General features: G+C 39.8%; 4 protein-coding genes across 18 annotated transcripts; 2 read left to right on the plus strand and 2 right to left on the minus strand.

The window, feature by feature from the left end:
• The first annotated feature begins 3,108 nt into the window (after window positions 1–3,108).
• Window positions 3,109–4,391, plus strand: snrpc (small nuclear ribonucleoprotein polypeptide C). The gene has a single exon (XM_033045161.1). The coding sequence runs from the start codon at window positions 3,218–3,220 to the stop codon at window positions 3,701–3,703; it is 486 nt and encodes a 161-aa protein (XP_032901052.1). The 5' UTR covers window positions 3,109–3,217; the 3' UTR covers window positions 3,704–4,391.
• A 2,690-nt stretch (window positions 4,392–7,081) lies between these two features.
• On the minus strand, window positions 7,082–18,636 carry LOC116988454 (microsomal glutathione S-transferase 3-like). Its single transcript, XM_033045162.1, has 4 exons — window positions 18,293–18,636; window positions 13,517–13,639; window positions 12,285–12,357; window positions 7,082–8,075 (listed from the first exon to the last, which is right to left on the minus strand). Exons 1-4 carry the CDS (start codon window positions 18,446–18,448, stop codon window positions 7,975–7,977), a joined length of 453 nt encoding a protein of 150 aa, XP_032901053.1. The 5' UTR covers window positions 18,449–18,636; the 3' UTR covers window positions 7,082–7,974.
• Window positions 18,637–21,642: 3,006 nt separating this feature from the next.
• On the plus strand, window positions 21,643–32,207 carry rsrp1 (arginine and serine rich protein 1). Of its 15 annotated transcripts, none has more exons than XR_004415942.1 (9): window positions 21,643–21,794; window positions 23,757–23,809; window positions 24,382–25,152; window positions 26,111–26,274; window positions 26,863–26,896; window positions 27,282–27,319; window positions 27,554–27,656; window positions 29,828–30,478; window positions 31,684–32,207. XR_004415942.1 is itself a non-coding variant. In XM_033045157.1 (6 exons), exons 1-6 carry the CDS (start codon window positions 21,721–21,723, stop codon window positions 31,828–31,830), a joined length of 1,311 nt encoding a protein of 436 aa, XP_032901048.1. In that variant the 5' UTR covers window positions 21,644–21,720; the 3' UTR covers window positions 31,831–32,207. The 15 variants fall into 15 exon arrangements, 1 of the variants encoding a protein (XP_032901048.1); XR_004415946.1 differs by having other exon boundaries at window positions 30,377–30,478; window positions 31,684–31,701; XR_004415943.1 differs by lacking the exon at window positions 27,554–27,656.
• A 5,041-nt stretch (window positions 32,208–37,248) lies between these two features.
• syf2 (SYF2 pre-mRNA splicing factor) lies at window positions 37,249–46,734 on the minus strand. Its single transcript, XM_033045163.1, has 7 exons — window positions 46,620–46,734; window positions 45,044–45,142; window positions 44,805–44,930; window positions 43,292–43,409; window positions 42,658–42,748; window positions 39,564–39,662; window positions 37,249–38,054 (listed from the first exon to the last, which is right to left on the minus strand). Exons 1-7 carry the CDS (start codon window positions 46,692–46,694, stop codon window positions 37,889–37,891), a joined length of 774 nt encoding a protein of 257 aa, XP_032901054.1. The 5' UTR covers window positions 46,695–46,734; the 3' UTR covers window positions 37,249–37,888.
• Between the last annotated feature and the right edge of the window lie 25,355 nt (window positions 46,735–72,089).

A 72,089-nucleotide genomic window follows, 5' to 3' on the forward strand; every position in this document is an offset into this window, starting at 1 on the left:
ACACTTGCACTATCCTACACACTAGGGACAATTCTTACAACTTTCCAAAGCCAATTAACCTGCAAACCAGTATGTCTGTGGAGAGTGGGAGGAAACCGGAGCACCTGTTGAAAACCCACGTGGTCACAGGGAGAACGTGCAAACTCCGTACAGTCAGCACCCGTAGTCAGGATCGAACCCGTGGCAACTTGTGTAACTCTTAGGTGAGGTCTGCTGTATGAATTTACCAGATTGTATGCAAAAACAAAGAATTTCACTGTACTTAGATACATGTCACTATAAAGCATAATTGAGAATATACATAAAATGCTGGAGTAACTCAGTTGGGACAGGCAGCATCTCTGTAGAGAAGGAATGGTTCTCGTTATTACTCGTCAGGATCTATCATCTTTTCCACAGCCAACAATGGACCATTGTGGGCTCCACCATTCCTTGATCATCGTTGCTGGCTTGGATCTGCCTTATTTTCATTCACTTGTTCTATGTGCCTTTTCATACCTTTAGTCCGAAGGTGGTTAATCTGGAATTTATTGCCACAGAAGGCTGTGGAGGCCAAGTCAGTGGATATTTTTCAGGCAGTGATAGATTGATTCTTGATCAGTATGGGTGTCAGAGGCTATGGGGTTAAGAGAGAGAGGGAGAGAGATGATTGATTGAATGGCAGAGTAGACTTAATGTGCCGAATGGCCTCATTCTCCTCCTATCACTTACGATTTGTGTAGGAAAGAACTGCGGACGCTGGTTTATACCGTAGACACAAAAAGCTGGAGTAACTCAGCGGAAAAATGCGGTATCTCTGGAGGGAAGGATTAGATGACGTTCCGTGTCGAGCCCTTCTTCAGATTAAGAGTCCGGGGAAAGGGAAATAGGTCTGAAGAAGGGTCTCGACCCGAAACGTCACCTATTCCTTTTCTCCAGAGACGCTGCCTGATCGGCTGAGTTACTCCAGCTTTTTGTGTCCATCTTGGGGAGATATCTCATTTGTCAGAGGGGTAAGTCCAGCTGTTGGCGGTTGTGCGGTAGCAAGCAGAAACAGAAACAGAAATGTCCACAGCAAAGATCATAGAGCGAATCTTTGGTCCACAGCAAGAGGGCCCTGAAAATTATCGGACTGGCTGCAAGACCACAAATGGGCCCCGACCTCGGGTGTTTCACAGAGGAAGAGGACTTAACTTTCTGGTGCCTTTCCCCACAGTGGAAAATTTTGATTCTGCTGTGGGGGGGATGTTTGTGTTGAACTCTTTAATGTGCTGTGTCCATTTTCTTTATTTTTTTTAACCTTTTTCTATGGTTTGTATGGAAACGTATTATCTATTTTATGTAAAGCACTTTGGTGTCAATGCCAGTTGACTTAAAACGTGCTATATAAATAAAACGTACTTACTTACTTACTTGTCGCTCAATACCACCAAACTGATCAAAAAGGCGCAGCAGCGCCTTTACTTTCTGAGGAGGCTTAAGAAAGCTCACCTGTCCCCCCAGATCCTGTCCAACTTCTACCGCTGTACCATCGAAAGCATCCTGACCACCTGCTTCAAGGTATGGTACAGCAGCTGCACCACAGCTGACAGGAAGGCACTGCAACGGGTGGTGAAAACCGCTCAGCACATCATCGGTGCCCCGCTCCCTGCCATGGATGCCCTCCACCGAAAACGGTGTCTGAGACGGGCCGGGAAAATTATCAAGGACCCCTCTCACCCTAACCATGGACTATTTGCCCTCCTCCCATCAGGGAGGCGGTACAGGAGCCTCAGGTATCGCACAAGCAGGCTGAGGAACAGCTTTTTCAATAACACCATTACATTGCTGAACTCAGAGTAGGTATGTTGCAAAGCGTACCTGAAGCGTCGTTGAAAATCTGTCGCTGCAAGTGTGCGCGATTTTGGCGCCGTTTAGAGGGGGCGGGTTTAAAACGCGATTTTCTCTAGGCTGTTCCAATCGAAAATGTTCAGCCTAGTTAATTATTAACGAAAATTCGCTGGAAGACCCCGTCGCAAAAGCTATTATTAGGTTTAAAGGCCTTGAATAATAGTTATAGTAGTTTAAAAATCAATCTCTAAACCCGCGACCGCCAGCAACCGCAGGGTCTCATAAAGCAAATAGCAGAAGTTAGGTTGTATATTTTTACATTAAAAAGGGCTTCTAAAGATCCCTTTATACAAAGTTTAATATTGCGAGTAGCTCAATTTGGGCCCATTATATCCCGCAGTATTTTTCTCGGCATTTGGGGTACAAATCTACCGCAATGTGAACGTTCTAAACCAGCGCGTTCCACAGGGACCCACTGGAAAGCTGATTTAAATGGGCATTTATTTACAACAATTAAACACTAAATTCCTTCCATTTGGCCTATAAATTAATGTAAATGAGATTTAAAAATCATGTTTTATTGTGAATTATTTGTGAATATTATTTGGACATTTAGGCTATTTAAAAATGTTAATCATTTATTAAGAAAGGGATAGATGTTTAGATCTAGTAATTGAAGTCTGAAATTAGCTACAATTAGGTAACTAACTAATTATATGCTTTAATTTCAGGTCATCCAAGTAAGATTATTTTATATTTGTTTCAGAATGCTTCAATCTATGATAACTGAAAATTTCATTCAGTTCTCTTAATTTTTAAGAAAGTTATGGGCTTTTGACTGTTCACGATCACAGCTTTTTTGTTATGTCCATAGAAAATCAATAGGGAACAAGATGCTCATTTCCCAGTATGAAAATGGCCATAACTTTTTAAATACTTGAGATATGAAAGTGAATTAGGTGTCAAATTAAACTTATTTTTATGCTTTATCTGATGGGATAAATTACAGACTTGATTTTTAAAATCTCAAAATTTTGTAACATTGCTACTCAGAGTCCCGTCGCTAGCTATCTTTAGACTCTCCCATTTGTATACATTTATTGCCTATGTACCAGTTTAATTCATCCACAGTCCACACATTATTAACCATATTTTTATTTCTACTATCTTGCACTATGACCAGACGCTAAACTGCATTTCGTTGTACCTGTACTCGTATTTGTGCAATGACAATAAAGTTGAATTGAATTACAGCATCTGCAGCCCATTGTGTGCCTGAGGGGGCGGGTTGTGCGCATGCTCGTGTGCGGGGATCACGTGATTGGTGTCTGAGGGACGCCAGCAGCGACAGCAACAAAGATTAGCAGCGGGACCCGGCGGCAGCGGCGGAGGAGCAGCAGCTGACAAGATGCCCAAGTATTACTGCGACTACTGCGACACCTACCTCACCCACGACTCGCCGTCCGTCCGCAAGACGCACTGCGAGGGCCGCAAGCACAAGGAGAACGTCAAGGACTACTACCAGAAATGGATGGAAGAGCAGGCCCAGAGCCTGATCGATAAGACGACGGCCGCCTTCCGCCAGGGCAAGATCCCGCCTACCGCGCCATTCTCGACGCCGACCGGGCCGCCCCCGGGTGGAGCTGCCATCCCGCCGCCTCCCGGCAACGTGGGGGTGCCGCCGCCTCGCCCCTCCATCCTACCCGGGCCGCCGATGGGAGGGCCGCCCATGATGCCGATGATGGGCCACGCTCCGCCCGGTATGATGTTGGTGGGCCCGGGGATGAGACCGCCCATGGGTGGCCCGGTGCCCATGATGCCGGGCCCGATGATGGGGCCTCACCGGCCCATGATGGTGCCTTCCAGACCTGGATTACTACGCGCGGCCAGATAAAGCGAGGGCGGGCTGCAAGAGGGACATTACCCGGAGCAACGTTTCCTACCCCCTACCCCCCCCCCCCCCCCGATACCGCCGCCGTTTCAAGACCAGTTTTTCTACCAGTTGCAGCAGCCCGATGCCTGTCTCCTTCATTGTTAAACCACGCTAATGTGAGCGGATTTCGCAGCTGCCAATCTGAATTGTAATGGCCAATTCAGATTTACTTACCACACCGGACTTGGTTTTGCAAGAAACGGCTTACGTCATATTTTTCTGGTTGTACGATTATTATTTTTTTCTTCCCCAAATATATTTGACGGACAAAAGACAGGCTCTAATTGCCCATTATTTTTCGGTCTTACGATGCCACACTTTTTGGCCGGAAAATAAAGATGGATGGTTGAAAATCCTTGTTCTTTTGAAGGTCTAACTTTTATCAACAAAATGGAAGACCTCTAAAGTCCACAGAAAGTGGTTGACCCATTTGATTAAAGGTGTTTGTCCAAATACTGATTTAACATGTATATCCAGTTCTTGTGTTCTTCTATATTTGTCTTTTAAGCAGATAAATCAACTGGTGGAAACCTTTACTTGAAAGTGCACTGTTATTAAAACACAATAATTAGCTATACTTTGTTTTGCCATCTTTAACTAGCGGAAATATTGAATTTTTTAGTTTTTAATAAACATACTTTGGTTGACCTGGTCTTCTTTTGGCAGCTATTTTGCACTCTGGTTAACGTCTCACGGCAACATTCTGCCCCTACTACAGCAGCTCTGAATACAGTCCCTAATGACAACTGATGAGATTGTGGGAATGATAATCAGTGCTTTTACGATGGATCATAATCCTCCAGCACTTCTTGGTCAACTATCAATGGTTGTACATGGAGTTGTGGAATACTTTATTGTCACATGTAACAAGGCACAGTGTAATTCTTTGCTTGTCGGTCATAGCCAGCAATTTAAAAGCAGAAACCAGGAACTGCAGTAGCTGGTATACACATAAGGGCACAAAGTGCTGGAGTAACTCATTGGGTCAAGCAGCATCTTCTGAGAATATGGGCAGGTCGCGTTTTAGGTTGGGACGCTTCTTCAGACTAATTGTGGGGTGTGCGGGGAGAAAGCCGAGATGAGAGGCAGTACAATGAGTGATGTTTCTCTGTCTGAAGAATTTCTCGACCCGAAACATCACCCATTCCTTCTCTCCAGAGATGCTGCCTGTCCCGCTAAGTTACTCCAGCTTTTGGTGTCTAGCCCAGGTCAGTATGGGAAGTCGAGTTAAAATGGTCAGCAACCAGGAGATCCAGTAGGTCTTGGATGATCGAGCGCAAGTGAGCTGAGTCTATGCTTGGTATCACTGATGTACAGGAGGCCACAAATAATGTTTATTTGGTGTAATGAAGGCTTTAAGATTAATATCCTTAGTCACTTGTTTGTGTTACTTTAATATTTAATAGAAAATGAGCGGCGGTTTTAGGAAATCAGAATATTGGTTTGCCAGTCTGTATAACCAACTATTTCTGGAACCTCTTAGTATGGTTTGAAGTTGCATTTCCAGTTTATGTGAAGCATTAATGTAGTCAGCATCTCAAGATGAAAAATGTTTAAAAGTGTTCTTCATGAATCATTTAAATGAAATGAATCTTAAGCTACATATTTTTCAATTCACCTTAACTATTCATAATGAACTTCCATAGTGAACGGTCATTAAATTCTGTACTGTGTCACTTCACTGAGATAGTTAGCAAGGTACAAACATTGAGGGGTTGTACTCTTCCCTCAAAGCCTAACCCTAATGATTCCTCTTAGTGCTATTGACTTAAATATACCCTTTCATTTAATCAATTGTTTGATGACTAACCAATTGTTTACTATCAATACACAATAAAGCAGAATGAAAAGTTGAGCAGGTATATGTTTTGTTGCAACAGAAAAATAATGTAATTGCAAAAAATGTTGCTTGTTTCCTGACTGCAAGAATTGGAATAATACCAGAGGCAGTGATTGAGAAGGGGAGATTTAACATTTTATGCTGGTGGCAATTTAAAAAAAACTCATCCTAGGCACAAATGTTTTCTATTCAAATGTTCATTTCTTTCTAAATGTTATCACTTGCAAGTACATTTTCTATACTTTGGGCTACCTATCCTTTACTTTGTCTTGGACTATTTGTCTATGTGGTGTTAAGATGGATCATGTCTGTTGCAGCAAAGATATTTCCATTGTTAGCAGTTATGTAAGGGATTCTATTTTTAACTACTTTCGGAAATTTGTAACATTCCCATCACTTTATTGCATATTGTCAATAGGAGATTGGGATTGTGACTTGCATTATGAAGATAAACTGGTTGAACGTATGGAGGCATGGGTATGAAGCAGTACTATCGTGGAAAATAACTTAAAAAAATGATTTAAAGATCGTACGCATTTCAGACCTATCTGAGGAAGGGTCTAGCCCCAAAACATCTCCAATCCTGGTTCTCCAGAGATGCTACCTGACCTGCCAAGTTACTCCAGCACTTGTGTTCTTTTACACATTTTAAAACCAGTGTTGCTAGCCACCATATTGCTATTTACCTATCAGAAAGGGCATTTGTTACACTGATTCAGTATAATCAGTGAATAATTTTACCTACGATAGACACAAAGATGGAGTAACTCAGCGGGACAGGCAGCATCTCTGGAGAGGGAATGGGTGACGTTTCGTGTCGAGACCCTTCTTCAGACTGGCTGGGATAAGGAAAACGAGAGATATAGTCAGCGATGTGGAGAGATAAAGAATATTGAAAAACTTGCAAAAAAGTAAGAAATATAAAGGAAACAGGCCATTGTATACTGTAGGGTGAAAATGAGAAGCTAGTGAGACTAGGGTGGGGGATAGAGAAAGAGAGAGGGGGAATGCTGGGGCTACCTGAAGTGAGAGAAATCAATATTCATACCACTGGGCTGTAAGCTGCCCAAGCGAAATATGAGATGCTGTTCCTCCAATTTGCGTTTAGCCTCACTCTGACAATGGAGGAGACCGAGGACAGGAAGGTCTGTGTAGGAATGAGAAGGAGAATTAAAGTGTCCAGCAACAAGGAGATCAGGTTGGTTCACGCAGGCCAAGTGAAGGTGTTCCGCGAAACGATTGCCGAGTCTGCGTTTGGTCACGCCGATGTATAATAGTCCACATCTTGAACAACGGATACAGTAGATGAGGTGCAAGTGAACCTCTGCCTAACCTGAAAGGACTGTCGGGGTTTTATCTGATATCTCATTCCACTCCGATGTGTATACCGTTTGTTGCTTCTGCAATGCAAATTGGATGGATTGTTTCTGTCCATTTAAATATTTTACAATCAACTTTCTTGCTATTTTGTACCAAAAACACTTTCAACAAAAATAAACTATATTTAAAATTGATCTTTTTATTTAGAAATTAAGCGTGAAACAGAGCCATAAAGATTTGTACATAAAGAAAAGCATTTGAGGAAATCATCAACTATAGTTGGATCCTGATGAATGGTTACAACAAAATACATAACATTTAAGACAAAATTATAGTTCAAGCCATTTCATTATTTGGTATGCTGAATAAAGATTAAAATGGATAACTAAATGGTGCAGAAAATATGTTTCTTTAAAATAAAACCAACAGGTAATGTACAAATCAGTGAACATTCAGTTCTCAATGTCAGAACATCCATTGATAAAGAATTACAGCCTTGTTTACCAAGCTTTTAAAGTTTCTATTGGCTTTGATATCACTTAGTTTTCTTTCACATGTTCTGCATACATACACCATTCTCTGTGTGATTAGGTTGATTTTAAGTTTAAACTGTAATACAAAACTGAGGGCCTTGGATCAAAATTTAAGTAAGTTGAGTTACTAAGCATCCTGAAAGATAAAATGTTAAACCTAGTTCAATAATACATATTCACTTTAAACTAACAATTACATACACAAGCTAGAATAGAAAGCAATTCAAGTTCAGGCAGAAGCCAGTCATTCGCCTAATTATAAAAAATAAAATTTGTAAATTAACATTGTAGTCCAGGATACCATTTTATTAAATATAGAAAAAATAGATTTATGCCACAAAACTAGTCAAACTGGAACGCTTAACAAATCGGAGAAAATTATCACAGGTTGGTAATATTTAAATGAGCATCGATAAACAAGTAGCAGGAGTTCTAAGATTACATTCATTTCAAAATGGCTGGCCATGTATAACAGCTGATAAATACCACTGGATAACCGGTACTTTTATTTTCCCCAACTTTCAGTGGTAGAAAGCTTATCACGGTGAGAAAATGGTTTTAAAAGCAACGACTAAAGACAGGGATATGACTCCCAGAAATCCAATGTATCCATAGGACCCAATCTTTCTTTTCTCTGGCACTGAAGATAAAGCAAATAACACAGGTGAACAATCATTTAACACCCTCAATATAATTTTATTTGATACAGCTAATATTTTTAAAACATAAATTTCAGTTATTATAAAGTATCCGATTTATTTAAATATTGTTTATTTATTTATATAGACAGTGTTCGTAACCTGTGTATAAGCAAATTCCCTAGATTACAGTTTGGAAGCAACATATTGACCAATGCATGGGGAATTTATCAGTTGACAGAAAAGTCTGACACATGTTTAGGAAACACAGCAAAGCAAGCTAGAACGATAATGATAACTATTAAGCAAATAAGACTAGAAGAGAACCAATGATAACTAGGTTAATCAAATAAGGTGGCATGGTGGCACACCGGCAGAGACCTGGGTTAGATCCTGACCAAGGGTGCTTGTCTGTATGGAGTTTGTACGTTCTCCCCTTGGATTGTGTGGGTTTTCTCCAGTTTCCTCCCACACACACTACAGGTTCGTATGTTAATTGGCTTGGTATAATTGTAAATTGTCCCTAGTGCGAGTAGGATAGCGTTAGTGTGCAGGGATTGCTTGTCGGTATGGACTCGGTGGCCAAAGGGCCTGTTTCCGCGCTGTATCTCTGAACTAAATGAAATAACTACAAAAGTAAAACGCTGAAAATACACAAGCAGTGTAATAATAAACAGTTTTAGAAGAGAAGACACAAAAAAAAAAATAGACATTTGGATTCTGGAAAAGGGAAATAATCAGAAAGGTACATTTCCTGGAGATAAAAAACTGAAGTGACCAGAGTTTGATATCAAATTATTCACTTCATGATATGAAGATGGGATTATCTAAATGTAAAGACAGGGAAACACCCCACAAACAAAAATGAGACAAGCAAACAATGAAGCCAAATGCATCAAATCTGAAATCAATCTTGAAAATACATGGTGGAATTAACATCTTGTTGCCTTATGTTAGTAGAGATGGTGAAGAACGCAGGATTGTATCACTGTTGTAACTAACTACCTTTGGTTAGACCCAGGTTCTGTGCACAACATTTCATAATATATTGACTTTGGACAAGTAGTATCAGCAATTTGTTAGTTAAGTGTTGAGGACACGCCACATACATACGATTCACTTCAGGCACGTGCCGTGAGTGATTACTCAGGGTAGGCAGTCGGCTTTAAAAAAAAAAAAAAAAATGAAACCGCGCATGCGCAGATTGTTCTCTCCCTACAGATAAATAAAAATAAAGACAGTAACAATTCAATTTGCCCAAGGCTCCCAAGTCCCCATTATTCTGAACAACTGAATGGGTGGGGGGGGGGGGGGGGGAAATGAAGGGTGATGGCAGGTGGAGAGATGGTGGGAAAAACAGGAGCACAAGGAAAAGTTGAATCAGTTGTCATCTTATTGAATGACAACACTTGTTCAAGGGACCAATTGTAGCAATGTTACAAAATTTTGAGATTTTAAAAATCAAGTCTGTAATTTATCCCATCAGATAAAGCATAAAAATAAGTTTAATTTGACATCTAATTCACTTTCATATCTCAAGTATTTAAAAAGTTATGGCCATTTTCATACTCGGAAATGAGCATCTTGTTCCCTATTGATTTTCTATGGACATAACAAAAAAGTTGTGATCGTGAACAGTCAAAAGCCCATAACTTTCTTAAAAATTAAGAGAACTGAATGAAATTTTCAGTTATCATAGATTGAAGCATTCGGAAACAAATATAAAATAATCTTACTTGGATGACCTGAAATTAAAGCATATAATTAGTTAGTTACCTAATTGTAGCTAATTTCAGACTTCAATTACTAGATCTAAACATCTATCCATTTCTTAATAAATGATTAACATTTTTAAATAGCCTAAATGTCCAAATAATATTCACAAATAATTCACAATAAAACATGATTTTTAAATCTCATTTACATTAATTTATAGGCCAAATGGAAGGAATTCAGTGTTCAATTGCTGTAAATAAATGCCCATTTAAATCAGCTTTCCAGTGGGTCCCTGTGGAACGCGCTGGTTTAGAACGTTCACATTGCGGTAGATTTGTGCCTCAAATGCCGAGAAAAATACTGCGCGATATAATGGGGCCAAATTGAGCTACTCGCAATATTAAATTTTGTATAAAAGGATCTTTAGAAGCCCTTTTGAATGTAAAAATATACAACCTACCTTCTGCTATTTTCTTTATGAGACCCTGCGGTTGCTGACGGTCGCGGGTTTAGAGATTGATTTTTAAACTACTATAACTATTATTCAAGGCCTTTAAACCTAATAATAGCTTTTGCGACGGGGTCTTTCAGCGATTTTTCGTTAATAATTAACTAGGCTGAACATCTTCGATTTGAACAGCTTAGAGAAAATCGCGTTTTAAACCCGCCCCCTCTAAACGGCGCCAAAATCGCGCACACCCTCAGCGGCAGATTTTCAAAGACGCTTCAGGTAGGCTTTGCAACATACCTACCAATTGGGGGGAGAGTTTCTTTCACAGCGTGTGGAGAGTGTTGAGAAGGAGGGGGTCGGGGATAATGCCAGTAACTCACTCACTCACCGCTGCATTGTAGCCGGGGACAGAAGCAGCTCGGGTAGCTGCGAGCGGCTTCCGGGACCCGACAGCAGAACTGGCCGCCACTTCAGCGCCTTCTGCCGGCCCGCTCACCTCTGGCAGTGCTCTTCGTCTGAACACCTCTCAACTGCCGCTCGCCGACTTCGCTCATGTCAGCTGCTTCCCGCAGATCCTTAAATTCCCACAGCTGAGTAACCTCAATTGCGCTGTCGGAATTTAAGGATTTGCAGGAAGCGGCTTACATGAGTGAGGCCAGCGAGCGGCAGGAGAGAGGTCCCATTCAAATCTTTCACCTCTCACCTTAAATCTATGCCTTTTAGATTTGGTCCCCCGATCTTGGGCAAAAGAGTGAATATTCACCTTATCTATGCCCTTCATGATTTTATATACCCCTCCACCTCCTATGCACCTGGGAAAATGTCCTGGCCTTTCCAACCTCTCTTTACAACTAAAAGAAAGACCAAAAAGCTGGAGTTACTCAGCGGGACAAGCAGCATCTCTGTAGAGAAGGAATGGTTGACGTTTCAGGTCGAGACCCTTCTTCACCAGTCTGAAGAAGTGTCTCGACCCGAAATGTCACCCATTCCTTCTCTCCTGAGATACTGCCTGTCCCGCTGAGTTACTCTAGCTTTTTGTGTCTATCTTCAGTTTAAACCAGCATCTGCAGTTCTTTCCTACACTCTTTATAACTCATACATTCCAGTCCTGGTACACAATACTCCAAATCTGGCCTTACCAAATCTAGCATTACAACTCCTATTCTCAATACTCTGACTGATGAAGGCAAGCATGTCAAATACCCTTTTTTTTATTAATAAGCTTAGAAGAGTAAGTAAGTTTATTGGCCAAGTATTCACATACAAGGAATTTGCCTTGGTGCTCTAACAACATGACAGTGACAGTTACGAATGATTCAGAAAACACTAAACATTAATAATAATAAAACATTAATTAATTAAGAGTGTTCCAGAAGTCATGATTTGAGGTCTGTAGCGATGAGTAATATTACAGAGATAGATATAATTAGTTTTATAAATCATAAAGCCCATATTAAATGTAGTTTTCTTGTGTTAGTGCCTCTGAATCTTGCCTTGAGCCTCTTATGATATTTAAGTTAGAACAAATTCATTATTGTTATAACTGACACCTAAATACACCGGCAATTAGTTTTATTTCAGGAATATAATTACTTTGGATAGAAAACCCTTGTTATTTTTTGTGATGTTTTATATATTAATGTCAGTTTTTGTCTAGTTGACAATGTCTGTCTTTGATACAAGATTCCAACACCCCTTCAAGATCTTGGTTTCTATTTTTTTTTTTTTTTTTAACTGGAGGTGCTATCCTTTGTACAAGATATTACATAGAGATTTGGTTAACATGTTCCATTGGTTTTGATAGGTAATAAAAATCCTCTGCTATTATCTAAATCTGCTATTAGCCAAAGTTGTGCATTGCTGATTGTGGAAACGCTGATGAATTTGAATAATACTCTAACAATATAACTTTGATAAGTAAGTCCTGTGATGCAAAAACGTGTCTTTCCTTTCTGGTGGCATTAAGGTAATGTACTTTTAACTTTATTGAACATAAACACTTTTTCTGGCAAGATATTTGTATAAAACATAACTGAATACCTACCTCCTGTGTAATATCCCCATGCGTAAGAAAATCGACTGGTTACCCAAATTATACCAAACAAAGAAGCAGTGACCTGTGAAATGTTAAACAAACTAGATTATCCCATGTTCATTGTGGAGAATGTAAAAAAGACAGCCGTTCCCAACTATTCTTGTATTGAAAGTGGCTGATTTTAGGAAAAATTACTGTGCTTTAAAATGTAAAACACTTTGTAATTTTCTAAGTAATTAAAATGGTCACATATAGTAGAATTTCTTTAAAATCTATTTTTCCAAAATATCAGTCAGAATAGGAAATTTCAAGAGAAACTTCTTTATCCAAAGAATAGTTAACATAAAAGCTGGCGTGCCATCTGCACTATAGGAAGGGGCAGTTACAATTAAACATGACCATTTATGTCAAGGTAAAAAAATATACTCTTTACAAAGGAAAATATTTACAAATGCAGGAATATCCCCTCTATGGATCAAAGATGGACAGTTAGGTATAACAATGCACTAAAATGCAAGCTGAAATGTCAACCGGATAATAAGATCTCTCTACCACAATCCACTCTAATTCTAATAACAGCAAGAGCTCAGTTAACCAGCACTTCACCAGATGGCACTTTCCAGTAACTGGCACTTCAGAGGGAGCACCTGGTGCAAAACTGAAACATTGCCAAGGAAGGTCCCTGGCTAATATCGGGACAGTGCCGTGGCAGTACCTGGAACAAATAGGTGCAACACCGAGGGAGCAAATGGGATGACATGGAGGCAGCACTGGAAAAGCACCAGGGTTAATATGGGAACAATACTGAGGAAGCGCCTGGTTCGACATTAGTAACACTGAGGGAGCACTTGGATGTCTCTTACCACTATGCATCGCATACATTTTCTCTTTCCTGCTGAGTAATACCAATTGTCATCTCATTGGTAAGTACAGCAGAAAACATTTAGCATCATTGGTTATGTGAAAACATACTTAATTCTTGACTTTCAGGCACCCCTCCCCACCTTTACTGGATTGTAACAAACACTTGTATGGGTATGCATTTTTAAAATGTAATTTCCTGTTTTCGAAACAAGGCTGCATATGAAAAACATTTAAATTTTGCAGACTTTTAGATAAAAGCCTGAAGGAATTAACCTACTTTCATGACTGTGGAACCAATCGTGTGATTGACTGGGGAACAGGATGCAACAGGACAGATTATTTAAGGCAGAATATTTTCCTGAGCAACATCTCCTTACCGGGTAGACAATTCCAGCTATCAGTTGGAAGATCAGCCATTGAGGGTATATCTCCAATGTGTTTTGATGTGCCCGTTGGATACAGTTGAAAAGTGGTTCTTTATCACTGTACATGTCTGGGTACTGGAAACAAATTAAAAAATATTATCACAAAACAAACAACAGATCTGTTCCTTTTGTGCATGTCTCAGCTTTAAAATCACATTTTCAACATCAGCCAATAGAAAATGAATCCACAAAAATTCAATTTCAAATTAACAGATTCAAGCCTTTAAATAATGTCTCGGATTACATTGCAGAATAACAGAAAAAAGTAGTGTTGGGTTTGGTGATGTAATGGCAACAATGAATTAATCAATAAATCATTAGATACGTCACTTGAAATTAAAAAAAAACTGTTAACGATTTTGTGTAAGGAACTGCAGATGCTGGTTTAAACCGAAGATAGACATAAAAAGCTAGAGTAATTCAGTGGGACAAGCAGTATCTCTGGAGAGAAGGAATGGGTGATGTTTCAGGTCGAGAGGGTTTTAACAGGTGCGATGCAAAGAGTATGTTTCCCCTCACCGAGCAGTAGAGGATCAGTGGTACAGTTTGGGATTGAGGCGAGGAGAGATTTCTTCATTTAGAGCAGTAAACCTTTGCAATCGTCTACCTTGGATGACTGAAGTAGTTCATTTTTTGAGTTCATTCAAAACAGGGATCAGTATATTTCTGGCCATGACGTGGATCAAGACAAGTCAAGTCAAGTCAAGTGTTTTATTGTCATGTGTCCCAGATGGGACAATTAAATTCTTGCTTGCTGCCGCACAACAGAATATGTGAATATGTAAACAAAGTACATAACGGGGGAAGAGAAAAAAAAGAAAAAGTACAATAAATAACAAATATGGTGCAATAATATAATCTTTTGCAGTTCAGAGATCAGAGGTCGTTGTTGTGTTTAATAGCCTGATGGCTGCAGGGAAGAAGCTGTTCCTGAACCTGGATGTTACAGTTTTCAGGCTCCTGTACCTTCTTCCTGATGGCAATGGTGAGATGAGTGTGTGGCCATTGCTCTGCCAAGGACAAGAAGGCTCTGCAGAGAGTAGTGCGTTCGGCCGAACGCACTATGGGAACTTCACTTGCCCCCCTGCAGGAACTATACATCAGGAGGTGCAACTCCAGAGCCAACAATATCATGAGAGACCCCTTCCACCCCTGCAACGGACTGTTCCAGCTGCTAAGGTCAGGCAAACGCCTCCGTTGCCATGCGGTGAGAACGGAGAGGTTGAGAAGGAGTTTCTTCCCAGAGGCCACACTCGGACTGTAAACGCCTATCTCACCAGGGACTAACTCTACTGAACGTTTTTCCTTCCATTATTTATTATGTAAAAGAATATGTGTATTATGATTGTGTTTATAGTTTGTTTGGTTGTTTGGTTGTTTGTCTTTTGCACAAAAGTCCGCGAGCATTGCCACTTTCATTTCACTGCACATCTCGTATGTGTATGTGACAAATAAACTTGACTTGACTTGATTTGACTTGACCAGGATGGTGTGGGTCCTTGATAATTTTGGCTGCCTTCTTGAGGCAGCCACTACGATAGATTCCTTCGAAGGTGGGGAGGTCAAAGCCGGTGATGGACTGGGAAGTGGTCACAACTTTTTGTAGTCTTTTTCGCTCCTGGACATTCAAGTTGCTGAACAAGGCCATGATGCAACCAGTCAGAATGCACTCTACCGTGCACCTGCAGAAGATTAGGAGAATCCTCTTCGACATGCCGAATCTGCGTATTCTTCTCAGGAAGTAGAGTCGCTGATATGCCTTCTTTATAATTGCATCGGTGTGCCGGGTCCAGGAAAGATCTTCGGAAATATGCATGCCCGGGAATTTGAAGTTATTGACCCTCTCCACCATCGTCCCATTGATGTGAACAGGATTGTGGGTCCTCCTCCTTTCCCTACCAAAGCCCACAATCAGTTCCTTGGTCTTACTGATGGTGAGAGCCAGGTTGTTGTGCTGGCTCCATTTGGTCAGTCGGGTGATCTCCCATCTATACTCTGACTCGTCCCCATCTGTGATTCGTCCAACAACAGTGGTGTCGTCGGCGAACTTGATGATGGAGTTTGCATCAAGGGACACGAGGATAATGTTGAAGTAGAACATCAGCCATGATCTTGATGAATGGCAGAGAAAGCTAGAAGGGGAAATGGTTTACTCCTGTTGCTAATTCTTGTGTTTTTTTGTTCTTTAGAACCATACATGTTCAGTCATGTCTCATCAGATTTAGGTCCTCAAGGTCGGCTGAGGTCACATTGAAATTATTGTTAGGGAAGACGAGGTGGCTTTCTTCAAGTCAATGGCTTAAATTCTACCCTGATGATTGTAACATTCTTTCCCACAAGCATACAAAATAAAATTCCTATAGAGCTTTTCACTGTATTTTTTGTACACATGACAATAAATAAATAAACTAAACTAAAGTTTGTGCAGCATCCAATATCAAAACTAGCTGGCAATACTACAGCCTTAAGTGTAAACTATGAAACATAATGGCAGCAATATTAGGGAAATAATGTTGCTTTTATTGGTTTCCTGAAGACCAATAATGCGCAAATGCCTTAAAAAGAAAAAACTTTGGTTATTCTGTCCAATTAACAGAATAACAGGTCAATTGACAAATTAACAGGTCCAATTGACAGATTAACAGATCCTGGTGTGGTATGGCAACATGATTTCGCTCCTCCTCTTCCTTTTTCCTTTCTTCTCCCCGCCCCCCGCCCCACCCTCCATCAGTCTGAAGATGGGTTTCGGCCTGAAACATTGCCTATTTCCTTCGCTCCATAGATGCTGCTGCACCCGCTGAGTTTCTCCAGCACTTTTGTCTACCGTGATATGGCAACAGTTCTGCGGCTGACAAGGTGGCTCTGCAGAGAGTCATCAATATAGCCCAGAAGATCACCAACACACATCTGCCTACCCTGGAAGAGATCTATAGCTCTTGTTGTCTGCAGAAGGCATCACGCATACTAGAGGACTCATCTCTTCCCACACATCACCCGTTTGCCCTTCTGCCCTCAGGAAAGCGTTACAGGTCCATCAAATCACACACAAGATTAACAAACAGCTTCTACCCCAAGGCCATCACCACTCTGAACTGAACACACACACCCCTCCCCATAGCCAATATTTTGTACTGCTACAACAATATACGGTGAAATATTGCACATTCGGACGCCGTTTTTGTTGTTTCCATTGTCGTTATTATTTATTTGATACGTTGGAGCTCCGCTTGGGCAGTGCCCTGAAATTTTGTTGTATGTGTTTACAATGACAATAAAGTGTTTCATTATGTGTATTATTAAAGACCTTAAATAAAGATTAGCTGGTACAGTGGAAAAATACTACAGATGCTAAAAATCTAAAACAAAAGAAAAAGTCAGAAATACTCAGCTCATCAATACCTAGCAAATGTGGGGAGAGATAAGGCTTAATGAAGGGTCTGTTTCGCCTCCCACAGCTGCAGCCTGATGTGCTAAGTAGTTCCAACATTTTCTATTTATTTTATGTTGGAGCTGTGAGACAAGTATTATTTTTGTAATTCTCAATCAAGATGCAATTTATTATGGGTATCAGGAGCATTTATATTTGCTTGAAGATTATTAATGATAACCAAAATGACCAGATTTTGCAAACAAATGACAATAATAGTTATCTCATTGAAAGCTAAACAAAAATAATGGGAAAAAAAAAATCGGCAGAACCGACTAGTAGTATGTTTAAAATGACAGCAGAGCAAAGAAAGTAACAAAATTAGTTTAATTTTAGAGTGAAGTAGAGAAAATTATAGGAAAGCAAGGAAACTGTAGAATAGTTTGCATGTATGGATTACTTAAAGTAAACATGACAGAATTGCCTTCATTGGTTACATTTTCAACATGAATTTCGTACACAACCCAATATTGCTGTTGAGTATTCAAAACTCAGGATAACTGTAATGTAACTGGCGGAATAAATGCATAAAACAAATATGTTGAATCAAATAATAAGTTGAAATATTTACGAACAATTTTTGAAAATATAAATGTAATTAGGCCACAAAATAGCAGGAGCAAAGTAAAGCAAAACCAAAGTCCACAAAATGGGTCTGAAATGAATTTGAATACACAGATTTTGGACTAATATTTTGCTCGGTGTTCATTTTAGCTAAATAGATTTAAACACCACTTTTTTTTCCTCCAAAGATTTTGACATAGATTTCAGCCACAATGTTCATTATTATGACCTTTTAGCATTGTGAAAAATACCCTTCTTAGAGGAATTGGAGTTTCGGGCCCTGTCCCACTTGGAAGCCTCCCCCTCATTTTAGAAATTAAGATCTAGGGGAAAAATACACAGGATCTTTACATTTTAACCTGGTGGAATAACAGTGGATGGAGAAACAACAGTACCAAAAGACAAAAAAAAAAAATGTAATAAAATGGAACTGCAGATGCTGGTTTAAAGAGTTGGCTGCAAACCCTTAGCATTTGGCAAGAAGCATTTCACTACAGCTAGGTGTATGTGACCAATAAAATAACCTTTGAACCTTTGATAAAGAAGTTGGAGAAAAAAAATCTGCCCTTGGGAATCAATAGAATGTCACCCCATTCAGTCAGCACTCACTGTTCCGGGAAGGTATTTATTTCTTCCTTGGTACACAAAATTGCTGGGGAAACTCAGCGGGTGCAGCAGCATCTATGGAGCGAAGGAAATAGGCGACGTTTCGGGCCGAAACCCTTCTTCTTCCTTACCTTGACGTTGTATTTCTTCCTGGCTATGCCCACTTTGACCCCCAGGTAAGCTAGCATGACCCAGCTGTAAATGAACACTAGGATCACGTAGCCGAACTGAGGGGGGACGGCCTGAGTGGGCTGGGAGATGGCACTCTGCTGCGACACGTACTGCATAGGGGCGGCGGGCAGGCGTGGGACGGGGGTGGCCTGGAAGCTGAGGCCGGCGCTGGACACAGGCTCTGGCACAGGCCTAGGCTTCCTCCTCGAAGCAGCGCCCCCTCCCTCTGCAGCGGAGCGACTTCCCAGCGCCCCACCTACTTGCGCACCGTCTGGATCATCCCTCCTCTCTACATGTTGTTGCACATCCCTTCCTACACATAAAATGTCGTATTTCCCTCTCGGCGGGACCCCACTCTCTCTCCTGTTACTCTTGATAATTGCTTCATTTCCATCCACGTGGGGGAAAATTGCTGTTCCATTCGCTCGTTTTCTGTGAATGATTGTTGGTTCTCTCGGAGTGAAATTTGTTATTTGAAAACTATTGCTTTTCTTTCTGTCTATCGGTTAATTTAAAAACGTACTTTGAATTTTTGTTTAACATTTTGTTTGGGTGTAAAATACTTTTACTTTTATTTGAATGGCTGAAATTGTTTATTACATGGCACTAGTAATACGTTGAGTTTTCTAACAATCCAAATTATCAGGCTGAAGAACTATTCCAATTATGCAACAATTCTAAATAACTACATTGGAGATACAACAGACTAATGATCTATTATCTAATGGCAAATTAGTCTTTCACATTCCCTAGTTCCCTCGAATCATTCTTGTTTCACCACTTCTTTTGCACCGGTTATCTTCCCTCTCTTTTGAGTTAGCAAAAAAGCATTTGATGTTTCTGCATCTCGAATAGGAAAGGGGCTAGAGGCAAGGAAGCGGGTATTATAGCATAGTCAGCCGAAGAATTGGCCTGAGAGATATTGCTTTTCTCTGCTTCCAGATGTTGTTCGATATAGAAGAATGCTAATTCCTCATCTGGTAGAGAATAGTAAGTATTATTTATGTACGATTTTAGTAAACCTTTTTATTGTAAGAATTTATTGTGCATGTACACACAGACTATGCGTATAGGTCGGTGTATGCTCATGTCAAAGGCTTACTGGTTGCATTTTACTCTGACAATGGGTTGTGAACTTCCACGTATAGATAGTCAATGATAAGGTTTATTTGATCATGTTACCCTGTATCTATACGATTGCACCACCTCTTGTGTGATAGAACCGACATTTTGTTTATATGATATGATTCTTTGAGTTGAACTATTGGGCAGCTGATGGACTAGTTTGTGGGACAGTTTTTCTAATTTAGATACCAACCCCAGGCCCTTGAGGGGGACTTTGCAAGATTGATTGGACTGAAGGATCAATCCAATTGCTGAAGTTAATGTGAGATGGTAGTTCCATGTTGGTTGTCTGACGTTCTTGTATTTTGATAAACAAGTGAGCAAAAGATAAATAAGGAAACAACCCTAAATAAAGATTTCAGAAATTCTCAAAGCAAGGAAATAAAAATTAATTCCGCTGTCTTCCCTCTGAAAAATATCACTTGACCAAAAGTAAAGCAAAGGGCTACAGAAAAACTGGTGGAAACTCTGGTGTTTTGGTCTGAAGGATCCTCATCCAAAACATTACTTATGTTCTCTAGCCCACAAGTGCGCCTGATGGCTTCAGCATAATCCGTTTGTCCTGATTATTGTTTCACACTATAATTGTTTGTTTTTATAGGTATATATATATATATATATATATATATATATATATATGCACACCCATAAGAACAAACAATATATATATATATATAATCTATACATTATGTTTAGATAGAACAAAGACATTCTTACTTGAACAGCTCAACAGATTATGTAAACAGTACTCTGTAAACAATATAATAAATGAGAAAAAAAGTTCAGTGTGTGTGTTTATGTACATGTGTGTGTATATCTTTATAAACATGTGCCAAAAGTCTGTAGCCTCTTTTTACTCTGGTACTTTATTTTCACATTTTTAAATTATAATGTTTTATTTTTAATTGTCTGCTGTATGTCGTGTTTTTATCCTTTTGCGAGCAAGGAAAATTCCTTGTATGTATTCATACTTGGGCAATAACATTTTTATTCATTCATTTTTATTTATTCATTATTCATACATGTATGCGTGGGAAAGAACTGCAGATGCTGGTTTAAATCGAAGATAGACATATAATACTGTAATAACTCAGCAGACAGGCAGCATCTCTGGAGAGAAGGAATGGGTTTTCAGTCGAGACCCTTCTTCAGACTGATTATATATATATATATGTATATATTTATACTGTCAGGTCAAGGCGTAGCCTTGCAATTGGTACCATGTAGTCCAGTTCAACCTGTTGGACATGCTCATTCTTCATGGAAAGTCTGCTTTGGGGACCATGCGGAAGAGATCTTTATGAACCAACAGCTGGAAAGGCGATGCTGCAACGCTCTGCGGAATGCGAAGGGCTAGTCCGAGTACTAAAGACGACATGACCATCCACTGCAGCCAAGAAGTCTCCAGCGTGATGATTTTTCATATCACTGGACTCTGACTTCTGCGGCCGAGAGGGTGAGGTTGTTACAGTGCAACAGCTTCTCCACCTCAAACTCATTCATGCACAGGTTTTTGAGCAGCCCTCTTCTCTGGACTCGTGAGCCATGTCTGAGTGTGACTGAGGAGTGAATGAATAATGCGATGTAAAGCGTCTTGAGTATTAGAAAGGCGCTATATAAAATTTTGATTTTGTTTTTGGACTGAATTCTGTTTTTAGTTTGTGTCTCTGTGATGTCTTTATTATTTATTTTACTCTGATTATATGTTTATATTCCTGTTAATCTATGTAAGGTGTCCTTGAGATGTCTGAAAGGCGCCCAACAAATAAAATTTATTATTATTATTATTAAATCCCATCCATTATTATTATTATTATTATTATGATGTCAGAATTCACCAGAACTGAGACTGCACAACCCGCCATCGTTGTTATATGTTATGCTGCTGCAAGTAAGAATGTCTTTGTTTTATCTGGGACATATGACAATAAAACACTCTTGACTTTCTTGAACAGTATTTTAGCTGCTGCTGCATCCTTGCCTGCATTCCCCCTCTTGCCTTTCAATTGATTAACAGCAGCTCTGTCCAAAGATACTAGTATCTTTGGCTCTGTCCACTCGGGCTTCGAATTGGCTGCGACCAAAGCTCTGATTGAAGGCTAGGCTGACCAATGAGAAAGGGCTCGACGCTCGGTGGGTTGAAACGACAGCCAATAGGAAGAAAGACTTGCGGGAAGGAGCCAATCGGAGTGAGATGGAGGCGGGACTCCGTGACCGTGGGTTATAAAGGGAGGTGCTTGCGACGGCCGCCGCAGTTGACAAGATGGTGGTGACTGATGTCGGGCGAAGCAACGCTCATGTGAATGCGCCAAGAAACACGGGTCGGGACTGTAAACTGTAAGTTTTGGGATAAATCAGACTCTGTATTATTAGTAGAAATGGCTTCCAGCATAGTTAGAAAGTATGGACTTGTAAAAGAGTTTCATGGTTTGGGTGATGTTGCGTATGACGCAGTTTTATTTGTGAAGAGGGACAAGGAGGTTGTCAGGTGGAATGGGGTCAAGTTGAAGTTTTGGGTGGTTTTCCATACAAAAAAAATGGAGAACTTGTCAACGTTTCAGGCGAGCGTCGTTTCACTTGAAGTTGAAATGTTACCCTCGTTATGCTTTCCCTTCAGTTAATGTCTAACCCGATTATTTCTGTAATTTCTAGTCATATCTAAGACCTTGTTTGGGGCGTGTTGTCAGGCGATAGGTTCGAGGGTCAATGTCAATGGGCTTGTTTCTTTGAAGGTAGATTGGGTTGGGGTCAAAGTCGGTGGTTTAACTAGTTGGAAAGTGGGTGAAACTCGGGGAATATGTTGTTGAAATGTTTTCCTTTTCAAAACCATCAACGGAATTGGCAATTTAACAGCGCAGAATTGTATTGAACCTTTGTTCAAGGTGATTATGCCATCGACTAATAATTTCCTCGAATCAGGAAGTAGTGTTGATCTCCAAACAATTGATCAGCTGACGAATCATAATCTTATTTTGCTCGTGTTATCGCTAATGAGACTCGGCTCTGACTGCCCCACCCGACAACCGTGTCCAAATGCGCCATTTGATGGCAGTGGCGAGGCAATACAATGCTCCCTGCCTTGTGAAAGTTCTTGTAGACTGTAAAGTTACTTATCAACATTACAATATCATTAAAAAAAAAGCAGAATAATCACTTGCATTTCTGAATTCCATTTAATATGGAAAACGTAAATATTCTTCACAAACCTAATCTTAAAAATGAACGTAACACTTAAAAAGATACAGCGGGTGAATTGAACAAGAGCTGAGCTTTGTCTTTAAAAGGAGGACAAAAGGTTGGGGGTGGTTCAGGCAGAAATACATTGTGGTAAAGTCAATTGGAGCAATGCCCTGGATTCACCAAAACTGGCAGCATCTTCTGGAGTACACATGAAAAGTTAAATACAGAAATCTGAAAGATTCTTTATTTTGCCTTAGGATGTGCAGTTCTACAAATTGCTTCTAATTTATTTTAATGCAGTGCATAAATGTTATTACTGGTTAGCAATCTATGCCTCTTTCTAAAAAATAATTGAGTTGTAAATCTCTAGGACAAATCACTATACTTTTAATTTTAATTTTAAAGCATATATAATTTGGGTTCCACATTAATCTCTTAAATGTTTAAAGCAAGACATTGGAATATGTACAAAACTGTAGATTTTGCTTTTACTGTCTGCGAGATGATTGGCCACTGATCCAATTTAACAACATTATTTTGGGAACTCTAATATCCATTTCAAACTAATATCTACCCAGCAAACAACAATGGCAAAGGGGGACAGGGTCACTAGATCCTGAGTCTAGTTTTTATAAGATCATTACGTTCTGATTGCAGTATCAAATCTGATGAGTTGATGGGTTGAAGTAAGATGAGTTCAGAAAAAAGATCATGACTAGTTGTAAATGCAAGGATAAGGAATCTAGTTTTGAAGCTGTAATGCACGTAGATACCAGAAGACAATGTGGACAAGTGAGCAAACTTTCATTTTGTTTGGCAGGAGAAGGATAATCTTTCAAGGGCTGTTATGAGGGTATTGGAATAGTTGAATATACGAATTGGCTGTTGGAAAGGGTTTTGTGGCAGAAAAATGTAGATGCTTCTACAGACAGTAATCAGGTGCATTTTCCACAAGGAGTCGATAATAAACCTTGGGATAAGAATTAGGAGTCACTAGAGCCTGGCCTATTAATTTTCTTCATCCTTTATGTGGGAACATTAATTACAGTAAATAGAACTGCATGCAATTCTGTGCTAAATGCCCACAGTTTATTTACTTTAAATTTGTTCTGTTAACAGGGCAAATTCAGCAGATTTATCCTCTGACTTGATGAAAGAAAAATCCAGCTTTGGTAAGTTTGGGTTTGAGTGTTGTCGTCTGAGTGCAAAGAAGGTTAAGGATGCATACAGAAGGTGTTCAAAGTCATAGTTGTATTAATAGAAAATAAGAATTTATACTGACAAATGGTCATTAACTCGAGATCAAGGATTAAAATTAATTGGCACAAGAACTAGGAGAATAATGAAGGTAGTTTTATGCAAGGTATTCTTCAGGATTATCACTTGTGGAAGCATTTATAGAGGTTGCCTTTTGAAGGAGAATGTAATCTACCCATTACTTGAAAAGAAAATCTGTGCAGGGGAATAGAGAAGGAATAGGAAAGTTTAATGAACCAGCACAGTCAAAATAAGTCTTTGTTCATGTGTTTTAAGATTAAAAGATATTGAGCTGCATTTAGTTTAATCACTGGATTTTACAAGTCTGAAAAGATACTAGCAGCTGAAATTTGGCTATATCCCTCCACATTCTTGGTTCAGTTATTGGATTCAACATGGCTAACAGGAGTTCTGCAAGTTATAAGTATTGATTATAAAATAAATAAATTGCACAAAGATCTGAAACATGAACACATTTTTGAAATAGGCATTGAAATGAAGCAGAAAGCAGATGGATGCAGTACAAAGAAGGCTGAGAAAATTGCTGTTGGTGTGGATGAATTAAGACTTTCTTCTCCTGATAAGACCCAAAAGAATAAGAAAGCATCGCAGTCCCGAACTCCTGGTTTGCGAAAATCCCAGATTTCCAAGTCGGGATCGATATCGTCTTCAGGAAGCTCTCAATCGTCTTCTCCCAGCTCTAGATCCAGTTCGGTTTCATCCTCTGCCAGCTCTCAATCGGGTTCAGTGTTATCTTCCAGCAGTTCTCGATCCAGTTCAATGTCGTCTACGAGCAGCTCTCAATCTGGTTCACTGTCATCTTCCAGTAGCTCTCGATTAGGTTCAATATCATCTTCTGGCAGTTCCAGATCCAGTTCGCTGTCCTCTTCAGGCAGTTCCCGATTGGGTTCAGTAAAAAAGCACAGGTCAAGTACAAAATATACCACGTTGGTTTCAAGGACCAAATACATATCACGAGAGAAGTACAGAAGATCAAGGCGTGCCAATTCAAGGTCCCGGTCTCGAAGCTGGTCAAGATCTTGTTACCGAAGATCGAGGCATCAAATGTCTTGCCGGTCTCCAATAAGGTCCAGATCAAGGTCCAGTTTGAGATATAGAAGATCTCGCTCAGGATCAAGGTCAAGATGTTCATCTGGATTACAGAGGACTTGCCATAATGTTATCAGCAAAACCCAATCATCACACACAAGAAGCCGAAGCAGATCAAGGGGCAGGTCTATCCATTTAACACAAAAAGGTAGGATGTCTTGAAATTGGAATAAAGATTATAGTAAATTATAAATGGGAGCTTTTTTGCATGTGGGAAGTAAATGGGGTTGGGTACAAAAATGAGTTAAAGATGCTACCAGGATTGAATGGAAAAGCTAGCATGTTTTCATCTGCTGAGGGATGAACTATAAGTCTTAAGACTTAAAAGAAATTTATGAAATTGTGAGGGGGCTCAGAAGACGTGAATAGCCAGTCTTTTCCCCAAGATAAGGGAGTCTAAAACTAAAAGGATTAGGTTTAAGATGAGAAATGAAAGATTTTAAAGGGACTTGAGGGGTAATTTTTTCAGAGGGTGGTGCGTATTTTTTTTTACATTATAAATTGGAGCAGGAGTGCAGGATGTAAACTGGAAAGGGTGCAAAAATGAATTACAAAGATGTTACCAAGACTGAGTGCCTTCAGTTGTCAGGAGAGGCTGGAAATGCTAGGACTTTACTTTTCCTGGAGCATGGGAGGTTGGGGGATGACTTTTAAAAGTGCATGAAATTGTGAGGGGCACAGATGAGGTTAATAGCCAGTTTTTTTCCCCCAGGGTAGGGGAGTCTAAAACTAAAGGGTGGGTAATATATCGAAATGGTCTTTTTGCATGTCTGATTGGAGAGGATGGTTATTTCTAACATTTGGTTGCCCCCTGGTCTCAGTCTGCCATCCTGAGAAGGACCTATTTGTTGCTAATCAATTGTCAATCTACACTATTATACTGCTCTTGCAACCCACCTGCGCTAGCTTAGTTCAGCAATGTCAGTGACACTTTGCTGAAAGCCTTCCGAAAATCCAATGCACCACGCCCACCTGTTTAATTTTCTGCCTCTCATCCATTTACTCCATTAGTTAACATCCTGAAAGAACTCCATCAACTCTTGGGTGCTCAGATAATTTTATGCAAGTTTGAAGAGCAGCAGCATAATAATATTGTTTTCTTTTAGATAAAAAGACGTTGCTAGAAATAGCAAAGGCAAATGCTGATAAGTTATTTGGAAAGGACATCATCCGTTTGCCACCTAACCTGAGGCTTACCAATCCATTCAAAGATGAGAATTTTGATTTTGAAAAGTATAACAGTGAAGTAGCAAAAGAGGTGACCAGAAGGGTGAGTAATATATTGAAATGTTCTTTTTGCATGTCTGATTGGAGAGGATGGTTACTTCTATCCAAATATTTGAACACCAATAGGGCCATTCTTTGGAAAGTGAACTAAAATGTCACGCACGTGACCAAATGGCATCACATAAAGTAATACATTAAACATTTCTTGTAAGAGATAAATCTTATTCTTGCTATTTTCCTACCTACAGAACTATAATGCATGTCTGCTAAAGATATGAACATTCTAGCTTTTTAAAATTCACAACAGTTTGTAAGATAAAACTGAGTTATGAAAAAATGCTTCCGTGAGGCCACACACGTGACCAGTCATATTTGACCTCTGACCCGAAACAAATGTCAGCATAACAACAATTTCACTTGATAAACTTTGGAAAAAAAACATGAATCATATATACAGTACAAAACAATATACCTGTAATGCTTTCAGAATTAGAAGAGATGTATTCCACCAATTTTCATATTTTTGGTCACACACGTGACTAAGAATGGGCCAATGTTTACGCTACTGGTTGCGTGAATTTGGCTATTAAGTTGCTGTTTTCCATTTAAATAAATTTTGACTCTCTTGCAGACTGGTGTACCAGCGGTGGGGTAGAATAAATTTTGTGAGTTGTATACCTTTTCTACCTCAACTGTTATAGCATTGGTTTGTTATCCAAATTACTTTGATCCGTTTCAGTTTTTAGTACTCTAATTTCCGATGGAGAGCAAATGTAAGATACCTGCGGCTATAGGTGTTCCTAATATACCATAGTAGAAGAGGAATAAGGAATTTCCACATGTATAGTTTGTTGTAAACTGGACATTCCTTAAAGTGCTTAATTCTCAATTAAGTACTTTCAAGTGTATTTGCTCACCTTATATTGGAGATTGTAATGTACTGTAATGATTCGGTTAGCTTTATAGTTTTGGTCTACATGTCATTCAAACACATTCCATATGAAAGCTATAAATATGGTTTGTATGACTTAATGTATTTCTGTTTTATAGAAGCCTTGAAATGGACTGCACTTCTTGGAAGATATGAGGTGGTATCTTTGTATCTGCATGTGTGCAGTGATTAGGGGCAAATTGACCAATTATAGTAACATTTAAAAAAAAAGCTTTCAAAAGGCGTGATATAAATGAATTATGGCAATGTCTATCACTAAATAAACATTCTTTAAATGGAGGTAACTTTTTTAACCGCTGTTAAAACATAATTACCATTTGGCATCTGCGCTTGAGGGATGAAGCATTATCTATTTTGTATTTTTGATCAGGGAGCATGTGACCTCTATCAAGCCATCTACTTAGAACTATGGGGAGAATGGAGAAGCATGGTGTAATTCTTCCCTCTCAAAAGTCAAGGCAGTGCTATATTTGGTACTTCATTATACTGCATTGTCTTCTAATTCGACTTGTCATGATGCATTTTAATTCCAGTGCACTGAATGATATTTAGTTTCCTCGGATATTGATGGGAAAATAGATGGCATGTGAACCATTTATCCATGTCCATTTTATGTTAGACTAAGTTCTGGCAGTCCACAGGATATTGGATGGAAATGTGGCTGCTTTAGTAACACCAAATGTATAGTGAAACTGTAGCCCATCCAGCCCAACAAAAAATAATATTGCACACTAGCCTTTTTCCATTCATATCTTGTTAGTGCATTTTCTCCTTTTCTCATGTTCCTTTTAACGCTATATAACTTAGCTACTTTTTAGGGTGCTAAATTTCAATCCTTAACCACTGAACAATGATATTTTCCCTCTGTAGCTAATTTGTTAGTGCTAGCTGCCAGTATTTGTTCTAATTTAGATATCTCCCACACAAACAATTTCTGCACCTCTATCCAATTTATCCATAATTTTAAGTTCTAAGCATCTCTATACTCAAATCTTCAATCTGCATAATTTTTTTCAGAAGCTATAATATGTCCTAGTATTGTCTTTGTAAACCATTTTTGCCCCACTTCAATGGTGAATCAATATCCTTTTTTCTAGGATGGAGACCAATTCTATGCATTAGGAATGAGCTGGGGTCTTGTATACATTCAATTCTGTTTCTCTGGGAACAAATTATGTTGTTAGCATTTTTGATCCTTAGATTACCTCATTTAATTTCATGTTGCTATATTCTGAGATTCTTTGCATCAGCACCCCTTTGTTTCTTATTTTCTAAGATATTTTAATACTGATTTACTGTAAACTGAATTAGCTTTTATTGCTTATCAATAGGTGTTATTCAATATTGATCCTTGTAAAACACTGTTTTCTAACATCTTAATAACTGCATTATACCTACTAATATACCTTCCATTGTTGTCCCTCTTAGTTTGCATTTTTGAGACGACCATAGCAACCATACTTTGATTATTTTTGTGGATGGGAAAGAGTCCATTTGTGATTTTTAATTACTTTTAATGGAACCTGAGTAGACTACCTTAAACATGTATTGATAAATACTCGTCTAATGAGAAGATTTTTACAGCGATTGCAGCAGTATTTGGGCAGTGTGTGGGAAAGGTAGCTTTTAATCACAGTAAATAGTTATAAACTTTTTTAGGTGACCTATGTTAATGAAATGGTTTAACCAGATGATCATTTGATAACTAGGTAATTATTAACATAGATAAAATCAAACCATTTTATATAGGCTTGAATCAACCTTTGAACTATTTCCATTTACTTTATTACTACTAGCAAGCAGTGATTTAATTTTGAAATATCAAGGTACAACTGCACAAAGACGTGCTTGCTGAGAGAACAGCAGCACGAAGCTACCGTTTCTTCCATGTGGGTGTCAAGCCATGAATAAATTAAACTTTGGCAACTTTTTTGAACTTGATGCAACCCCTCCTTTTAAAAACCACTGGTCAAAGAAACCTATGGTGTTTCAGAAATTATTTTTCCCTGTAGCATTTAAAGTATGTGCTTAAATTGCTGGCTTGATGGTGAGTTTGAACAGAACTCGGCAGCCAATCTTTAATTGGAATGTTTGTTTCAGTCTCGCCTTTGTTTAGAGCAGGTGTCTCCCACAATGGACATTGGATTGACTACCTCTCAGTTGTTACGTAATGGTAGTGTGAGTAGTAGGATATTATGTAGTTGAGGTACGATGCATTATTGGATGCAGTATGGAGGGAGCTTCACTTTGCATGTCAATGGTGCACTTGACCTTGGAGTGCTAGATCTGATATTGTGAGAGAAAGCTCACTTCTTACTCTAAGCAGAGGGAAAACAAAACTATCATTCCATGCTTTGTACTATCATTCCATGGCATAGGATATCTTTTGCAGTCTGGTCTGGAACACAGTTAAACCATTAAACATTTCAAGTGACAATGCCTAAAATCTGCATAACTCTGATCAGTTCCTGAACTTAGCTATACGGCTTTTTACCCATTAATAAATATCACCTAATTCCTTTAAGTGCTCTAAGGCATATGAGGCTGAGGTTTGGCTGACTGCTGCTGTTGGATATGGTATTGTCCATGCATAAACTTTGTTCTAGGATTTTCTTGTCCTCATAATTTATTCACTGTGTTCCAGGAGGTTTTGAATATCAGATCTTTGCCGAAGAAGAGGCCAACGTATTTGGAGATAAGTTCATTGGGTTTTATAGCCTAGAATATACCTTATCCACATGGCTACACGCAGTTGTACACTTCTAGTATCTCTTGCCACATGCTCAGAAGCATTTTTTGTTTGAATTGGAAATATCTTTGAACCAGCTAAATGTTCATGGAATTCTCATTGATGTAAATTGTTGTACATTTTGTGAAGTAATTTGTACCCATTAATCACTGGAACCATGGCACTTCAAATTACAATCGTTCCTTGGCTGAACATGTTAAAATGAGTTTGATGTTTTCTGAATTGTTGGCCATATTGGTGCACATTTGCATAACTAGTGAAGGTACCAAGCCACAAAAAACATTAGCAACTTCTCTGCAGATTCTACCACAACAGGTAGAAAAAAAGTGTATCCATTTAAAAACAGCTGATATAATGGTTGTCCTGCCAGTGTTGCACATTTTCAGAATTGTCTGAATGTAGATCACAATTTTCATTGGTCTGGCCATTTTTTTCTTTCTGAAGGAGAAACACACAAATGAAGTTGAAGAAGATGAACCACTTCAGAAGTTACAAAATGCCCCTTCAAGAATGGAAACAAATCATTGGATAGCTTTCAGTGTGAAAGTAAGTAGACAATTTTAAATGAAGTATTATATTTTCCTCTTGACTCATTTTAAATGGAAACTCGTGCATTTTTCCAAACAAAAATGTGCTGAAAGAATAGCAGCATCTCATCAAATAGTATATTTGAATTAAATTCAAAGATAGTACATGGAAACAGGCCCCCAGAGGCAATTTATGGAGGCCAATTAACCAACAATCTCGCACATCTTTGGGATATGGTAGGAAACTGGAGCACCTGGGAGAAACTCGCATTGTTGCTGGGAGAATGTTCAAGTTCCACACAGACAGCACCTAGGATTAAACCTGGGTCTTTGGCAGAGTAAGACAGCAGCTGTGCCATGTGCTTCTCGGCATCTGCCTTAAGTTCATCTGATTGATTGATTTCTGGCCCATGTTTTTGTATTAGACTATAGTGTATTTGTAGTGGCTGTAAACTGGTCAAGAGTGTGTGAAGCAAAACAATTACATTCTTACTTGCAGCAGTACAACAGGGTTGTAAAAACAGTAGTCGATAGATAACATACAAACAAGTGCAGTAAATAACAAACAATATAGAACAAAACCCTGACATCCCTGATGAAGACTACCGTAATGGCAATTTCTAACTTTTCCAGTGTCTTTTCCATTGCCATTACTACACAGGCAAGTAGGAGTGATCTTACACAGACCATAAAGAACAGATCTTCCAGTTGTTATTTCTAGTTTAATTGGTTCTTTGTTGAAGTAGTTGTACAAACAAAGAGATGAACGTACCAGGCTTTCCTTATTCTGCATACAAGTTGTAGTTAGGCTGTTCCCCCCCCCCCCCCCGATCTGGTGAGAACTGTGTACTCTGCACCCCTGTGCCTGGTCTGAATCACTCCCTGTCCACTGTGCCCATATGTATACGCCACTCTGTGCATCTAATGACCGCCCCCCCGGGCCTGGAATAATACTGCAAGACATATCGAGACAAAATAATATAATATGCAAACAGTAGTTAGCCTAAGCATAAATGGCTTCTACAACTACTATGAAGTAAATTTATACTTGTGCAATTCTCACTTTTCTGTCTGTTGTAGTACAACTAGCTAAAATTAATCTTTGGTTCTGGAGTAAAGCTGGCAAACTTGTTTTTATTTTAAAAATTAAAATTAACTATTAAATTCAGACGGGTACAATGGCCTTTGACGTTTACTCACATTTAACCCCTCATTATTTCACAGAATGCAGTAGCAAAACCTTTGTATCACAAGTCGTCAAGTGGCGCGATTAAAGGATCTCCTGAGAATAAGCGGAAAGGAGGCCCATATGGACAATGGGTGCTGGTACAAAGTGGTCGCAAGAATGGTGATAAAACACAAGCACGGTGAAGGCTTAGAAGGATATACAAAACAATTTTAAATGTATTTGTAATAAATTACTTTAAGCCAGCACTATATTGCTTGGCAGAAATTTATGAGAAGTCTCGGCTGGCTTTGTTAAATGTTTATCATAAATTGGAGACTTTGGAGGAATTTATAGTTTTGTACAATTATTAAGGATTTATTTGGACTAACACATGTTAACAGAGATGTTGAGCAATGCTTAGGCTGTGATAGATTTATGCCCAATGTCAGTCTTCTAAAAAAACCATGCTGTTTTGCAGGTAGATGTAATTGACCAAAATTTTGGATTAGGCTTTGTTTATGCGAAGAAATATTGTAATTGTGTTGTTTTTTCAGAATTCAATAAAGATTTGTAAATATGATTTTGTGTTTCTTGAATTCTTTTCCATGAATTTGGTAATTACAAACAATCTACAAAGTAGTATTTGAATGTCAGGTTTAAGATTTTTCTGATATGACATGATAAACTTTAAGGTTCCTGCTACCCATATTGTGAAATCACTGCGCATTTATTTATGATGGCCAATTATCTCAATTTCATGGCATCGATTTCATACACATTTCTGAACTGTCCATGAACATTCACATTGGAATATGGAGCCTTTTGTTGAATTTCTCCAAGGCTGACAAGATTCAAATGAAGTAGATGACACTACAAATTCCACCCTACATTTCTGTCTGTTGAAATCCATTCTCACCAATTACTTACACCTAGGTGTGGGCTGAATTAATTCTGCAGTCACGTTTTAAGTCTTTCAGTGCTTTTCCAAAAGCTTAATTTCACTTGCATATTGTGAACTGTTCAAAGGAAACCTAAAACAGAACTGGTACACAAAGGTCTTAAATGATAGCAGTCTCTAGCTGGCCATATGAAAACCATTATCACGAATAGTTGTCATTTCAACAAACTTTAAATATTGGGTTTTTTGTCAAATAGTCATCAAGGCAGAGAAGAGCAGATCATGGCATTTTCTATTAGTGTTTGGTGGTTGTGGATGGTTTGAGATTTTATATTGATTCAGAGGAAATGCTAATAAAGTGCAGTAAAAAAATAAGCTGACGAATCTGCTGTTAAAATTGGACAGGATGAAGTACATGTGGATTACACGATCGTGGATTAGTTTGGAGATCTGAATTTGTTGGGATAATATTGATTAGTTTGAAATTTAGTGCGAATGTTGTAATTTAATGAACAGGACATTAAACAAAGAATGCCATGTATTCTATGTGATGGCAAAGTTGTATATGTTCTCCAGTACCTGAAAGCTTTGTCTGTCCAAAAGTGTTGAAGCAAGATCAGGAATATCACGGAATAACATTGTAAAAGTGTTGCCAGAAAAAAGTACATTCCTTTCACACCCCTATCCCCTCCCTGCCCCCAATACACCATACACTGTCTCTAACGATATAAACGCACTAATCCAATGTATTGAACTGTCAACCTTGTACAAATGAAAGTGATTTGAATAACTACAAAACAAGAAGGGTTTCGGCCCGAAACATTGCCTATTTCCTTCGCCCTATAGATGCTGCTGCTCCCGCTGAGTTTCTCCAGCTTTTTTGTGTACCTTCGATTTTCCAGCATCTGCAGTTCCTTCTTAAACTACAAAACATTGTTTTAACTATACAGGAACTGATGTTTGAAGGGGTTGATTTCAAGACTAAGGATGCTGATGGTTTATTTTAACATGAATCACAATATTCTGTCCACATTGACCATTCCAAGCTCTTGCATGACATTTCAATTCCCGTTGCCATTATTATGTTAATCTGTCCATCCTGGGCCTTGATTGCCGGAGTGAAGACCAACACAAATTAGAGGAACAACACTTCATTTATGTCTTGGCAGTTTTCAACCCAACTACAAATATTGAACTTTCCAATTTTAGGTCATCTAAAAAGGTAGAGACTGGAGGGAAGTTTATTGTCAAGGTACACATGACAATAAACTAAACTAACTAATCTTCCCTCCAGTCTCTACCTCTACCTCTTGTTGCATCCCACACACACACTTCACTGGTAGGTTTCCCCATGCCCCATCTGGATGTGGTTCCATCTGCCATTTGTCTCTCCCCTAATACCTCTCATAATCACCTTCCGTACAATCCACCACTGGCAACCTTTGTTGCTGCTTCCAGTGGCCTCGCCGTTGCCCTCCACACTCGCCCTCCCCTCCTCTGGCTTATTTCTCTCCCCCCCCCCCCCCCCCCCCTTTTTTTGTTTCTCCTATCTGCTTCCATCCATCATCTACTTGCCTTGGCCTCCCAGCTCCATCCCTCCCCTCTCTGGCTTTATCATCCTTCACCCTCCCTGGTCCATCAGTCACCTCGAGCTCTTGTCCAAGGTCTTGTCCGGAAGCAGGTTTTTGACCTGAAATGCAACAATATATTTCCATCCACAGATGCTACTTGACCCGTTGAGTTCCTCCAGCTCATTATTGCTTGAGGTTCCAGCATTTGCAGTCTTTTGAGTATATTTCTTGTCAGAATCCAGAAAGAAGCCGGCATGCATTCCATTCAATAACAGGGAGATTTTGCATTAACCTTCAATGAGATGTGCATATGCAAGCATAACACATCTTGCATAAGTGGAACTTGGATCAGTAGCTGGATAATTCTACTGGTTTCTCCACAGTATCTTCACATTCACCAATTAAGACATTTGATCAGCACAAACGGCAGGTCAGTGTGGCGTGCTTAAGTTCTAGAATAGTGTACCTTTACAAGTTGGGATCCTGCCTCTCAGTGCCAGCAACCTGAAGGGGGTGATCTCGGGTGCTATCTGTGGAGATTGCACTTGTTCTCCCTGACAACATAGGTTTCCTCTCTGCGTTTTGGTTTCAAACCACAACCCGAACATGTACATTGGTTGGTTGATCGATAAGTGTAATTGCCCCTGGTATGTGCATTGGTTAATTGGCGACTATAATTACTCCTTGTGTGAAGGTGGTGGAGTCTGACGTGAGTTGATGGGATTACAGGCAGAATTAAAATCGATTGGTGTAAGTGGATGTGATAGTTGGCTGGAAGATCCCGCTTCCATGCTGTAAGTGATTTGTACCTGGACCACTTATGCATGGAAAAACTTGAGGTTTGTCCTGTTGCCGCTAGTTTTCATTTGTCTTCATCAAAACCCCCTAACATTGAAACCAGATAAACAAATTTCCCAAAATAATAATCGTCTCTGCCACTTGCTGCTGCTGCTGCAGCAGCAGCACAGATGTTTGAGTTGCCGGTGACATTTCTTAGTGAATTTCAGGCATACTGTTTGCCCCTGATGTGCCCTTATCATCCTACCAAACATTGCCTCCCCCACCACCAACAGCTACCATCATCAAAACACTATGTTGATTAAAAATACACCAACATTTTATGGGAGTGTAGTTTGGAATACAAATTTCCAGTCTCATGGGGGTAGCATTGTGAAAAGTCCAAGGCACTGTCTATTACCTTGTCCCAGAGATGCTTATGCATCCCTGAGTAAGAAATGGCCAATGCTGCTCAAATTTATTTTCTCCTGTTCAGGTGATTTATGAAGGCTTCTGTATCATGCATTCCACTAACATCCAGCCTCCATACAGATTGTTCTCATTGTAGGTGTTTGGGTAAATGTATAATTACCACAATGATAGACACAACATGCTGGAGGAACTCAGTGGGTCAGGTAGCACCTCTGGAGAAAATGAGGGCTCAACCCAAAATGTCACTCATCTATTTTCTCCAGAGATGCTGCCTGGCCTGCTGAGTTACTGCAGCATTTTGTGTCCATCATTGGTATAAACAGCATCTGCAGTTCTTTCTTATTACATTATTACCACAATGCTGTCTGCTGCCCTAAATTTGTTGACATGACTTTAGCAGAGCGATTTTAGCTCATGGTTTGACAATGCTATTTAATTCATTGATTAACAATTCTGAAATATATCTGTGTCTGGGAGTGATTGAGGCCAGCAGTGCTGCTCTATATTCTGAAATGATGATCTTGCTGCTTCAACATTAGTTACAAAGTTGAGCATTGCTTTTGGCAGACAGCTTCCTTTGTCTGCAACTATCCAAGGAGGAGCACCTTGCATTCCCACCAGATGGCAGCAACAGTTTACAAAGATGCAAGGATCGTTCCACTTGGTTTTGAAATGTAATCTATTCTTTGGAAATCAGATTAAAAAAATTAATGGACTCCAATCAACTCATGGAAAGTACAATTTAAATGATTTCATGGTGCTTTATTACATTGTCAAAATGTCATACAGTTAAGAAACAGGCCCTTTGGCCCACCATGTCTTACTGTATGTCGATCATAGGCTGCTTAACAGCTCTTGGTCCATAACTTGCTATGTCTCAGCAGCTCAAGTGCTCATCCATTTGCTGAATATTGTAAGAGTACTTGTCTCTACCACACTCTTGGGCTCTGCATTCCAGATTACCACCACCCTCAACATGAATTATTGCTTAGATTTCCCCTAACTTACTACTACTCACCTTAAACCCAAGCCCTCTTAGACACCTCTGCTATGGGGAAACGTTTCTATCTACCCAATCTACATTATAGTGTAGAAACAGGCCCTTCGGCCCAACTTAGCCACACCAGCCAACATGTCCCAGCTACACTAGTCCCACCTGCCTGGGTTTGGTCCATATCCCTCCAAACCTATCCTATCCATGTACCTAACTGTTTCTTAAACATTGGGATGGTCCCAGCCTCAACTACCCCCTTTGGTAGCTTCTTTCCTACACCCACCACCCTTTGTGTGAAAAAGTTACAACTCATATTCTTCCCCAATCCTTGAAAGTATTCTCCTGGTTCTCTGTTCCATTCCATTTCCAGGACGGCACAGCAATAGAGTTGCTGCCTTACAGCACTCCAGGTTTGATCACGACTACAGGTGCTGTCTGTACAGAGTTTGTATGTCCTCCCCGTGACCACGTGCATTTTTTCCAAGATCTTCGGTTTCCTCCCGCACTCCAAAGATGTACGGGCGTGTAGGTTAATTGGCTTGGTATAATTTTAAATTATGCAGTGTGTGTAGGATAGTGTTAAAGTGTGGACTCGGTGAGCCGAAGGGCCAGTTTCCGCGCTGTATCACTAAACTAATAACTCCACGCCCTGTTAAAAGTTAATCGAGAGCATTCTGCTGGTCCTACCATAGCCCCACCCCAAATCTCCTCAAGGGCACACTCCTGGTCTCAACTCATTGTACGCCGATTGTCATCCATACTCCTATTCCAACTTTACGTGGCAGGTGCATTTGAATTTCAAAGTTACCAGAAACAAACACCATATGCATTGAACCTTTATGATGTGGTTGCAGAGTTGAATAGCAGTTCTACAAGGAACAAATTAAATTGTCACTGACAAATTAACTTATATTGTCTGTATTCAGTTTCAAAGAATTACAAATTGGTATATTTGTTGCAACTACTTTTAATGGCAAAGAGCTTATAAACATAGAACATTTTAACATGAAGCTCATTTTAGCTATACAACTTACACAAGCTGTTTAGTGAATAAATACAAGGAAAAGAAAACAGCTTTAGCAGTCCAAATAATCAATTTACTAGCTGATTAAAATCTTTCACAGAAACCATAATCAGATTAGCAACCTGCAAATTACCAACCTGCACAATAAATAAACAAAGAACATCTTGTATTTGTTTATGTTTGTGAATGTTTGAATTAAAAAGATTTAATGATAAAAATGTTAGCTCTGAGCAGTGAAACTTAAATCTTTGAGAAACGTTTGACTACGTGTTAGCATCAAATGAACTTAAATTACACGATCGCTGGTAGTTGCTTCCCCCCAAAAAATCTACATGGAGCCTGGATGGATTTTATAAAACATAGCAATTTATAAACTTTATCAGCAATTGAAAAGCATATTGCACCATTATGCGACAGTATTTCTATAAGAAATTGATCCCTTATTGATATAAATGCATGAAAGATTCTGCAGCACCAGCTGAAAATAGAATTGACGTAGTACAAAGGTATAACACTTGTCCAGATTTCCGCACTGTTGACCATTTGAAGCTGTAGGGAAAGCATGTTAAACAGCTGTCCCCCTCTCCAAATTCTGCTTGATCTCTGCAGTATATTTTCCATAGAAGCGTTCGGCCTTCTTGTTGAAGTTGGCATTTCTCTCATTAATATAGTCAATGTCAGCATCATCATTGTAACGCCGTCGTCTGCTATACTTGGCACGCTTCTCAATTCTGAAAAAGGAATTCAAAATTTACACTGCAGTTTACAACCCAAACAACATAAACGTCTTGCATTTACCCAGTGATTATCATGTCCACTTCAGAACACGTACAAACACTTCACAGCCAATGAAGCACTTGTTGAAGCTAGTCATTGTTGAAAGTGCATCTGGTCCCCCAACTTAATACCTTCTGGTGTCAGTACTGACTTACACATTTTGTCATGAAGTCCCACCATTTCTTCATGAACAGCAGATGGCAGAAATTCAGAATCTGGTCCAACTTTTTCTGCACTGTTCATTGGGGGATAAATAATAAGCAGAACAAAATAATCCTTTTTGAAATATCCAGAGAGGCAGTCAGGATATTGGCTTAATGTCCTACCCCACAAGATATCACACTGACTGCAACGCTCCTACATTAATGAACTGAAACATCAGCCTAGATTTCATGTTCAAGTCTCGACAATGTAACTTCCACCCACAACCTTTTGACCCCAATTTGAGAGTGCAACCAATTTAGCTACAATTTCCAGCCTAATTTATTGTGCTTCCAATTAGAAACAGATAATTGATAATGACAAAGACAGTATATTCTTGATGTATTTAGATATTAATATTTAAATAATGACCAATCTCACTACATAGTGGGTTACATAGGGACTGGATTCTATAGTATCCCACTGTAGAACCCAATAGCTTCTGACAATTACTCAAACTTTAGAGGTACTCTGCGGTATATCATATTGCCTTATATCCTGACAGCTTACTCAGCCCTTGAGGTGTCAGTAATTAGAACCCTAAAGGGTAAAATAGGTTGCAGCAGGAGCTGTCAGTCTTGGAAAAAGTCCTCCTCTTAATGATACTGTAAAAGACCAACCCCATTTGTTCCAGTTCAGTACCAAACTCAAAGAGACTCAGCACGTTAGGTTTCCTGCCTGGAACTGACTTACTTGGATAACGTATTGAATGGATTTATTTCCTGACAGCTGTCACCGAGGCAAGATGGGGAATTAGCTCCTTCCAGAGTTTTGGATGCCATTCCTGGCATCAGAAAATAATTCCATCATTCAGAACCATCCAACACCCCCAGAGGGCCTGTCCAGAAATTTGATGCATTTTCCACAATGATTACAAACCACAGTAACTTAAGAATTGAGATTCATCCAGAAAAACAGGTAAGTCACCAACTTATAACCAAAGCTGCCATTAACCCCGAGCAGCTTCTTAAAATGCAATTTTAAAACGCGCAACTTTATACCGAACACCTGAAATTACTTAATATTGTTCTGGTACAGACCCATCTGTTTAATAGTTACTAGAAACACTGCAAAATTAGTGACACAATGTGCTGAATAATTAAAACGAATTTCATTAAGTTTCCAGTTTTTGTAAGGTAACTAGGCTTCTATCAGCTGTGTATAGTGAAATATAGGTTTACAGTTGTACCCCTTCTGCAAGACAACTTTCTCTGCTTTTTTTTGGTACACCTCATTCAGTATTCTGAAAAGAAAACACTTACTGTTTATCAACATCTGCCACTAGTTTGTCCACTCCTTCCTTGGTGGGAACATGTGTGCCATGCAATAGACTATTTGCAGTTGCATAAAATTCTTCTCCACTGTCAATAGAAAATGCATAAAAAACGCTTAGCATGGTAGAAATGCTATATATTCGCAATATTGATAGGAAAGTCAATAATGTTATCAGTAATTGGCCCGAGATCTGAAGGATATGTTCTTTAAGCCTATCAACCCTAATACAAAGTGAAGATTGGTCCTGAGAAGGGAAAAACTATACTCTAAAAAGAAAACTCACCGCAGATATAGTTGTGTTTGGATTAATGATATTTGAACCTGTGGCATTCGTGTAATACCTTCACAGTTAAATATAATACATTTACTTTCCATATTATTACTCAAAGGCCCACTGAGAAAAAAGGGCAATTAGCACTGTAATGGCAATTTCAAATGTTTCCATTGTCATTACTACGCTGGCAAGGAGGAGTGGATCGAATTTACGCAGTACAATAACAAAAACTAATCTTCCAGTCGTCATTTCCACTTTAGTTTATTCTTTATTGGTTGTAAATATAAGAAGCACATCATACAAATTGTAGCTTTCCGTTCTTACTATCCGAACTGTCTGTTCTTACTATCTCAACTGGTAAAACCTGTGTCTTCTCTTCGCGAGCCAGCTCTCTGACCACCCGTCGTATCGCTTAGTTCAATGTAAGTCACGCTCATCCACGTAAATCCCACCCCAAAGCGTTCAAAATTGTACAGCAAGAAATATCTATGCAAAATACTATAATATACTAACAGTAACTAACAAGCATAAATGGCTCCTACAAGCACTGCTGGTTGATGCTCCTATCACTGAAACCTTGCAGATATGTTTTCCTGATATTACAGTCCTGATCACTAAAATATGTGTTCATGTCTTACCTTTATTTACTTGAATAAATATTTCTTTAACCTCTGTAAATGAGCTAACTAATATTAGCTCCTATTTTCCTCCAAGCCATCACTGCAGCCCACAATGCTTTATATTCCAAATTCTCACCCTTGAACTTTACTCACCTGACTCTATGTAATGTCTTAGTGTGCCACTCTGTTTTGATCTCCTACATATCTTTGATCCATTTAGCTGCCATCTACATCAACCACCCAATTTCTTCCATTTGCACTTCTAAGATTTAGATCCATATTTAATATTTCCATAATTGTCAGATGTATTTTTATTCTGACAATTGGTTCAGGGAAGAAGCTGGGGCATTTGCTAGATTTGACTCATGGGAATGAGGTGGGTCAAGTGCACCAGGTTTCCATAGAGGAATGTTTAGGAGGTAACTATTATAGTAAAATTAAGGTTGGATACAGAAAAGGAGAATCAGCAAACTGGAATAAAAATGATTGAGCAAAGGCCAACTTCAATGGGGAGAATGTGAATCACCTCTGATAAATTTGAACAGATGATTGATAGGTAAGATTGGAATAAAACTGCTTTCAGTTAAGAGTTACGGAATCATACAGTACAAAAATAGCCCCTTTGGTCCAACTCATCCATTCCAACCAAGATGACCCTTCCAAGTATGTTCCATTTGCCCATGTCTGGCCAAGTACCTGGCCAAATGTATTTTAAATGTTGTTATTGCATCTGCCTCAACTACTTCATCTGGCAGGTGGTGCCATATACCCATCAACCTGTGTGTAAAGAAATTGCCGAATCAGGTTTCTATTAAATCTTTCTCCTCTCATTTTAAACTTACGCCCTCTAGTCCTTCCTTTCCTTACCTTGGAAAAAAGACTCACCCCAACTATTCCTATCGTGAATTTATACACCTTTATAAGATTACCCATTATCCCCCTGAGGTCTATGGAATAAAGTCCTGGCCTGCCCAGCAAACTGTTGAAGCACATTCCTACAGGAGCAAGCAAAAACCTAATGAATCCAGTGCTTCCGGGATGATGAAAGAGATACAGAGGATGATAGAGCAAAACAAAGGACTGCTTAAGACATGTTGGGTTGTAAATACCAGGCTAATTACAAAAAAATCAGTGAAAATTAAATTGAGAGGCAAGGACAGGAAGAGAGAAGAGATTAGTTGCAAGATAAATGTGGATCCAAGTTTTCTATTGGCACATAAATGGAAAACAAAGGGTAATACATGGAAGAATCGAGTCTATCAAAAAGAAAATTGGTATTTTCACATGTAGGCCAAGAATTCAAATAAATACTTTGTTGTCTTCACTAGGGAAGAGGGTGCTGCCAAAGTAATAATGAAGGAAATAGTTGAGATACCAAATATAGCAGAAATTGATGGCATTAGAAAAGTTGGCTGGAATTATGATAGGATGAACGGGGTGCATCCTAGAATTCCAAGGGAAGGATGGAAGGAAATCCAGGGGCACTAATCAATGTTCTTTGATACAAGGATGGTGACAGAGGATTGAGTGTTGAATCCTTGTTCTAATTAAGGATAAGCCTAGCACCTACATGCCAGTCAGTTTAACCTCAGTGGTTGGAAGTCTTTTAGAAATATTGATCTGGTACAGGATTAAAAGTCAACTGGAGAAAAGTGGATTAATTAATGCATGCCAGCACCAATTTGTGAAGGCCAAATCGTGTTTAACCAATTTGATAGAATTCTTTGATGTGGCAACAGACAGAATCGATAAACTGAATGCAGTCAGTGAACTATCTGGAAATTATTCATATCTCAATCTAAAATCTTTGCAGTTGTTTGACCTTTATCCCTTTTCAACAGCATCTCGAACTGGATCATGACATGACTAGATTAATATTCACAAACCTTTATGCTGTTAACTGCATTTGTACTTCTTATCAATACCAAATCTAACACGGAGAGCTGCCTCCAAGTGGCTAGAGACATTTTATCCTGATAAAGGTGTATAAAACCAACGCTGTATTAAAAAGTGCAGGGTAGATCCCTGTGTCAGTATCTATGAAACTTCCTATTAAATGTCTGCAATCTTTTGTGTTAACAATCTTTTTTTTTTTTTTAAACTACTGGTGCCATTCTAATGCCATTTTCAACCTAGCACTCAGAATAGAATAAAGATCGAAAAGTATGTTATTTAGAAGCAACTCACGTATCATTCCTTTGCTTCACATATTGCTCCATGTCTGGTTTAATCTGCTTCACTAATCTTTGATACTGCCGGAACTGAGCAGCTGCAAAATCTGAAACAAAAATGTGAAAACATTTAACAAATATCTTAACATCAGAATTATAATCACCTTTGTTTCGAAATAAACCATGTACATATTATAATCAAAAATGGTATGTTCCTTTTCCTTCAGCTGTGAAAATGTTTGGTCTGGTAAAAGGCTTAAAATGTTCAAATTATAGTACATAAATTTAGTTTTAGAGATACAGCATGGATTTGGGCCCTTCCGCCCACCGAATCCACCCCAAATTCACACTTGTTTGATGTTATCTCACTTTCTCGTCCATTCATTACACAATAAGTTGCCTTCTGGCACATATAACACCTTCCAATTTGACCGTTCTAATTACATTGATCCTTTGAAACATGTTGCTTAGAGACGGCGGCCAAAAAACATGCAGCAGCCACAATTCCCGTACCTCATCCACACTTGCAATCACGTAAATTAGGTAATTCACATAAATTGGTATTTTTAATATGATGGCACAATAGACTGATGCGCAACACACATTTATTGAATTTATAACAAGTGATTAGATATTAAAAGACCTAATACCTGAAAATCCAGGATCTGCATTTTTCTTTTTTTTCTTTCGCTCCCACCGCTCTGCATCATCAGCACTAATTTCTAATAGCTTAACTCGTTCATAATCTTCTCCCTTTTCTAGACACTCCTGCAAGGTTAAGAAACCACAAATAGGAATCACAGCTCCAGAATTATAAAACACACTTTCTTCAGGATCTGTTCCACTGAGATCCAAACAAATATGTTCCAATACATTATGAGTGAAAAATATACTGGAATTACATGCAAATTAAATAATGGACTTTCTCTTCTGAATAATGTAAAGATCCTAATTTAATTTCACCTTATTTGCTGAAACAGATAGTAACAATCTTTGGTGCAAGATTGCATTAAAATAAAAGTATTCATTCTTTGGGATCTGGGTAATACCAGCAAGGACATGTTAATACTTGCCCTTATTTAGAAACTAAGTGCAGGAGGCGGCCATTCGGCCCTTCAAGCCAGCACCGCATGTTTGGAAAAGGGTGGATGTGAGCTGCCTTACTGAGAACTGCACCTGCTTAAGATGCTCCCACAATGTTTTTGGGAAGGGAATTCAATGACTTGGATCCAGTGAAGCCTCATATATTCACGTCGGAACGGTGTGCAAATGAAGGGGAATACACAGATTATGGTTTTGGAAGAGATCATGGGTTTGGGAAGATGCTGTTGGAGTAGCCTAGGTGAGTAACTACAGAACATTTTGCAAATATACAAACGATGGCCAATATGCATCAGTTATGGATGGGTTTTGAGAATTGCGTATAGCTCTAGCCGCTTCAACACAGGAAGAATATGGAGGCTTGAGAGAGTGCAGAACAGGATTACCAGAATGCTGCCTGGATTAGGGGCTATAAGAAGAAGTTGGACAAATTTGGGATTGTTTTCTCCAGAACATCAGAGGGAAGACCCGATATAAGTATATAAAACTACGAGAGGCATAGATAGGGTACAGTCAGAACATTTTTCCCGGTTGGAAATTTCAAAGACTAGAGGGCATAGCTTTACTTTGAGAGGGGTAAAGTATGTGTGAGGCAAGATTATTATTATATTTTTTTTTAATTATGTACACACACACACACACACACACACACACACACACACAGAGTGGTGGGTTCTTGGAATGCCAGAGGTGGTGGTGGAGGCAATGGTGCCTAAATAGCTTTTAGATTGTCATGGATATGCATGGAATGGAGAGATATGGGGCACATGCAGGCAGAGAAGATTAGTTTTTCTCGGTATCATGTTCGGCACAAACATTGTGGGGAGGAGGGCCTATTGCTGTGCTGTACTGTTCTATGTTCATCCTGCTGTCTCATGATGATGTTGGACAGAAGCATTAAGATACACATGAAGGTTTCCTTTTTCAACAAATAATAAAATAACAAAATTCAACAGCATAATCTTGTTTCTGAATGTCCTATTTATAAACAGCTCTAAAGTTTTCAAGAATTCTGTTTGACAGCACGTCCTGGGAGCAGATTTTATAAAACACTTTCAATACCTTTTTTTTCTCTTCCACCTTTACCTCCCATTCCAATCGCGCTCTTTTGGACTCCCAATTGGCTGGTAGCTTTAACTGCCTGTCCTCTTCTGTCACTGCCTGGTGATTTAATTTCCGAGATTCATTCTGCACACAAAGAACACATTTTAATCGCCATAAATCCACAAATTCTCTATTAGTTTTGCATTGTTGTAGAATATATACACCTTTGAATTTTTAACAGGATAAATATTTCTCACCCGCTTAAGATGGAGATCACGGAATCTCTTCAGTCTTTCTTCCCGTTTCTGTGCAGCTGAGGTCTCACCCTCTGCACTACTGCAAGGGATATCCTGCACCTGTGGTTATCAAAAAATAATTTAATTTTTTTGTGTTCAAATTTATTTCTAAAAATATCAGAATTTCCACGTGCTTTGAAACAGAGGGAAATATGAACATGAGCTGAATCTGTTTACTGAACAAAGGGGCCCGTTTGACAATGTCAAATTCATAATCTGTTAAAATTTCTTCTCTGATTTCCTTTCTTTTCCAGAAGAGCTCATCCTCTGAATGATGCCTATTTCGTTGAAAATGAACTTATTTTACTGAATACGAAAATGCCTTTCTTCTATCACTCACAGGCAATCCCCACTTCTTAATTAAGTTAATGGTTTTGCACATATTTATTAGTCCTGACAGTGGATGGTTTAGTTTAATGAGGCATTAAACGGCTCTGAGGTCTATTTCTGCTGGCTGAACTTGTTCTTTCTCTCCTCACAATGTGGTGATGAGTCGGCATATAAGAACACCAGGTTGAGTGGCGGTCCAATAACTAACTCTTGTTTAATGTCAACATAACCAAGACATTTTTGATTTCAGTAGGTGGAAGTCAGACCATGTTCCAGTTTAATTGATAGGCCATCAGTGGAGAGCACTAGCAGCTTCAAACTCTTTGGTACGAACATCTTAAATGTCCTGGGCCCCAGAATAGAGATGTAATTAAAAAAAAAAAATACACTAATGCCTCTATCTTCCTGGAAGTTTAAAGAGATATGGCAGGTTACCAAATACATGATCAAATATCTAGGCATACACTGTAGAAAATATCCTGACTGATTACACCCAGGAATGCAAGAGGCTAAAGAAAATGGCGACTCAAGCCAGTCCATCACAGACATAGCCCACTCCACCACCGAAAGCAGATCCATGAGGTACTGCCTCAGGAAAGTTACATCTATCATCAAGGATCCCCACCATCTGGGCCATGCCATCTTGTTGCTACTGTCAGACTGGGTTTACAGAAGCCTGAAGTCTCATGCTGTCAAGTTCAGGAATAGCTACTTTCCTATAATCATTGGGTTCTTGAACTGACCTGCACAACCTTAATCCTCCCTCAGCAACAGCACACCACAGACCACCTCTTATTTCATAGTTATACAGTACAAAAACAGCCCCCTAGGCCCAACTGTTCCAGGCCAATCAAGATGCCCCATCAAAGCTAGTTATATTTGCCTACGTTTGGCCCATATCCTTCTTGCACTACCATTGACTTGTTTTCCCAATTGCGGTTTGCACTAATGTCTTGATTTAAAAAAAAAAATTGTCTTTTGTTTATTTTCACAGAATTTATGTTTTGTACGTTGTGAATATGCCTACGATGCTGCTGCTAACACGATTTCCGTTGTACCTACATGCCATCATACTTATATACACAATAAACTCCACTTCACGGTTGGATATTAAATGTCTCTGAGCTTTGCGGGACGAACTCGCCCAGCCTGCTGTTCGCTCTCTACAAACCCTCACTGTCTCGTATATAAAGGCTCTGAAATCTACCTGCTCAGCAGACTCCGGTGACGATTCACAAACCGACTCCGGTGATGCGATGGTCGCCTCCGAGGCCGACGCCATCTTCTCTCCCTACTCAAGGAGCGGCCGGGTGACGTAATAATCGGGCGCCGCGGGCTGACGTCGCGGGAGATTTACATCACTGGGTCGTTGCCATGGTAGCTTGGCGCCAGGAGGAGAGGGCCGCTCTCCAGAGATGCTGCCTGTCCCGCTGAGTTACGCCAGCATTTTGTGTCTATCTTCGGTTTAAACCAGTATCTGCAGTCCCTTCGTAAGTATGTCACCGGCTGGGACAGCCTTCAGAGTGAAAAAACAAACTCCAAATGTTTAAACCACCTGAAAAACAAACAGGGGAAGGAAAACTACGGGTTTCCTCCATAGCTGCTGCCTGATCCGCCGGGTTACTGGCGGAGTAATGTCAGATCCTCAACTTGATCCGTATTTAATAAACACACTCCATGGACACAAGAATACATACGTCTATAGTTTTATCCTCCTCCATTCCTTTTCATCCTGGCAACGTGTCGCTACGAGCCGATCCGAGCTTCCCCACTCGGGTCGAATGAATTCAAACTTCTAATTCCAGCTGCTTCGTTAAACGCCATGTGCAGGCTCAGCAGCTTCTTGCTGTCGTAATGAGTCTTTGCCTTTTCCAGCTGGGTTTTGACATGCTGCAAGGAGCTCTGCCCAGTAACTCGCAGTTACTTTGTGCCTTGCTCATGGGGCTTTTTCACGGGGCGAGTTGACGCAAGATGTCACCAGAGTGAAGTGGTCGTGGTCCAGCACGAGTCTCGCACGATATAACGGGGGGTAGATAAAGAGTTCCCACGGTACTCGGCATTTCTGTTATTTGTGCGAGTGACTTGTCCGTCTCCCGAGCTTTCGCGTTAAATCTTGAATGAACATCGTGAACTACACGTGACACAAATGATGTAACTTTTTTTTCACACACTATAAATATCCTCCCTTGGTTGAATTGGCTCATTTGGAGACATGTTTTACTGTGTATGTGGGAGACACAGATGGACTGAGCACAGTACCTCGGTCTTACTGTGTGTGGGAGAGGGGGAGAAAGAGACGTACACTCACAGAGGCAGAGTCTCTCAGCCTGTGTAAGAGGGAGGGAGAGAGAGAGAGAGGCACACACAAGGTGGATGTGAAATCTCACCTGCCTGTTTCAGTGACAGACACCCGCCGCCAGTAAATGAAGACACCCCCATCTGTCTCCCCCTCCTCTCCCTCGACTCCCCCACCTTTCCCTCCCAACTCCAGTCCCGTCCCGACCCCCTGGGAAACTGAATAGAGCAACAATATAGATATAGAAACTGAAACAATATAGAAACTGAATAGAGCAACATGGCAAAAACATCTCTGACACGCTTTACCCGCTTTCTTTGAGATTTTCTGGGAGCCATCTCTGCAAGTGTTCCTGTTAAAAAGATTATCCAACAATGACAATTAGGTGGGACGTCCGCGAAGGACACATGTTCCCTTGTCGATATTGAGACCACCTTTTTTACTCACCTTCTGTCCCCTCTGTCCAGCTTCCGGGTTTACCGTTCGCAGGAGTTCCCACGCGCTATATCTCTAAAATCTGAAGTTAGGTAATGTCTAAAGGAACTGCAGATGCTGGTTAATGCTGGTTAATACGCACAGAAGGACACAAAATGTTGGTGTAACTCAGCAGGTAAGTCAGATCTGGGAAGAAAAACATAAAAAAGCTGGAGTAAATCAGTGGGTCAGGCAGCATCTCGAGAAAAAGAATAGGTGGTGATTCGAATCGGAACCCTTCTTCAGACAGCCTAATCGGAATTGAGTCTGACGATGTGTCTCGTCCCGAAACATCAGCTATTTTTCTCCAGAGATGCTGCTTGACTCGCTGAGTTACTCCAGCTTTTTGTGTCTGTCTTCGGTTTAAACCAGCATGTGCAGTTCACTCCTTACACGGGTCTCTGTACAACATTGATTGGTAGCGTTCCGGACCCTGCTTCGGAAAGGCATCGATCGCTAGTCGGCGAGGACTCCGACCTGTATCTCTCAAAGAAGTACATGTGAAAAATTTCTCACGGACCATAAAAATGCGTAACCTTTCAGTAAAGTCCCTTTTAAAGTCCCTTTTAAAGATTATAGTTATTTTCTTGAATCTCATTAACATAACTCATGAATAAGTTGATGTCCATATGCGGATGCAAATCTTTATTTTTATTTATTTTTTAAATTCAATCCCACAGAAGACAATTTTTACTCACCTTCTGTCCCCTCTGTCCAGCTTCCGGGTTCACCGTTCGCAGGAGTTCCCACGGTACCCGCAAGAGTTATTACGGATATCGCACTGGCCACTACGTCCATATAATGTTGCAATGTTCAACCACAAGTGTACAAGTCACTCTTGGAGAAATTCAAACTTTCTTGAATTTTCTCCCGAGTGACCAAGATACACGATTACCTGCCATTAGCGCTACGGTGGTCCACGGTGGTCCACGAATGCCGTACTGTTATCGCACGAGGTTCCCACGATGTTAAACTCTGGTTAACTCTTGCGTCAAGTCGCCCCGTGAAAAGGCCGCTTTACGGTTCCAACATCTGCAGTTCCTCGTGTCTCCTATTATGTACTGCGCTTGTTGTGTTAATGGCAAGTAAGGACTTCATTGTTCTGTTTCGGGACGTATGACAATAAAACACACTTGACTCTCCTCCTGGAAATACTCGGTACATGCGGATAGCTGAGGGGAGAGAATCGGCTATTGTTTCAGAACTGAGCTAAAAGCACGATGTTACAAAGAAGTGGAGAGGTAGGAAGAGCAAAGAGAAGATGTTATAGGGTGGAGCCAAAAACTATCCAGGTGACACGGGTTTCAATGCAGTTTGGCTATTATTAAATGAGGGCAGTTAGAGAGAGAAAAAACCCCCAAAACAAGCAAGGTGGATTGTTTATTGGAGAGATAAGCCTGGTGCACTCTTAGCACCTTCTCACAGTGCTTTCCCATCCCATACACCTGCCTTTTCACTTCTTCCCTTTTCACCACCCCGAGACCCAAATATTCTGTCCAGATGAAGCCGTGATTCACTTGCACGTCCTCCAATTTAACTTGCTATATTTGGTGGTTACAATGGTTTCTGCATTGGATAAACCAAACATAGACTGGGTAACTGTCCTGTAGACTGGGTAACTGCTTTGTATTATTATTGTTACATGTACCAAGATACAGTGAAAAGCTTTGTTTGTGTGCTATCTAGTCAAATTATACTATACATGAGTACAATCAAGCTATACCCAAGTACAACAGTTAGTGCAAAGAGAAGAATACCAGAGTGCGGAATATAGTCTTACATCATTATAGTATTACAGTTACAGAGACAAATGCAAGAATTGCAATGAGGTAGGTTGGAAGATCAGGACTATACCTGAGCTCATGAGAGGAGCATTCAGTTGTTTGATGACTGCCAGGAAGATTCTTTCTTAATCTGGTGGTACGCACTTTTGAGCTTTTGTTTCTTCTGCTGATGGGAGAGTGAAGAAGAGGGAGTGACCATGCTGAAAAGGTCCTTGATTATGTCGTCTGCTTTTCCGAAGAAGGGTAAATAGGGTTAATAGTGGGGAGGCTGATCTGTGTAATGCACTGGGCTTCATCAATATAGCGAGACACGTGTTGTCAAACAGTGATCTTTATTAGGTTAACTTTTTTTTTTTTAATTTTAAATTTCAAAATAGACTTTATTCAATTGATAAATATATACAATTCATGAACCGTGCGAAAGATTCATCCGACATTTTCGGACACTATACAAACCGTTCAATACAATTTTTTTTCCCTTTTTTCCCCAAATTCCACCAAAACGATCCCCCACCCGTGCCACTCATGTGGCCCCTGTCCAAGTAATAAATATATACAATGTGTGAACCGTGTGATAAATTCATCCGACATTTTCGGAGGCTATACAAATTGTTCAATACAGTTTATACATCTTTTACATTCCACGAAAATGTTCCCCACCCGTGCCACTCATGTGGCCCCCTGGCGTGGGATACCTTCCCTTAATTTGAGGGGTGTCTCCACCATACCGTGCCCCCCATGTCCAGCAGCGGAAGGACCCTAGACTGTGGCCCTCCCCCACCGAGCCTTGGCGTTGGCTGCACCAAGCTTCAGTGCGTCCCTTAGCACGTACTCCTGCAGTCTGCAGCGGGCCAGTCGGCAACATTCCCTGATGGACATCTCGCTCTGCTGGGTGGTGAACAACGCTCGGGCAGACCAAAGAGCGTCTTTCACCGAGTTGATGACCCTCCAGCAGCACTCGATGTCAGTCTCCGAATGTGTCCCTGCGAACAGTCCGTAAATCACAGAGTCCTCTGTGACGGAGCTGTTCGGGATAAATCGTTCCAGGGACCCTTGCATACTTCTCCAGACTCTTTTTGCAAATCCACACTCTGCAAAGAGGTGGGCAACCCTCTCCATAGCAGCCGTCCCGAGGGCAGTGTGCGCTGGTAGTGAGGTTCCGATGGTGCAGGAAGGATCTGGCTGGGAGGGCTCCGCTCACTGCCAGCCAAGCCAGGTCTTGGTGCTTGTTTGTCAGTTCTGGCGATGAGGCAATTTGCCAGACAAGCTGGGCAGTCTGCTCTGGAAACCACGCCACCGGATCCATCGAGTCCTTTCCCTGCAGTGCCTGCAGGACATTCCGTGCTGACCACTGCCCGATGGACTTGTGGTCAAAGGTGTTGGTCCGCAAGTACCTCTCCACAGACGACAGATGGGGCGGCAATGTCCAGCTGACTGGCACATTGCGTGGCATCTGCGCCAGGCCCATCCTTCGCAACACCGGGGACAGGTAGAACCTCAGCAGGTAGTGACACTTAGTGACCACGTGCCTTGGCTCTACACTCTGCCTGATGCAGCCACACACAAAGGTGGCCATCAGGGTGAGGGTGACGTTGGGCACGCTTTTACATTGTGGCCCGTCGCACCCGGTCAATCCTCGACCCCCAGATGAACTGGAAGACGGCCCGGGTGATCCCTGTGGCGTAGGACGGAGGGACAGGCCACACTTGTGCCAAGTACAGCAGCCCCGAGAGCACCTCACACCTGATGACCAAATTTTTCCCGGTTATGGAGAGGGAGCGTTGCCTCCACAGCTCCAGCTTCTTCCCCCACCTTGGCTATCCGCTCCAGCCAATTCTTGTTACATGCCTCAGCCCCCCCGAACCAGATCCCCAGCACCTTCAAGAAGTCAGGCTTGATGGTGAAGGGGACGGAAGATCGGTCGGGCCAGTTGCCAAAGAGCATGGCCTCGCTCTTCCTGCGGTTCACCCTGGCTCCCGTGGCCGACTCAAACTGGTCGCAGATGCTGATCAATCTGCGGACCGACCTTGGATCCGAGCAGAAGACGGCGACATCGTCCATGTACAGGGAGGTCTTGACTTGAATGCCCCCACTGCCTGGCAATGTCTCTCCTCTTATGCTCGCATCCTTCCTGATGGACTCGGCAAAAGGTTCAATGCAGCAGATAAACAAGACAGGAGAGAGAGGGCAACCCTGCCTGACTCCAGACCTTACAGGGAAACTCTGATTCCCACCCATTGATTTGGACTGCACTACGGATATTGGTGTAGAGCAGTTTGATCCAATTTCGGATTCCCTCCCCAAAACCCATTTTGGAGAGCACGTCCCTCATGTACGTGTGCGATATCCTGTCGAAGGCCTTCTCCTGGTCCAAGCTGACTAGGCAGGCATCCACCCGTCTGTCCTGCACGTAGGCAATGGTATCTCTCAGCAGCGCTAGGCTGTCTGAGATTTTCCTGCCAGGTACAGCACAGGTTTGGTCCGGGTGGATCACCCGTCCCAGAGCAGACTTGACCCAGTTGGCGATGGCCTTAGACAGGATCTTGTAATCTACATTCAACAATGTTATGGGTCTCCAATTCTTTATATCCTTCATCTCCCCCTTCTGCTTGTAGATTAGGGTGATGCTGCCCTTCCTCATGGAATCTGACATGCTGCCGGCTAGAAGCATGTCGTTGTACACTTCCAGCGGGTCCGGGCCCACCCAGTCCCACAGAGCCGAATACAACTCGGCCGGTAAGCCATCGCTTCCGGGAGTTTTACTCGAGTCAAAGGAACTGATGGAACCAGTCAGCTCCTCTAGGGTCAATGGTTGGTCCAGACTCTCCCACTTGCTGTCCTCCAAGACCTCCGTGATAGAGGACAGGAAGCTCTGGGAGGCGGTGCTGTCTGTGGCCTTTCTGTGTCTCCCACTTGCTGTCCTCCAAGACCTCCGTGATAGAGGACAGGAAGCTCTGGGAGGCGGTGCTGTCTGTGGCCTTTCTGTCATACAATTCCGTGTAAAAGGATTTGTAGATCCTCAGCATGTCTGTCTGCGAGGATGCTACCGAGCCGTCCTCCTCCCTAAGGCTGTTCATCACAGAGCTCCCCCTGTGAACCATATGGAAGAAGAAACGTGAGTACGTCTCATCCTGCTCCACATGGCGGACCCTGGATCGGAAGATGATCTTGGAGGATTCAGAGGTAAAGAGCCGAGCTTGTCGGTCCTTCACCTCTCTAAGTTCCTCCCTCACATCCACCCCCCTCGACTGCAGGAGGAGCAGTTGTTGCAAATCTGTCTGGAGTTGGCACAATTCCCTCTGACTCTGTCTTGCTCTCTGAACCCCTTTAACTATGAAGAACCTCTTAATGTTCTCCTTGATTGCTTCCCACCAGAGTGTTGGGGAGTCAAAGAGGGGCTTCACCGTTCTACAATGTGCGTAGTCCCTCTTTAGCTCCTCAACGTTCTCTGGGGTCAGCAGCTTCACATTTAACTTCCACGTCCCTCTGCCTGCCTTCCGGTCCTCCTGTAGGTGACAGGAAGCCTGAAGGAGGCAGTGGTCAGAGAAGAACACCGGCGTGAGGTCGGTGTGTCTCAACGTGACGGCCTTCAACGTGAAGACGAAGTCTATCCGGGATCGGGCTGAACTGTCCGATCTCGACCAGGTGAACCGCGGCTGGGACCCGCCTGCAGGGTCGCTGAAGGCGTCGTGCAGCTTTGCGTCTTTTACCATTTCCATCAGGAACTTGGGCGTGCTGTCCAGTCTGTTGTCGGCACTGCCGGATCGTCCAGCCGCATCAATGATGCAGTTGAAGTCACCGGCCAGAACGAGCTGCCGGGACGTGGCCAGCAGCACTGGGAGCTGCTGGAGAACGGCCAGCCGCTCGCTCTGCACGGGTGAGGCATACACATTAATCAGCCGGAGCGGAGAACCACTGTACATAACATCCACCTTTATTAGGTTAACACAGAACAGCTCTCAGAACCAAAGATACAGAACCACAACATGGGGCAAGGGTGTTACCAGCAGTATATATACCCCAGGGGAGACCCATGACCCGCTCTTCCCGCCAAACCAAGTCACATGACCCAACCCCCAGAGCTGAGGGTTCGCACCACGAGAGGCTAACCACCAGGGGTCGCCACAAAAGTAGATTTGAGATAGATCTCTGCCTATTTCTCTTGACTTCAACCTAGGACTTCAACCTTGGGTTTAATTTAAGTAATTTGAGAAATTTAGAGAAAATCCACTGAATATAATAATCAATTGTTATGGATCATATTTTGATTATGCCTTGCTGGTAAAATGAGAGGCTTGTTTGGTGTCTTTGATTGTTAACACTTTCTGGATTCATAAATCCATTTTTGACCCCAGGATTTAAAAAAAAAACATGAAGCAAGATACTTTAAACATACAATTAAAAAAAAAAACTGCAGAGGCTGATTTATACCAAAGATAGACCCAAAAAGCAGGAGGAACTCCATGGGTCATGCAGCATCTTTGGAGAAAATGGATAGGTGACATTTTGGGTTGGGACCTTTCTTCAGTCTTTGTGTTCCATGGATGCTGCCCGACTCATTGAGTTACACCAGCATTTTGCGTCTGTCTATACTTTAAACATACTTGTTGTTGATCACCTTCTTACCACAACTACCTCATTACTATTCTGATAATGTTGTGAATCTGTGTCATTAATTTCTGCTGCAATGTCTGGAGGTATATGCTTGTTTCTAAAACATTATATCAAAGAATGCTTTATACTTAGTTCATAGTTTTGTAAAATTACCATTAGAAGTGGTGGGTACACAAAAAAGCTGGAGAAACTCAGCGGGTGCAGCAGCATCTATGGAGCGAAGGAAAAAGGCAACGTTTCGGGCCGAAACCCTTCTTCAGACGTGATCTGATTTTGAAGGTAAGTTGGTAGGAGATTCTCAACATGAACTAAAATTTGGTAGAGTTAACAGTATGCCCTCTACTTCTTTATGTGGCTGAACAATATAATAAAAATTAAATTATCATTTTACAAATGAGTGATTTATTAATGAATAAATAGTCATAGGGAGAACATTTTACAGAATTGTAGGAAAGAGTCAAACCGGTACTAATAGAATGAATCTTTTAAATATCAGGCATATTAGGCCAAATGCTCCTGTACCATTCTTTCCTTCACGTTTCAACTTCCTTTCCTGATGCATGTTATACCATTACTGGTAGATGCTGCTTAATCACATACAAATTGAAGAAATCTATGTTACCCATTAGTGTCTCATCACACTCACCTTCCTGATATTCAACTGTGCGTTTTTGATTCTGAAAGACCAAGTAATTTCCCAGAAACTAGCTCCAATTTTCATTGTCTAAGTGGAAGCAAATCCCACTAAGGGAGCAAAATTAATCCCATTAAACCAATCTTCTGCAGAAATCCCCAGTGGCAACTTTGACTACATTCACATACATCTCACAGACTAGAAGGCCCTGATAAAGTAGTGTCCTGGGTAGGAGTTGCTGATGTATTCTCTGACAGCTTTTAAAGCTATCACTCACATACTTAAAACCTATTCAAGAGATCAGGTTGACAAATATTGATAAATGATTTCCCGGCATTATATTGAATGGCATACTGGTGTATTGCTACAACTGACTTTCCCATTTAATGCGTACATTTCTCTTTGTTTAAAATTCAGAGTTCAAGGGCATAATGTCTTTCTATATAATCAAACATTTGTGTTGGTTCTGTAATTCTCATATGACCTTTCCATGGCAAGCCGGACCTCATAAAGATTCACTAAACAGAGATAGCACAAGGCAGAATAGTTGGAAGGTAGGAGAAACAGAATTGTTTTTTGGATACTTGTGAGATTGTGTCTCACTCATCCTATCAATGTTTATTAGTAAGAAATACCACTAAAACTTAATGAACATTTAAATTTTCAAATGGATTAAAATGATCTGACATGTACTGATTTCAGAATGTTTTATACTTTGTGGAATTCAAAGGGAAAATGAAATAAAAGACGACCAATAAATGATGAATATAAAACAATTCATTGTTAACATATATTTTAAATACAGGCATACTAGCTGCAACAATTTTACACAGCTTTACACGGTGTAATAATTTATTAACTCAACTGATAATTCACTTGGAGATTATATTTAAAATTGTAATTTAGTGAATTTATTTTCCACATTGTCCTTTTGGGGACAAACACAATGAATATAATGCATCGGCTCAAACTCAGCACTCATTTACTTAACCTAACACTTTTCCGTCCCAGTTTTAACAGTGCTAGAGCATGTTTTCCTGTCAAACTCTAGTCCCATCCTCCAACAAATATGGTTCTGGCAGACTTTTACTATACCTTACAACTGATCTGATAAGTTATTGCTGAAAATTCTTGATAATAAGAGATTGAAACTGAATTTACAAAGTAGTAATTTTCTGCTTGTGAGGTAGTAATAGTAGAGAAGTAATGCTCAAAATATTGAAGTAATTAGAAGCAAATTTTGGCAACAATGCAATGCACACACCTTCATATTGTCTATTTATTGGATGATACTAATGATGAATTTCCCTCCAAGTAAACTTAAAATCTGGATTATTAGCATTGATTGAACTTTGAGAGGTATTCCTCTGAATTCAGGCACTGTTCATTCATCAACTCTCATGAATTGTGATTTCATATTTTATTTGGCTGATGTTTTGTTGGGTAAATCACACTTTGTTGGCACAGGATAGTACAATACTCAGTTTCTTAGCACAGATATCATTTTTTTAAATGATTAGATGTACATAAACAGTTTAAATAAAAGTGATTAAGTGGTCTGTAACTGAATATTAAACTAATAATGATATTTAATTGAATTTATCTTATTACACTTTAAGGAACCCAGTGCTTGAGTTCGATTAAATGATCCTGGTGAGTTCTTCAGTTTTTCTTTTGAAATATTAAATGTATTTGCCGTCAGTGGCTCATAACCATGATGTTTTACATCCATATCTTGACATTATTCTTATTCAGCTTTCGTTTCCCTTTAATTTTTGGATCCTCGACTTCCTGAGCAACAGATATCAATCAGTGAGGATAGGGGACAAATCTTCCTCTATGATAATCCTCGCAAGGTTGCATTCTCAGCCCCCTTCTCTACTCCTTATACACATACGACTGCACAGCCATGGACATATCCAATTCAATTTTCAAATTCACAGACGACACCACCATTGTGGGCGGGATATCGAATAATGATGAGTTGGAGTACAGGAAGGAGATCAGGAACCTCTTGTCCTGGCGTCGAGACACCAACCTTTCAATGTCAGCAAGACAAAGGAGAAAGTGATCGACTTCAGGATGCAAAATGGTACAAATGCCCCAGTTTGCATTGAGGGTGCTGAAGTAGTGAAAACCTAAAATTCCTAGGAGTCAAAATCACCAACAATTTTTCCTGGATCACCCATATTGAAACGATGACCAAGAAAGCACACTAACGCCTCTACTTCCTTAGAAGGCTTAGGAAGTTTGGCATGTCCCCAACAACTCTCACCACCTTCTACAGATGCACCATAGAAAGCATTTTATCAGTATGCATCACAGCTTGGTTTGGGAACAGCTCCACCCAAGGTCGCTAGAAATTGTGCGAATTGTGGACGCAGCCCAGACCATCACACAAATCAACCTCCCTTCCATTGATTCAAATCATACTTCAGATTGCGTCAGCAAGGCCCGCATCATAATAAAGGACGAGTCGCACCCTGGTTGCTTCCTTTTCTCCCCTCCCTTCGAGCAAAAGATATAGAAGTGTGAAAATTCAAACTGGGGCATATATACCACTTTGCTTCCTGAAGTTGATCACTATCTCCTTTGCCTTGCTGACATTGAGAGAAAGGTTGGTGTCTGGATTCAGGGACAGTTTTTTCCCCAGTTGCTAACAGGCAACTGAATCATTCTACCACAACTAGAGAGCAGTCCTGAACTACTCTATACCTCATCAGTGACCCTCTGACTATTTTTGATTGGACATTAATAGCTTTACCTTGCACTAAACATTATTTCCTTATCATGCTATACACTGTAAATGGCTCGATTGTAATCATGTATTGTCTTTCCACTGACTGGTTATCCCTCAACAAAAGCTTTTCACTATAGCTTAAACTAGACTACACTGACAATAGACTAGACTTAGCTAAACTAAACAAAGTAATTTTCAGTTTGAAGATTTGTTTTTAGTTACGTTGCACAAAAAGCTTTGATCTTGGTGATATGTGAAATTAAAAGATAAATAATCCATAGAACATAGGATAATCCATAGAACGTACAGCATAGGAACATTCCCCCAATATCTATGCTGAGCATGTTGCCTAATTTAAAGTAATTCCATTTATCTGCACATGGTTGATATCTCTTTTTTCCCTACCTGTTCATGTGCCACATAAATGTTGCTATTGTATCTGCTTCCACCACGTCGTCTCACAGTGTAAAAAATACATGCCTTGAAAATCTTTAAGCTTCCCCTCATTTTGAATCTTTGCCCACTAGTACGACATTTCCTCCCTCGGAAGAAATGTCTGATTATCCACAGTATCTATGCCTCTCATTGTTTTATATACTACAGGTCGCCCTTTAGCTTCTGACGTTCCAGAGAAAACAATCCAAGTTTGTCCAATATTGATAGGTGGTTTTTGCTTTTGCCACATTTTAATTTTCACTGTTACATCCTTGAGATTCTAAGCAATTGGAAATATTTTAATTCTTAAAACAGGTGGTGAATAATGGAGTGGCATGAAATAGTTTATTGGCTGTTAGCTTTACAAGATTTGAACATTACATGATTAATACTTAAAACAAGTAATTAACAATTTGGAATAAATTGCTACTGTTCATTCATGAAATTGTTATTATTGTTAATTATCAAGTAAGTAAAAAAATCAGCATTGCTTGTACAAAGATTGCTGTTGTTTTCTGCATTTTTCTTGGTGTAGGTGTACAGTGAAGATCATTGTTGTGACTGTAGGTAAATTGAATCCATCCTGCAATTTGGGGAAAAGCTCTGGGAAGTGACAGCTGATGAGGTTATTTTGGATTTTTCTTTTGCAGAAGCCGAGAGATCCCTCCATAGGTATTGCAATCAGCTTTACCAGTTTCCCTAAAAGGTGGTCAAAGTTAGAATCTGTCCGATAGTCTAATACTGGCACAAATATTGATTGTACACCTTACGCGCTTCCAAAAATATGCTTTTTTCATTTCACTTTAACAATATTTGCAGTAATTGTATTATTTGAGTAGTTTTGATGTTTTATTCAGTGAGATATGGAGTAGCTTGAGATAGTTTATTGACTGTTGTTCTTCAATATTATAACTATTAACATTAAAAACAAGTCATTAAAATATTAAGTACATTGTTATATATTTGTGGAATTATCTGTGGTTATTAAACTAATAATCAGACCATTAATGCCATGGTGGACTTTATTAGGATTAAGGTTGGAACAAATAATCTTTTGTTCATCCCATGTTTATTACATGTAAATATGCTCCATAACTAATTTTACTTAACAATCAAGTCCTTGTGTAAATGGGATAAATGGATATGTCAGAATGAAGAAAGTGTGTTGGGTAAAAGTGAAATATTATTGAAAATAATTGCAAGAAGCAGTTCATTTTGGTGGCAGTAATTTCTTGAAAAGCAATAGGATATCAATTACAAAAAGAATCATGTGTTTTCCAGTATTTTTCTACAGGTAGTGTTGCTGGCCAGTGGAAACTGAGAACCATTAACTTACATCAGTAAGATCCTCTATTTCGGAACCTGATAAGCACTGCAGCCTGCAAACACTCATTTATTTTAAAGATTATTCAGGCTAATGACCTCTTTGGAAGCTCAGGTAACCTCCTGAGAGCTCTGTTTACAAATCCACCCACTCTTCAATATTTTTATAGCATCACTGATTTTTGTCAAACAGTCAGTTCAGTGGGAAATCTGATTCCTAGATCTAGATCTTAAAATGAACCTGAAAGCACTTGTTTTCGAGTACTAAATGGCTTGATGGGTGCCAGTAAAGTTACTTTTTTTAAAAGACAAGATAATTCCAATGTTGTTAAAATTGTCATATTGAAAAAGAACTTTGGCCTGTTAATACTTTTTGTAGTTTTTTTTTGAAGCTTTAAAAGAAGCCAAAATCTCACCCATTTTTTAAATTGTCAATCAATAAGGACGTAGGAAATTATATAAACAAAAGATAACACTGAGCAAAATCATTCAATGTATTTTCTTTATTATGATTTGGATGGAGATGATAAGCTGCGTTGTTGTTAACAAGTTGAAATTTCTCTAAAATACTTGAAAGTATTAGATAATAACGGATTAGATAAATTTAAAATTATTGCAATATTATTTCAAAATACAAATCATAATTTTAGAGGTTTAGAGTTTAAAAAGTACAGAAACAGGTCCTTCGGCCCAACTTGACCGTGCCTAACGAGCCAGTCCTATTTGCCTACTCAAAATCTTTCCTATCTATTTAAGTGTCTTTTAAATGTCATAATTGTAGCTACCGCTACCACTTCCTTGCAGCAGCTCGTTCCCCATATACACGGAGTTTAGAAGAATGAGGGGGGACCTAATTGAAACATACAGAATAGTGAAAGGCTTGGATAGAGTGGACGTGGAGAGGATGTTTCCAATAGTGGGAGAGTCTAGGACTAGAGGTCATAGCCTCAGAATTAAAGGACGTTATTTTAGGAAGGAGATGAGGAGAAATTTCTTGAGTCAGACGGTGGTGAATCTGTGGAATTCTTTGCCACAGAAGGCTGTGGAGGTCGTCAGTGGATACAGTATTTTTAAGGCAGAGATAGATAGATTCTTGATTAGTACAGGTGTCAGAGGTTATGGGAAGAAGGCAGGAGAATGGGGTTAGGAGAGAGAGATAGATCAGCCATGATTGAATAGCGGAATAGACTTGATGAGCCGAATGGCCTTATTCTACTATCACTTATGACCTTATGACCACCCTGTCTGTGACAAGGTTGCTGCTCAGGTCCCTTTTAAATCTTTCCCCCCTCACCGTAAATCTATTCCCTCTAGTTTTCACTTGCTGTTCCTGGGTAAAATCTTTGGTTATCACCTTATCTATGCCCCTCATGATTTTATACACCATTATGTACTCACCTCACCCTTCTAAGCACCAGGAAAGAAAGACCCAGCTACCCAGCCTGTTCTCAAATCTTCCAGACCCAGTATCATCCTTGTAGATTTAGTTTTACACACTTTCCAGTTTAATGACATCCTTCCTATAACAGTGTAATCAGAACTGTATGCAATACCCTATTGAAGGCAAGCATAGGAAATGCCTTATGCACCACCCTGTCTAATTTTGTTATTATGTTGATGGAACTATGTACCTTCACCCTGAGGTCTCACTGTTCTACAACATTTCCCATGGCCCTACCATTTGATAAGGCAAACCAAAGCATCTCTTACTCTGGGTTGCCCTATCAAAATGCAACAGCTAACATTGATCTGAATTTAAATCCATCTGCTATTCCTTGGCCCATTTGCCCAGTTGAATAAGATCCTGTTGGAATAACCTTAGATAACCTTCTTTTAATGAAATCTGCAGATTCTTAGGCATGTTTCAAGATGCCTGTCAATGCTAAAAGGAGATGCTGTTTGTGCTTTTGTTTGCCAATGTTTGTAAATTTACTTGTGACTAGTTAGAATGGCATTGATAGAGGTTTGGAAGAGAAAAATATCGAAACAATTATAATGAACTTGCAAATGGAGTGGATATTAAGATTCAGAGGATAATAGGATTTAGATTACCTTGGAATGAGAAGCAGTGGAAGTTTCAACAATTTAATATTGCATGGTGTATATTTGACAAGATTTCAAGGATAGTGTAGGAAGGAAATAACAGAGATGGTTCAGTGGTCCTGAAGATAGGATTTTTGAGTAGAAGGAAAAACGGGGATTACATGTTTTATATATGTGCTATGTTTGTTTGAGGAGTATTTGATGCCTTTGGTAATTGCAAACAGGAGAATGTCTTCCCTTTTATTACAGGGGAGACAGAAAGTTATTACAGGTGACAGAGGACATTCATCCTATGAAACAATAAATTGCTTCCAATATTATCAGGATCAGTGAGCTATGTAATTGTAGAGGATTAATTTTGAAACTGTTCTTAGCAGAACAGTTCAACATATTAACCAACCCCGTCAAGTCAATTTGGAATTGTCGACATGCCAAGTAATTATCAACCCAAGGCACTTTACAAACTATTAATTTCTTGTTACTTAAGATAGGTAGTTAATTTGTACATAGTAGGATTTCACTGGCAGAAAGTTGGATATTTTTTAGTTTATCTGTTTTTTATGACATTGCACGAGGAAAGAATATTGGGAGAACTTCCTTTTCTTTTAATGGTACCTTGGAATTTTTGTTCTATATCCTGCTCAACATGCAGTGAAGATTTCAGTTTAACCTCCCTCAAAAGACAGCATCAGTGACAACACTATGCTATTTCTGCACTGCACTGAATAGTCTTAATAGGTTATGCCCAAATCTGGAACTGGATATGAAACAAGGGGGAGAGATACTACAAGCATAGTGATGTGTAGCATTTCTTTAATAAAATGACAACTCGTGGGTAGAGCTGAAGAAGACAGATATTGGTTATGTTTGTGATTGTCTAGAGTGGTATATTTTAATATGTCCTGAAACGGTACAACAAAATTCTTATTTTATTCTTATTTTGTTGTTGAATTGCAAGCCATTGTTGATTTGTTCACTGAAGAACGTGAGAAAATATCTTCAAGTTTCTTAGCAGTTTCAATGTTTCTATGTTTAGTATCTTCAATGTTTCTATGTTTCAAGTTAAATCCCAAGGCATGGAAATCATTGGATTCACACTTTAACATAAAATACTGGGTTTGATTGTGCTGATATTTGCCAGTGGTCCTTTTTGGAGCTGCTGGCAATCAGGCATTGAAGTTGAATTAGGTGCTGGACTATCAATGCACTGTGAAAGTAAATGACTAGGTCTATGGACTGTATCGGAGGGCTGAATCTATCAGCTTGCTCTGCTTCTGGATTTCCCATGGAGGCTAATAGAAGAGGTGAGATTTGCTTGGAAATGCTGGGGAATTCTCCTACCAGTGTCTGAATATAGCATGACTGAAAGATTCTATCGCCTTTCAGAATACAGGAAAAGCTGGGTCCAAATAGAGCTCATCCAATAACAAGTTATGACTTATCTCTGGAGCGTCAGCTATTTTTTCAATCTTGGCTTCTTTATGGCCTTGAAACGAAGCACATGTTATTATTGCAGGCTTCCATCTTAATGTCTTTATTGAAAAGACAACCTGTCCTCCATATTGTGTTCCATATAATTTGCAAAGTCATTCAGACATGGCACCGAGCCATTCTTTTGTTCTACTAGACCATGCTTTTGAAGAAGAACAACTTCATTTTAGATTTAAATATTAGCTCTTTCACATGGATAGGACAGGTTTAGAGGGATATGGGCCAAACACAGGTAGTTGGGACATGTTGGTCAGTGTGGGCAAGATAGGCTGAAGGGCCTGTTTCCATGCTGTATGACTCCATGACTTCACACATAGTCCTGGGATTGAGTGGGTGGGACCTGGTACTTAGGCAGAAGAAGGATTTCGAGATTGCTCGGGCACTCACTCAAAGAAAAACATCAGCTCGGCCTGACATGGGTTAGGTCCTCCCACGCGTACCTCTGCTCTAGCTGCTGCCTTCTCTTCTCTCTCTGCAGCTGTCTCCATTGCACTTGCTACTGCCATTGATTTACCCACTACCAGTGTTATTGTGATGTGATTCCATGCTTGTTGCACCCTGGCTGAATCACAAAAAGTTGGGGCATATTGATACTGGAGTGACCTTGTTAGACATCAGTGTCAATGATTATCTTTGAGCGGGGTGGTGGTACTTCAGGAAAAAGAGTATGAGGAGAGGGTTGGCTTCACAGACCAAACTCAAAATGCCAAACCTCTCAGGAGTTGGATTTAGTGAGGAGCAGCTGAATTTAGCTGCATAAGCTGGCTTGTTCCAGCTTTTGTTGGAGGGAAATGTCTGTCACAAGTCAGGACTCCAGGCAAGCAGTACCAGAGTTATTCAGTCCCTTACTGGGACTGGGTTTTCTATCTTTCCCTAGAAGGAATAAGTTTTCCCTTTATTCCAAATAAAAGAAGCTGCATAGGTTAGAGTTTACCTACATTCACTTATACATGAAGCAAACTACAGAAAGGTCTATTTGATAGTCCTCCTTATACTGGGAGGCTTTACAAATATTTATAGAGGTTTCTCTCCAGCTGGAAAACACACCTCCAAAATAAGAATTTGCATGCTCCCAGAAGCAAGGTTGGATGTACATTGAATGTGACTTCCTCAGGATCCCAATTAAAGATAATGATGCAGGAAGAATCAAAATTCAATCTATGCCGCTGCCTTACTCAACACATAGGTAGCTTTATGAAAGAGGCCATGCCACACTCACTAGCTTTTGCAGCTGAAACAGTCCATTTGAAACATTAAAGGGACAGAAAATAAATGACTTGAGAAAAGAGAGTTATCAAAATGTGAATGAATTGATCACGGTATAGTCATTCTTCCGAGTATGGAAAAAAAATAACATAAGCTGCAGTACAGCTGCTTCACATCTGGCCCCTTCACCTAAACAGTGAGGCTTATAAATCTGTTCTGTGCTCTTAATTAGTATTCCTATAATTTCCACTCTGTGCACAGTTATTCATGGGTTTCCAAAATAAATACTCTTTACTAAAAGCCAAGAGTCTTTCGGAACAAACTCTCCTCTTTCCTTTACCTGTTTTTGAGCTGCAGAAATACAAAATGTCATTTGAAACATGCAGACCTGTTTTTTAAAATAGCAAAGTCCATATGTGTGGGCTTCTCAGTGGAATGCTTTGGCACATTCTGAATTAATTTTAATGCCCACTCCTTTCTCCTTATCCTTGCACATTAAAACACACTAATGGAAATAAACAAATTGAAAATTATTCAGTATCCTAGCCTCTCTTTACTATCATTATTTCCCCCTTTATTTTTCCATAAGAAGTGGTTAGAATTGTTGTTAGTGACTACACTGTAATGATAACATTGGTGGTACTCCAGAACAGATCAGATGGAATAAACTCTTAAGATATGCAGTTGCATAACATTCCTGCAACATGTAACTTTCCACTTTGTTCTTTTGCCCAGCAGTACCAGCTAAGTACATTTTACTGAAGTAGATATGCTCAAAGGAAAATGTTCAAAAATGTTAAAGCTAAGGTTAATGTGCCGCCACAAGCTACTACACTAGATGTTTTTATTTGGTGTAAGGCAGATTTGTAACATGTTATTGTTAAGATAAAAGTAGCTTATTATTGGCTGATTCCCTTTCATTGTAATGCAGGCACAATCCCCCGACTATTATTTCAGTATCCGTCGTGTATTGGTTCCATTTTGCCAATAATTAAAATTGAAATGGTTGTCAAAATAAACTCTGAAAAAGGCATGATTGCCCTATCAAATGGTCTGCAAAATGAAAGAAGCAACTTTCTGAGTTAATTCGTACAAATAAGGAATGGTATTCAGGAAGGTGATAAAACTGATGCTTGGTTTTGTGCTGAGTTAGCTGCCCTTTAGCCAGAATGGTGGTTGAGGTGCCATATGAAGGTTCAATGTATTGGCAGAAAATCAGCCTGGCATTTTTTCCTGGTTGTTATCCAAATCGCATCTCACAAAGTTTGCACATGTAGACATTAGGTGAGGCAGAAGCAGACTTGGCTGTGGTCCACTCCCACCCACGCATTCCTAATTTGCAAAAACACAGGACTCTGTACTTCCGCTTTCTCTGAATATCTTTCTTCCTAACTACATGAATAGATAAATACAAACCAAAGACCAAGTTTACAAGACATAACATTATAGATAACAAATATAACTGGGACTGCCTTGCTTTTGATTCATTGGGCAGTCTATTCTCTTCTGACAGCTCTGGAATGGGAAGTACCTGCAATTCAAAGCCCACTCTGTTATTTCAGCTGGGCTTCACCTGGACACAAGTGTGTTAGAAGCTAACCCGATATTTGCCTTTAGGTTTTGACCACAGTGTAGTGCTTCTAAATTCCGCGTGAGGATTATACTAGCATTCTTGGCAATGTATGAAAATCCACAGTGACCACATTCTACCTTGTTTGTTATTTCACTGAATACAAAGCAGTGTATTGGGTTTAAGCATGCTCTGGAATATATTTCTGTTTCATTAGATTTTCTTGGTAAAGCTTGGAAAAGAGGCAGGAATGAGTCTTAAAAGTATTTCATATTATGCCTACTTAAGGACTACTTAAACAGTGTCCATAATATGACAATCCCCATTCCCAGCAGCTAAACTTAGAATCTCTGCGGTGGCAACATTGATAGTACAGACATAATTTGGGCTTCACTTACAGAAGTGAAATTATTGGGGAACATACAATACAAAAAAGAGTCAGCGTAATAGAGCAGTGTTGTTTTAAATCAAAATTAACATTAGAAATATTCCTTGCAATATTTAAGGAGGCTTAGTGGCTGAAGTTGCTGCTTGCATTCAATCGTTCCCACATAAATTACAAACTTACGTGGATTCACTGTAAGTCTCTGACATGCTGATTGACAGATAAGAATGCATTACTTTGGGAATTCACCTGATTATTTTCACACGTTAGACTTGGGAATGGATTTCCCAGTTGTATCAATGGGGATTCTTGGCCTCGGGATTAGAGGATAAAATTTGTATTTTACTTATTGTTATTTTAATCTTTAAAAATAATTTATTGGTATTTTAATACTTTATAACATTTAGTTTTAATCTTATTGATTATGTACAGCAATTTTAATGTTTTTTTTAATATCTAAAAGTCAGAGACGCTTAAAAGCTGTCAACTAAGCTTCACGGGTTTTGACAGCAAGTAATGTTTTGCGCCAAGCTTTGCATCAGTCATAGTCTGGCATTCCAGGGACGGCAGTAAGCTTCTTACTGAGTGGGATGCTCACTGCTGAGCTCTTGCCACGCCTCAACAGATGGCTTCTGAGTGCAAAAGAGCCAGCAAGAGCCGGCCTCAGCATCCGACTGAGGTAAACTGTGAGCAGGTGAAACAGTGGGTGGCATATCTGGTCATCTGGCTGGATGAGCAGGATTTGTCCAATTAACACAGGTCTAAACTCAAATACATGAAAACTGGTGATAATGAAGAGAATGATGTTCGGCTCTAGTTGATAAAATGAGTAGAGGATCGACTGATTTAATCCTGAAAAATGTGTGATGTGCATATTGGGAGGATTTATAAGATATACACTAAGATGTACTCAATGAATCAAAGGTCCCTAGGAAGTACTGATGAACAGAGGGTACTTGGTGTACATGTTCAAGGGTCTCTGAAGTCAACAGCAGAAGTAAAAAAGTCATTAAGAAGGCCTAAAGGATCCTTACCGTTCTTAGAGCACAGAATACAGAGCAGGGAGGTTATTGTACAATTTGATAAAACATTGATTGGGACAAAGCTGGAATACTGTGTACAGCTCTGATCATCACATTGTAGGAACCATGTGATTGCACAGGAGAGGATAGCGACAAAACTCACTTGGATGTTGCCTGGGATAGAACATTTTAGTTATGAGGATAGGCTGGGTTTGTTTTCCATTGAGCAGACAATGCTGAGGAGAGATCTGATTGAGGTATACAATATTATGAGGGACTTAGATGGAGTAGAGTAGAAAACATCCCCTGCTAGCAATGATATCTATAATCAGAGGATATGTTTAAGGTAAAAGTAGGAGATTTAGGGCACACTTTCAGAAGTTAATCATCTAGAGTATGGTTGAGGTCTAGAACATGCTGCCTCAGTGGGTTGGAAGAGAGGTACTTCCACAACATCTAACAGGTATTTGGAAAAGCACGTATCACCATGGCTTAGAATGCTACAGGCCAAGTGCTAGAAAATGCAAATAGTATAAATAGTGACGATGGGCCAGTACATATATGGTGGAATGAAGATCCTTTTTCTGTGCTGTAGGATTTTATGACTCTAAAATTTTGCGACTATTCAAGGAAAATAATTGTTTAGAAGTAAAGCCCTCCTCTGTAAATCATGCCACTTGGAAAAAATTAATTCAAATTTTGCTTACTCCCATATTTTAATTATTTATTGGTCCTGTCTAACTATGATATTCTTATTTGATGGTTTGGGCACCTCAGTAAAATTCCAGATCAGATGGATATGATTAAGTTTTCCTTTTTGTAAGACCACCGTGTGGTTTGATGGTTTCAATTCATTTCCTTCGGGAAATTAAGTAAAAAAGTAAAGCTTCTAACAATTGGCAAGACAAAGTATGGCTGCATGAGGAATAGAACGAGGTTTACCCAGTTTTAAAATTAAGAGGAGATCAATTTATTGGGAAAATCCGTTAATGAGGTTGGGGTTGGTGTAGTAAGTAAAGGAAAATATCCTGTGTTTTAGTGACACTGCAACAGAAGTAGAAAGGAAAGAGCTCCATTCCCCAATATTAATGTCCGTTAACTTGATAAGAAAATAAAGACACATCATAAAAGTTTATTTTGAAACAAATGACTTCCGATGCTTTTTGTAGATTTCACAATAATCATTTCTGTTTAGACTGAGTTTTGGCTGCAGTTTGAATAGGCTGCAGGATTTATTGACGAGCAGCAGAGGGCAACACCATCTCAGTTTTCAAATACAAACTGCAGTGAAACATTCACACCAGCTGCTGTAGTTCCAAATATATTAAATCACTTCAAGATCACTCGACATATGGAATTTCTGAACAATATGCACAGTATTGATCTGAAATTTTATCAGTTATTAATTTTTAATATTCCTTTATTTGTGAAACAAATTTAATAACTATAAATTGTTTTTGTCTTAATATATTATCTTTTGGGAAGGATTATTTTGGTAGATGTATGGGGGTATCTTAACTGATACTGTGCAGGAGGACCTTGATTAGGGTGTGTTGGCGCAGTACTGATTGTGTGACTTGCGTTATCCTTGGGACTAGGCTGATGATTTTGGCTTAGGTGTAACACAATAGTTTGATAAAACTTTGGCTCAGTACAAATGATCATTTATTGGAAAAACACAGAAACATTTCCTTTCAGTCTAACATTTTGGTGTATTTTTGTTTGGGAATGTTTGCCCTGTCAACTGATTAGAAAAGATGTGATTGTAAGATGGTTGATACAGCTTCTTATTTCCTTGTTTTAAACTTTAAAAAGACCTCTATTATTTCATTTAAAGTAGTTTTGGCAGTAGATTGGCTACACTTTGGCAGGTATGACGAGACATGATCTCCAATTGTGAACAGGAACTTTCACTTGAGCATTGTTTTCTTGTATATAATCGGTGTGCCATTGCCATGTGTCTGTTATTAATCACAGAGCTACTTCCATTTCTTGGGCAAGAAGTTCATTTACCTTAGAAGCTTACCATTAGCAGAGAGTATGGACAAAGAGACATGCTACTGCTTCAAGCAGAGATTTTTTTCATGACAATTGGAGTGTGGGAATTTTCAGGTGATAGTTCTTCCGGCCCGAGGAAAATGCTCTTCTGAAAGAACAATTAAAATATTATTTGAATTAAATATCCAAAAAGGTAAAATCAATTTTGGTAACTGTTCAGCAGTTTTGAAAAGAGTGTGGCTAGAGGTTGTCACTACTTTAAATGACCACTCTATTTGGCAGAGATGTAAATTTTAATGACCTTGCTATTGAGATGTTATGATAGAGCCTATTTTTTTGTGCTGCACAAAATAATCTGCTCCTTGTATACCTTTCTTAGCCTCCCATGGTGGCATATTATGTAACAGTAGTATTGGTTCTCCTCTTATTCTGCATTATATGTGCTCATTTAAATACAGCCATTGTAGCTTAATTCTAACATATCATTATCTTCCTGTTAATTTCTGTTTCATTCCTTTTCTGATCAGTTTATTGAGGAAACAAAACAAAATGGCGGTCACAGTGGCGCAGCGGTAGAGTTGCTGCCTTACAGCGAATGCAGCGCCGGAGACCGGGTTTGATCCCGACTACTGGTGCTGTTTGTACGGAGTTTGTATGTTCTCCCCGTGATTCACGTGGGTTTTCTCCGAGATCTTCGGTTTCCTCCCACACTCCAACGACGTACAGGTTTGTAGGTTAATTGGCTTGGTATATGTAAAAATTGTCCCTAGTGGGTGTAGGATGGTGCTAATTAGTGGGGATCACTGGTCGGCACGGACCCGGTGGGTCGAAGGGCCTGTTTCCGCGCTGTATCTCTAAACTAAACTAAACCTATGCCGGACCTAGGTCTTTCTATTTGCTCTCTTGGAGCAGTCAGGCCAGAGGACACTTAAAGAAGCAGAACATTTGGAAATAAGAGGACTCTCAAGTTGAGCGTTTGAATCTAATGCATTTCTCTTTCTCGAGTACTAAAATCATGAACTAGAACACCATTCCACATTGAAAAGCGGTACAAAATGGCATCTTATTAACAACCTCTCTCAGAGACGTCCATTATAAACTTGAATCCTTGCCTTCTCATGACCTGCTACTTTTAGTGGATAGCTGAGCTGTTGGGGATATTGTCAATGGTCCTTAAATTTCATAGCATCACTTTCATTTGAAGATTGTGATGGCTAGATGTTCCACTTGTTATCTCTTTTGCTGCTGCCATCTCCACAGCACCTAAACCATTGTGTGCACCTTGTTTGTTGAACCCTTTCTTTTTTCCGCTCACAGAAATTTGAAGAGATTTGACATTTGGCAGTATCTCACCTGCTAACTGATTGTGCAATTGGACATAGTAATGATTTAGATGTTATTTCACTTGCAGCTGTATTTCAGAATCTTTTCTTAATCTTGTCACTTGCACTCCTTCCTTCACATGGTGAATAGTTTGGGACTAATGAAAGGACTATTCATTAGTTTGATAACAGTGGGGAAGAAGCTGTTCCCGAATTTGATGATACTTGCTTTTAGGAAGAAGATTATTAAAAATAGTTAACCAAAGGTTGAAACTTACTTAGGAAAATGCTTAGTGAGAATTTGTTTGTGTACTTTTTTAATAGCAGCTGAATCTAGAACACCCCTGGACTCCAATATTGGCTTCCAATATTTCACCTTCATCGGAGGATCCAGTTCAGTGTGCAGCACTGTTGATGATTCTGTCCCTGTGATTTAGACTTTCTTCAGCTTTCTGAGAGTCATCCACATCTTGATTTGATTGATCTCTAGCTTCCAGCCTGAGATGTTGCTCACTATTACTCTACAACACAAATATGTCCTGCTGTCGTTCCTTTGGTTGATTTATATCATATTTTAGATCTTAAGTATTATCTATAAATGTTTCTATAAACTTTCCCCATCTTAATTCCACAAACCTCTCCCGCCCCACATCTTCTGTTAAGTACACGTTTTGTGACATTCCAAACCTTTGTTTTATTATTGATAGCAGCATTCTCCCTCCATGTTTTTAATCTCTGAGTGCCTGTCCCTGGACCTTATCACCTTTCCAGCACGTTACAAAATTGGCCTGTGAATTAAAGTTTCAATTGGTTTCAGTCAGTTTTTAATTTCCTACACACTCCTGTGATGTACGTTGGTGTATTCCTTATTCTATGATAGCAGTTCATCAAGCATTTCCCAGAATGGGAACATGTCAAACCCTAAGTAGAACTGGATTAATGCAGTTGTGATTAACATCTCTGGGATCCTTGCAGGCAGCAGACAGTTCCTCATTCCAGTCTCTATGGGAAAATTTCAGACCATGAAGTGAAAGGACACTTGCCTGTGCCACCCAATTACACTTAACATTTATTATTAAAGTTGAAATGCAAGTTTGAAGCTGGCTTATGTAAATTTGTGATAACATTTATTACGATTCTGGTGTTGAACAGATGGATGAACAATCCTGAAAGATGATTTAATTGATGTACTCAAAAAATGATTTATGTGGAATTCAAAACAAGTTACAACAATCGTAAAATTTGAACTTGAAATCAAAAATATAGCTGCTTTCCAGATGTTGTGAATTCTGGGTCAATGTAAATTTATGAAATAGATGGTCAGTAAGTCTAGCAAGAAG

The sequence above is a fragment of the Amblyraja radiata genome, chromosome 27, assembly GCF_010909765.2.
Source record: "Amblyraja radiata isolate CabotCenter1 chromosome 27, sAmbRad1.1.pri, whole genome shotgun sequence".
Lineage (NCBI taxonomy): Eukaryota > Metazoa > Chordata > Chondrichthyes > Rajiformes > Rajidae > Amblyraja > Amblyraja radiata.

Coding starts and splice junctions, on each gene's coding strand:
- snrpc (XM_033045161.1), top strand. CDS start 3,218: ATGCCCAAGTATTACTGCGACTACTGCGACACCTACCTCACCCACGAC.
- LOC116988454 (XM_033045162.1), bottom strand. CDS start 18,448: ATGCAGTACGTGTCGCAGCAGAGTGCCATCTCCCAGCCCACTCAGGCC. Junction 13,640..18,292: donor GGAAGAAATACAACGTCAAG/GTAAGGAAGAAG, acceptor ATTTGTTTCCAG/TACCCAGACATGTACAGTGA. Junction 12,358..13,516: donor TAGCTGGAATTGTCTACCCG/GTAAGGAGATGT, acceptor AACATTTCACAG/GTCACTGCTTCTTTGTTTGG.
- rsrp1 (XM_033045157.1), top strand. CDS start 21,721: ATGGTGGTGACTGATGTCGGGCGAAGCAACGCTCATGTGAATGCGCCA. Junction 26,275..30,376: donor CAAAAGAGGTGACCAGAAGG/GTGAGTAATATA, acceptor TTCTTTCTGAAG/GAGAAACACACAAATGAAGT. Junction 30,479..31,683: donor GGATAGCTTTCAGTGTGAAA/GTAAGTAGACAA, acceptor ATTATTTCACAG/AATGCAGTAGCAAAACCTTT.
- syf2 (XM_033045163.1), bottom strand. CDS start 46,694: ATGGCGTCGGCCTCGGAGGCGACCATCGCATCACCGGAGTCGGTTTGT. Junction 45,143..46,619: donor CACCGGAGTCTGCTGAGCAG/GTAGATTTCAGA, acceptor TGATAACCACAG/GTGCAGGATATCCCTTGCAG. Junction 39,663..42,657: donor GTGAAGCAAAGGAATGATAC/GTGAGTTGCTTC, acceptor TTCTATTGACAG/TGGAGAAGAATTTTATGCAA.